This window comes from Sarcophilus harrisii, chromosome 3 (genome assembly GCF_902635505.1).
Source record: "Sarcophilus harrisii chromosome 3, mSarHar1.11, whole genome shotgun sequence".
Lineage (NCBI taxonomy): Eukaryota > Metazoa > Chordata > Mammalia > Dasyuromorphia > Dasyuridae > Sarcophilus > Sarcophilus harrisii.
The window spans coordinates 196,881,544-196,945,441 of NC_045428.1; the positions used below are offsets into that span (position 1 = coordinate 196,881,544).

The window sequence follows — 63,898 nt, forward strand, 5'->3', positions numbered from 1 at the left end:
CTTTGACAGGTTTACCCCTGAAAAACCAAAGGAAATAAAAAACACTAGAAAGGACCATAGAAGCCATCTAATTTAAATTATATCCCCAAATAAATCTTATAACAATTTTGTTATTGTTCCATCATTTCTCAATTATGTCCAACTCTTTGTAATCCCATTTGGGGTTTGAAGTAGTTTGCCATTTTTTTCTCTTGTTCATTTTACAGATATGGAAACTGAGGCAAGAAGGGTTAAGTGACTTGCCCAGAGTCACACCATTATTTGTATAAGACTGGATGTGAACTCAAGTCTTCCTGCCTTTAGGACTAGTGTTCCAAACACTGCACCATATAGCTGCCCAAATTTATAACATACCTGGGAAAAAGGGGAAGAAACCGAGAAACTCACAGCTCTTTTAAATAGAATTTTGTGGATATATATTCTTCATCATTTAAAAAAAGGAAAATAATAATAATAGAAGAAGTTAGGAAACTGGTCACTTGCTGAGCTAAGAAGTTTGCTTTGGGGGACTAAATTTAGAGAAAGAAAAAACCATTTTAGAATAGCTTTTGTGGGTACAGATAAACTATATTGAGAGGGATTGCACCACAGATAAGAAGGGGCCTCTGATAATATTTCAAATGCAGTGATCCCAATAGCAACATCCCTTCGTTATCTATGGAAATTGCAGCATTGCAACACAGCTGTCTGCAGCTGGTTTCATTCCCAGTCTTGAACACAGTCACTCTGTCGGGAGCACTGAACTCAGTGGTCTCCAATTACTATACTAGAGTGAACACCCTGACCCTTCCCTTCTCTTTCCCCTCCTTCCCCATGAGATAGAGATAGGTCATCTCAGAGCTAAATCATGTTCTGTTTCATGTCACATAAAGGGATAGCAAAGATAAGAATAGGGTAAGCATATAATTTCTGTGAGAAACCCAGTAAGTTTTAGAGTGATGCCCCTTTTCTTGGAGGTAGTCTATTAAAAAAGCAACCAAGGAGAATTATGGCCCCTACATTCTTAGTCTGCCCTGATCCTCGACCTTCAACCTTTGAAATTAGTTTGCTTCGGACCCAGCCACATACAAACCCACACACAAAACTAACCTCAAGATAATAGCCACCTGTTCCCTAGAACCTGCCTTGGGTATCTGTGTTCTCGGGCAAGATTTTCAATATTCTCTTTCCTACTTACCTTCCTCTTTGAGGAATCTTGTTTTCAATGTTCTTTTCTGATAATTTACTTCCATTCCTGGGTCTTTAGCTAATTATTCTTTTTTCTAGCAACCTTGGGGGCCCTGAAGAAGTAGAGTCTTTTCTGGCCTGATTTCCAAGTCCAGCCCCTTTTGGCAACGGGACCCTCAACACAGGCGGTGTCCCACAGGACAGTAATTCTTCTTGCCAGATACTTCTGACTAACCTTTCTCCTGGTTACAGACACTGAACCTCTTTTTCTGAGCAGAACAGAACTGAGCAGAGCTGCTCACCTCACCTCGGTGGGCAATTAATAAAAATCAACACACATTGATCAAGCTCCAACCAGATACTGTGTTAAGTGTGGGGGAGAAATAGAAACTGTACCTGCCTTCAGAGAGCTTGTATTCTAATGGGTGAAGCAACATATACATATGTAAGTATATACATAATATATACAATGAATGCAAAATAGTTTTGGGAGAAAGTTGGCATATCTGGTGGATATGGGAGTGGGATGTGGCGTTAAGTTGATTAAGAAAAGCTTTGTAGAGAAGGAAGTCTTTAATTTGAATTTCGAAGGAAAGGCATTAGAAGAGACAAGGTTGAAGAGAATGAATTTCATACCTGGGAAATGGCCAATGCAAAAATATAGAATGTTGTTTGTGAAATGGCAAGTAGACTAATAATAGGGTTCACAGAAAGAAGTGATGTGTAAGAAGGAGCCACAATGTAAATAAATATTAATGCCAAATCAAAGTGTTTGTATTTTATCCTAGAAGGAATAAGGTGCCACTGGAGTTTATTGGGGCAGTTAAGCAGCACAGTGGATAAACTGCCTGGGCCTGGGTCAAGAAGACTCATCTTCCCAAGTTCAAATCTGCCCTCAAACACTTGCTAGTTGTGTGGTCTTGGATAAGTCACTTAATTCTGCCTCAGTTTCCTTATCTGTAAACTGAGTTGAAGAGAGAAACGGGAAATGGCAAACTATTCCGGATCTCTGCCAAGGAAACCCCCAGTGAGACCACAAAGTGTCAGACTGATTTAAAAATGACTGAACAAGAAGAGTTTATTGAGGAGGGAAGTGACATGGTTACACTTGCCATTTAGGGAGATCACTTTGACTTCGGAGCAGAAGATGGATCGGAATGGGAAAAGGCTTGAGCTGGGAAACCAAAAGGGGAGGCAATGACAATTATTCCTATAGGAGGTGTTAAGTTCCTGAATTTAGGAGGTAGCTCTGTGGTAGTGAGGGAAGGAAGGATGCCAGAGAAGTTGTGAAGAGAGAAACAAGATGAGGCAATTGATTGGCATCTGTGGGGTGAGTGAGAAAAAGTCAAAGATGACACAGAGTTTACAAAATGAGAGAGCTGGAAGGCTTGGGATATCCTTGAAAATAAGAAGAATTTCAGAAGAGAGGCAGATAAGGGAAGAATTATTTGAACATCTTGAGCTCCCAGGGACTATAATTTTGTAAATGTTTCCATTTTGTTGTTATTGTTCAGTTGTTTCAGTTAAGCCTAATTCTTCATGATCCAATTTGGGGTTTTCTTGGCAGAGATACTGAAGTGGTTTGCCATTTCCTGATCTTTGGCTCATTTGATAGATAAGGAAACTGAGGCAAACAAGATTAAGTGACTAGCTCAGTCACATAGCTATAGAATGTGTTTGAGGCCAGAATGGAACTCAGGAAGAGGTCATACAATATATCTGCACATTTTGAATAGCACAGTTTTCTAGGAGATCCATCTTGTTGGCTAAATTTTTGGGGGAAAAAATTTCATTTTTGATGAATTGAGTATTAGTTGCCAAGAATATTCACATATTGAAATCAGTTGTCTGAGTCAGTATCCTGACTGCTGGATAAATGACAAGTATCTGTATATTTTTTATCCACATTAAAATATAGAAATGTTTATAGTTAAATATTGAAGTAACCCATGTTCATAGAATTTTATGGCTACTAAGTTTTCAAAAGCACTTCTCTTAGATGCTCAAAGAGCTTTTTCCTTGGTCATTTGGAGCAGGAAGTTCAGAATAGTTGTTTTTTTTCTTTTCTTTTTAACAAATGTGAATACTAAGGCTCCAAAGACTAACAGATTCAAGATTAATGTTATAGGCATTGAAGAAAACAATTCTTCTAAGATCTACTCCAGGACTGTTTCTACTCTATTAAGCTTCTAGCTATCATGACTTTTTGAAATAATTTACATTCATTCATCTATCCAGCAATGAGAATAGATAGCAATTATTTTCGGTTCTGGTCAGGAACTTTGAAAATCTTTCCCTCCCAGGCAGATAGTTTTGTGGTGGTAAATTAGGCCATCTTTTGTCTTAATTCTTACCAATCCCTAGTCCTTGAAAGTGCAATGACTTTCACTGAACTGAACGGGGGAAAGACTTCAAGGTCATCTGCCATATTTTGAGTCATCCCCAGTCATTTTGACTTTTGGCTTGCCACTGGAGTTGGATGACTAGAGGAAAGGATGAGGCTGATGACTTTGCATGGCTCGGCTTGATTTTTAAATCCAGTTCACATGAAAATCAAGATATCACTGTGAGAAATGGATGGACATTTGTTTTCTACAGTTATGAAAATTAAATTGAAGAAATGAAACTTAAATTAAAAAATTGAAACTCCCTAGGGCATCAAAGAATGATCTGGGGTGGTTTTAGATTTGAACTGGAACCCTTTGAATTTTGCATCCATAAGAATGTAAACTCCTTGGGGGCAGGGACTGACTTTTGTAATCTGAGATGGTGGTTGGAAAAGAATCCTTTGTTTTTTGCCCCTAGCTCTCCAGGGTGTTTTCTCCCTTAAGAATGTAAGCTCCTCAGGGGACTGGAACTGGCTGGGTAAGGGTGGTGGTGTGGAGATTTACATTTGTAACATCCAATTAATTGGCAAGCAGGGGAGGGACTTGCGATTCTGGTTAGGAAATAAAATACTGTCTTGTTTCAAAAGTGTGTCTACTAACCTAGGCATCTATTCTTGCAAGAATGTAAAATAAGTTTTTCCTGCTTTCATCAGTGAGTCAGGGGAGTTTTTGGTAAGATTTTACTTCTTACATTATCCTTTTGAAGTTCTTGGTCATTTTTTGAGAACAGAATGGACAAGAATGACATTGGTCCTAGAACTATCTACCACCTATGTATCTACCTACCACTATCTATATCTATCTCTGTCCTTCCTCAGTTTTTTCGATGTAATTTTTACATCATAGTCATTTCTTAATATTTCCCAATTCTCAGTTTTTGAGTTCTCTCTTGTAACGTGGGAAACAAGTAAAGTCAGTTAATACAGTGACTGTGACATCTGCATTCTTAGTCTACCTATATGTTGAGGAGAAAAATACATTTTGTGATTTGGCATTACAATTAATTGGCATTTTGCTGTTCTTTAGCATAAGCGAGACTCTTCATTTTAGAGAAGGCAACTTCTAAACATCTGCAGGATTTTATGGTAATCTGAATATTATGATATTATATTTTAGAACCCAAAGGGAATTTATCACCCAAGGGTATCTATAATCCTTTTTGTAGTGTATCTTCATTTTCCTGTTCCTTTAGCTTCAATTTTCCTCCTTGAATGATTCCACTTGATTTCCATTTCTGGGTCTATGACTCCTATCATTTCTCGTGATTGGTTTTTGTTTCCAAAGCAATCAGTTAAAACACATTTCTTCCCTGTATCAGAAGAATTTTTTCCCCCATGAGTTCCACTCACATTCATATTTTCTGTCCAGCATAAGTCTGGATAGATAATGAATAATAAGGACCATTTCCTCAGTACTGGAAGTTTTTCCTTGATGCATCCTTATGAGCTAATTTTTTTTCCTGGAAATTTACTGTAAAAACTTTAACTACTTTAATTTCCCCCTTTTGCCTCCTATAGGAACTTTTTTATTTTTTCATCTTCCTGTAAGCTCAAGATTCTTTATCTTGCTTCATCTCTTCCTTGAAATTTGATATATTAATCTTGTTTTATGCTTCAGTGAACTGAATTGGAAATATACTTCATTTTTTTTGTTCCTCTCACATTAGTTGGAAGTTGAGGAAGTTGAGGAGTTTTATTTTTGTTTTTCTTAAAGTAATGTATGCTACCCATTAGTAGTTTTGAAGACTCCCACTACTGTGATCAATTTTCCTTCCTGTTTTTTTTTTTTCCTTTCTTTGTGTAGTCTTGGCTTCCACAAGGGAATTTTTATGCAGACAGGTATGATTTTGTTTTGTTTACATTTTCACTTATATTTGCGCTTTTTTTTTCTTCTTTTGGGGAAAGGATATCACATTTTGCTTTGTATCCAGTCATAATAACTGAGCTAATCTTGCCATCTTCATGGAAGATAGGAGTCACCTTACCTCCTTTTTTTTTTCTATTGTTACTAAGTTATGTAGTTATTTTTCATTAAAAAAACAAACAAAAAAAAAAACTGTTGTTGAATTGCACTAGGCTCTTTGTGATCCCATTTGGGATGTTCTTGGCAAAGATGTTGGAGTAGTTCACTATTTCCTTCTCCAGTTCTTTTTATCTACATATAAAAATTGAGGCAAACAGGTTTAAGTGAGTTGTGAGGGCAGATTAGAACTCGGGAAAATAACGACTCCATTCCTAGTGCTGAGGCACCTAGGGAGTTTCCATGTTAATACTCAGTCAATGCAAAGATCTTTTGCTTGAGGATAGAATGATCTAGTTAGTCTTTGTGGGTTTAAGATTATGAGCAGATAGTAAATCTCAGTCAACACTCATTTAGTAAGCACCACTATACCAGCACTTTGTTGTGTAGAGGGGAATATAAAAGTGAGGCAATCAACCTGTCAACATATAATATCTCAGTAGAATATAAGCTCTTTGAGGGTAGATACTATATTTTGACAAGTTAATACAGGATATAGACAAATAAATTCACAATGTCTGAACACCTGGAGGGATTCAATTAAGACCTTTTGAAGGATTCCAAGAGGCAGAGGTGAGGACAGAGTATTCTGGCATGATAGATAACTTGTGTATGACAGCAAGAGAGATGGAATGTCCTACTTCGGCTTCATTTCAGACTATGTATATGTTTATATATGTGTGTGTGTGTGTATATATAGATACCTTTACATATATATACATGTTTGTGTGAATGTGTATGTGTGTATATATATATATATATATGTATATATATGTAAAATCTTATAATCCTAAAAAATGTAATCACTTTAGTAACCATTTTGACTTGAGAAGATTCAATTTCCTTTAAAATTAAGTACTATTGGATTAGACCTCCTTAAGGTCACTTTCTGTTTCAATTCTATTATGGATTTTGTATTTATGAAAAGGATAGCCTGCCATTGAGAAATTGTTAGAACTTTGAGAATAAGTAGAACTCTTCAGATTCTTTGGTTTATGACAACATTTTTAGTCCTTCTCATTCTAAGTGGGTTTTTAATAGGTGGGAGAAAGAAGAAGATATATGAGGAGTCAGCCTTAAATTATGTCTGAAATGTTAATACCTAGAATTAGAGACCAATCTTAGTAAGTTTTGAATAGACTCTAGATTGGAGTGATAAGATTGTAGAGTGAGAATTCAAAAATGGTCAAATGACCCAGCTAGAGGAAATAGATATATATAGAAACAAAGAAAATGGAATTCTTCCCAATCAATTGTGACCTTAAGTGCCAAATAGTTCTTTAATGTATCTTTATTTTTTTTTTTATATATTTGTTTTTGCTGTTCAGTCAAGTCTAACTTTTTATGACCCAATTTTCTCACACATCTAGTAAGAATCTGAGGCCAGATTTTAGCAAACGTTTTCCTAACTCCAGGCTCAGCACTCTACTCGTTACACTACATAGGATTGTGCATCAAACGATACAGCTTCTTCCATGTACATTTTATTTTTTAAAGTACTTGTTAAGTTTAATAAGGTAGTAAAAAAAAAAAAATGTCCTTTTTGTGTGCCCCTTCTGAACTTTTAACATTTTTAAATGTTTTATTTAAAATGTTTTTCTTTCATTTTCATATTTATTGCTACCTCCCAACTCCTAATCCTACCCTCAAAGCCCTTCCCTGTAACAATTAAATAGCTAGACTTAGTTTCCTGAGGACATAGAACCCCATCTTACCTAAACTTTATAGTATTCATCATTAGTAAAGAAATTATTAGTAATGATAAATGCAGAAAACTTTTTTTAAGGAGGGAAATGCTGCACCAGTATAAGATGAGGAATATTTTATGGCTATTTTGATGTAAGTAAAAAAGAAATTGGATTGATTCTGAGTGAGTTAAAATATAGAGGCATTATAATAGCCCACATAACATAAGTTAAAGTATCTCTTTGGGCTCACATCTGACCACGGACATTCCTCAGATCCGTAGGCAGATTATCAGATCTATACATTTCAGAGAACAGTTGCTGATCTGCATTGTTGTTAAGTCAGAAACCATTAATTAAGCATTTACAAATGTCAGATACTGTGCTAAGCACTGGGATACAGATGCAATTCAAGAAAGACAGTTACTTTTTAAAAAGAGTTCCTAACTTCATAAAATTATAAAACCAGACCAATAAAGTATATCAGCCTGCACTGATTTTTACCTTTTTTACACTTTTACCTTTAAAATATTTAATGAATATATGTTTAATGAATAAATGAAAGAACTTGTGAGATGAACATATTGATACTCTTCAGAAGGAAATTAGTCTAATGGGAGGAGACTATAAATATATGTGTATATGTGTATATATTTGTGTATACACATACACACACATATATATAGTATAGGTATGTCATAGCATATATATATATATATATACAAGCAGATATGTATATCATGTGGGCAGCAATATGAATAGAGCTCCAGAGTAAAGAAGACCTGAGCACAAATCTGGTCTCTTACTAGCACCTGTGTGATCTTGGGCTAGTCGCTTAATCTGTTTGCTTCAGGTTCCCCATTCATAAAATGAGCTGGAGAAGTAAATGGTAAATCACTCTACTATCTTTGCCAAGAAAATCCCAAATGGGATCTTGAGGAGTCAGATATGATTGAACAACAATGTACACGACACATACAGATCAGATACAAGTTAACTCTAAATGGGAAGCATTAGAAGATGGTGAATCAGGAAAAGCTGCTTGTTCTGTAGTGATATAATAATGGGGAAATATCCTATGGCATAGAATAGTTTTTCCCCAAAACTAATTAAATAAGGCATTTTTATATGTTTATTTAAAAATTACCATTTCCACCATTCACAATATTTTCTCCCTTTTAAACCTTTTAGATTTAAATCTAAATTAAATTTAGATCTCCCTTTTAAAAATTAAAAAATTTAATTTTTTACATATAATTATTATATATAATATATACACAATATGTATAATATGTAATATAAAATATATAATAAAATTTTTTAAAAATTTAAAATTAAAATTCTGATTCAGAAGCTATTTTGGTTGGGGAGCAGTGAGTGCAACCAGGACATAACCATTTTAAAACCTGGTGGGTAGACCCAATGGTTTTTTCACTGGCTCTTTATATGTTTGCAAGCGAACATTACAATGATGCAGCTACCTTTTAGATCATAATTCTGGCTTTCTTTGAACACCTTGTCACACTATAGAACTCTGAGTATATCTTTGACAGCTTTCTAGGGAAATATTAACTAAAAGTAAAAGCTTTTGATAAGATTATAAAATGCTACTAGTGTTATGGTTCTTTCAAGTTAATTATTAACATTTGTTTACCTGATTTCTTTCCTTTTTTTTTTGGAATCATTCTTAAAGCTGTTTACATGTATGTCTTTTCCTGGATGAAAACTATAAGAGTTCAACAGATTATTTACTGCCTTTTTTTTTTTTTTTTTTTTAAAGTTCTCAGCGCCCAACCCAAGTTCAAAGGCTGATGGGAGAGAAAAACCCATGAAGAGGTTTGCTTGAAGGAAATTTGCTCAGTGGATGGGATCTTGGCTCACAGGGAAAGATGTTAGACCCTCTCTGGCTCTTTTTCAGCCTTCGCTGTTGACTGCTGCTCAACTCTCCACTGAAGATATGGCTAAAGGATTTCTGGAAAATTTTACTAAAGCTGCGGAAGATGTGTCTTATCAAAGTTCACTTGCTTCTTGGAATTATAACACTAATATTACTGATGAGAATGTCCAAAAAATGGTGAGTTTTCATGACTATGTATGAGTATTTGATGCTTTTTAGGAATGGAATTGAGCTAGATCACAACTACCAAAATGGGGGGGGAGAGGGAGGGGAGAATGAGATTAACAGTTAAACTAGATTTTGAATGGAGTTGGGGAGGCTCTTTCACCTTTATCTTTCCTTATTCAAGATTCTGAGAATGATTAAATGTAATTCCCTTAATCTTGTTATATTGGATAGAGTTCCAGATCTAGAATCAGAGATTCTGGCTGTGCTATTAAATATTTATGTGATTTCAGGAAAATCACATCTTCTTTTGGGCCTTAGTTTTCTCATCTACAAAATAAGAAGTTTAGACTCATTAATCTATAAGATCTCTTTAGCTCTAAATCAGCAAGCCTGTGAGCAGTCTCTGGCCAGTTTCCAGTAAATTCTTTCCTGCTTCATGCAAAATTGGCATCTATAATTCTCATCTCACGATTTCATTGTATTTCTAAGTAAATATGATCCATTATTAAATTCATAATGATCCAAACTTCAAAGCTAACAGAAGTATATATTCAACTTTGTGTAAATGGTAAATTTGGAAAAGCCTAAATTATTCTTAGTAAAAGAGTTAGCTAGTAATTAAACCTCGACCATGTGTTGGATAAGTAGAGATTTGGGAATTCTTACTCTAGTTGTCACAGAGCTCTAAGGGACTTCCAAAGGTCACCCAATCTGTCCAGAGGCCTCCAAGCAAAACTATATTTAAACTATCTTACATAGATCTTAAGATGTCCTGGGAAAGGCATGATATTCTGCCTGGCAAATATAAGTAAGCAAGCATTTCATTGTAAATTAAGCAAAGGCATATTTAATTTTCTATCAGAATTTGCTCATTTCCCCTACAGAACATGAAAGCGTATGTATCTCAATCCCCAAATTCCCTCCTAGACCCCAAATATGAGAGGCAGAAAGAAACAGTTCAGGATCTACAAAACAGGTTGAGTGAAAGATCTCAAAGGAAGACTCCTATGCTAGCTGTCTTCCAGATTTAGCAAGGGTGGTAATGATGGAAGCTAAAAAGTAATATACTATCTGAGAATAGGAGGTTGTGGCAATAACTAGATATAATTTTTTTTAAATCAAAGTCTTAGATGTTTAGGAAAATTGTGTCTCACATTAAAAAATGTGACACAGCGAATAATGTTTGTTATACAATAAGTATTGACTGATTATACTATACTAGGAAGTTTTATTTGACTACCTGTCATTCTAAGATTTCCTTCTAATTCAAAGATTCTTAATCCCAGAAGAATCAGTAACTTTAGATCTTCAGTAGCATCTAATTTTGTCAAATCTTCCATGCAGAAGGATCTTTTTTTGTACATTTCTGATGCGTTTATCGCATGATAATCTGTGCGCCTTTAACTTTAGTGAGACCAAGAATCACAACTTAATGAAACTTTATATCTTTATACACAATAAGTACTTAAATAGCTATTGAATAAATGGATGAACAAATGAATTGAATTTTTAATGCAAAGCATATTGGCTTCTAGTGATGAAATGATAGTCTAATTTTTTTTTATTAATTTTTATTGTTTTATGACTGGTTCAATTAATTATGGTAGTGGTAAATTGTACAGTGGCTAGCTGTAACAGATAGGAAGAAACCTGAAGATTATTTGCACTCTACATCTTAATGTCAGGATTTAATACTTGTTACAAAATAAAATATAGAAATGTTTGCTGAAATAATCTTTGGGTCATTAACTACTATGCTCTTATCACTTTATCTACACTTGTCTATTACAGCAGAAGCAACAAGTGGTGACATATAAAACACTTTGAAGAATTTGTACCTAGCTAAGCAGAATAAAAATATTGACTTCATTATAGGAAAAATGCTAACTCATAAATTCATTCAATACAGTTAAGTGCTACTGTGAGCAGAGTGCTATGTATTAATGGAGATACAAAGTTCAGAGATCATGAAGTACCTGCCTATGATACATTTACAAAATGCTTTCATTTGGTGAATGGTAGTGCAAATAATCTTCCTGTTTTGCAAATGCAAATAAAGTATTTAAATGACTTGTTCAAGGTCACTATGTATGTGTTCAAGGTCACTATGTATGTCCTATAAAACCCTATCTTCTTTCCATTGCCTTATCTAGCAAGAAAGAATGAATGCTACTATGAGATACTTAGATCCACATACTGTGGTTTTCTAAATAGGGTGGGTGAAAAGAAAAATAATTATTTCTTGACACTGCTTATGGCCACAAATTTGTGCTTCCTGGTAGAGTCATACAATAAGGTGCAAACAAGTCATGAAAAACAAAAAGTTGAAGAATTCCTCTTTCCTTTATATGACATGTTTGAAGAAGAAAATCTACAATGAAGAAATGAGAAATTTTCAGTCTCTGGGCCTAAGGTGAAAAAAGAGAAGAATTTGGTGTTCCAAATTCTCATGAAGATGAAAACAGATAAAGATCTTACAGTAGATAAAATTGCATCTTGCAGAAGTGACCCATGATGTACCCTGTGTCTGAGATTGGAGACTTCTTATCAATGACATTCTTTGACATACTCTTTGAAACACAAAGAGTTTCCCTGGGTATATTAGAATTTGGCTTGTATCTAGGTCTTCCTAAGAAAGAGATCTTTTGTATTATTCAGGTTAACATAGCATCAAGTATACGATAACCTGTATTTACCCTGGAGACTAAAAATCTAGTAAGGCTCAGTAATTCTCTTTAAAAAAAAAAAAAATAAGACTAGATTTTGGCTAAGATCACCGAGTAATTTTGCAGATTAACCAGAGACCCTCTGGAAAGGTTATTAAGGAACTTATCCAAGATAACTTGTCCTGACTGCAGGAAGACTCTGGATTTGAATCATGTTTTCTGATCTTAATACACTATTCTTTCCACCTTATTATAGTACTAAACAAGTGAGTAAAGGCTATTGTTTAATGATCAAGTCTCCTTTCTTAGCCTGAGGAAATCATTGCTCAGAAGCTGTGTTACTTTTAACACTGAGTAGAAGGTCTAATGACCAAGCAAAAGCTTTCATTTGGGTGATGTGCTCTGAGGACAGAAGGTACAATGATCCCTATCTGGTGTAAAGCCATCTTAATGATCTCAAAGGACAGCTGTTAGAAAATTATTCATACATATTAAAATTTTTTTTAAAGTATTCAAAAGTGTCTTGTTAAATCTTAAAAATGCACGCAGTGGAGCTCATTTGGAAAGACCAATATAAATGGTATTATGTTGGCAATGTTAGAGGAAGATAATAAAATTCTCTTTACAAAAATCACAGGCTCCAAGGTGTTAGTTTACTATCCAAGAAAAAGATCATTGAAAAAGGCAGTAGATCAATGAGTTTTTATTTATTAATGAATAATATTTTTAAAGTATCCACTATGTACCAAGTACTGGGGTATACAAATAGAAAAGTGAGCCAATCTTAATATGTTGCCACTTAAGCAACATATACGGGGTCTTCTCTCTCTCTCTCTCTCTGTTTCTCTTCTGTTTTTTTCTTCTTTTTAACCAAAATGGTCATATGGTCATCAATTAATTTTTTTCTCATCTACCTTTCTGCATTTACATGTCCTCAGTGATGTCTCTTATGACACTTGTTGCATTTGGGTCTCTCTATTGCCCCATTGCTTGTTACCATATCTCTTGAATCACCTGGTGATTCAAGGTCCACAATCAGGTAGCAATCACTGGTAGAATATTTGTCATGAAAAATAGATTTTGCACCATGGAGCAGCTTGGGATTATAAAAAAAAAAAAAAAGACTTCACACTTTCCAGATGCAGTCCAGCTTGCTCTTGTTCTTTCATTTGGTTCTAGATGTAACTGTCTGCCTGGAATGCCTGTTCCATATTATCATTGTGTTATGTTAACCCAGTGGATTGACTATTTAATGACATGCCATTGTCCGAATAGTAGGAGCTTTTCATTCATTTAGTTTTCTCTATATGGATGGCTAGACCAATGCCTTTTGAATAATTTGAATAATTATTTGTATCTTTGTACCCCCTCCTAGGGGAGGTTCTGTAATAAGTAGGAACTTGATTCAATCAGGGTAATATCATTCAAAAACAAGGGCATCTGGAAGAAGTTAACATTTTTCCATTTGGACCTTTCAGAGTACAATTTGGATACTAGCACTTGGGTAATATGTCTTTTTGATAATAACATGCAGTCATTAAATAGTTATCTCTGTGATTGCATTTTTTTTATTTTAATTTTTATTATAGTTTTTTTATTGACAAAACATATGCATGGGTAATTTTTCAACATTAATCCTGCAAACACTTCTGTTACAACTTTTCCCTTCCTTCCCTCCATCCCGTCCCTTAGATGGCAGGCAGTCTCATACATGTTAAACATGTTAAAGTATATCTTAAATAAAATATATGTGTACATATTTATATAGTTCTCTTGTTGCACAAGAAAAATCAGATTTAGAAAGGTAAAAATAACCTGGGAAGAAAAACAAAAATGGAAGCAAAAAACAACAGAAAGAGTGTAAATGCTATGTTGTGGTCCAGTGATTGCATTTTTAAAGAGGTCTTGTATGTTATTCATATATAAATAAGAGACTCTTTGCTAAAGGATAAGATTTAAAGCTATGTTTTGCTCTACCAAATCAAATGGTGTTTTTTTTGGGTAATCAATGGATTATTTAAAAAATTGAGCTCTTCTATTAATTGTTGTTCAATCATGTTCAGCGCTTCAAGTTCCCACAGATTGTACTGTCCACCTAGTTGCCAACACTACATCAGTTCATTTCTTTCAGAAAATGGTGATGATAAAGCTCAATATGTTTATCTTTTCCTATTTTCTACTTTTTTTAAATATTTACATCTTAGTTGCATTGAATAAGTGGAGACTTGAAATTATTTATAATAACTTCTTATCTCTATCTTCTCATCCAATGTCAATTTTAACCTTTACTCTAATTAATCGATCTTATTTTATGTACAAACAGTGCTCATACAACTCCTACCACCAATCATTTCCTTTCTGCTGAGATACTACCAACTTCTCTGGAAGCAAATATTCCTGAGAGATAGACATGTCTGCTGAGTAGTTTATAAGCTTTTAGCCTCAATTTTTCAAACTAGAGCCACATTTTTTTTTTCTTATTAAAGCTTTTTATTTTCAAAACATGCATGGATAATTTTTCAACGCTGACCCTTGCAAAACCTTGTGTTCCAAATTTTCCCCTCCTTTCCCCCATTTCCTCTCCTAGATGGCAAGTAATCCAATATATGTTAAACATGTTAAAATATAGAGCCATATTTTCCAACATAAGTTTCTCCCTTTATGCCCCTTTTTTAGCGGGGAAGCTTCTGAAATAGGAGGTATATATTAGGTGGGAGAATCTACCTTTTCTATCTCCTGCAGCAGAGAATGGAGCACAAAGTGGCAATTATTTTTAAGATTTATTTATGCTCATCATGAATGCTGCAAGCTGGGATGACCCAATTATATTTCTTGTTGTCTTTGGGTATAAGATGAAACCAATTTGCTAACTTCTTTCTATAACTCTCTAGGAGGAATCTGTTGCTGTTGCTTTCCTTCCATTTATCTGTGATTTCAATTTGCCTTCTGGCTTCTATTACTACAACATTGATATGTTTTAGTTGTTCCAATAGTATGTCAAGTCACTTGGGCAAAGATCTCACAGCTAGAATCTACACTTAAGTTAATGTTTATGGATGGTCTAAGGATTGTGAGATCCTTAGTATTCTCTGACCTCTACCATTAGAAACTTGGGAAGACTGCCCCTACCATGTAGATAACTGTTATTACTTTGGGGGAGACTTTAAAAGAAACCTTTTTAGTCTCTGGGCCCCACATCATTATTCAATCAGAATTCCTGAGCTACCTACCCTGTGTACTTACTTCGTTGTTTTTGTGTTTACTAACTTTGCTATCATGCTTAGACTTTCAGTTGTAACTGATTCTTGGGTTTGGGATTTTCTTGGCAAAGATACTGGATCATACAGCTAGTAAGTATCCGGATTTGAACTCATGAAAAATGAATCTACCTGACTTCAGATCCAGTGTTCTATTCATTATGATGTTACCTAGCGGCTCTTTGCTATTATTACCCCAAACCTAAGCTCTGGAGTCCATAATCTCTAATTCATAATACCATTCAGCTCTTTACAATTTCCACTTGTTGGCCTGTGCTCACCTCTTCTTACATCTATTGTGATAGGAAGGATATTGCCTTTACCAGTTAAACCACAAGTTGGCTCAGGGATGTTGAGAAGGAAAGGAGAAAATTAATTGTTCCCATTCTAGAATCTTAAAGAAGTAATGAAAAAACAAAAGATTTGGGACAATTCCTCTGAACAAAGAGATTTTAAAAAAAGAAATAATCAGCTTTCCAGAGTAGGACAAATGGGCAAAATAACTGCCGTGGATAGGCTTATATTGCAATGATTGATTACAGTAAAAAATACAATATATTTCTGGGCTATTTTCAAACCAACTTAAACTGCAACAATTGGAAGGGGGAAAATGATATCTATCATTCACTTCCTCTGGCAGTTGTCAAGGACACAACTTTCCCTTTCCCCCAACCCCTCTCATTTATCTTTAGTTTAATTGAATTTAACAAACATTTTTAATTGCTTTTTTTGTGACACTTTGCTAGGCTTTGGGGAAATGTGTTCCAGTTATAAAGATTTAAAAAGCTAACAATATGATACCAAGTTTCCTTATCTGTAAATTGAGGCTCTTGAATAAGAAAGTCTGTAATATGATTTTATGACTTTAAGAGCTGCCCTCAGTGAGTTTACATTCTAATGTGCACATGGTCACATAAGTTTAATACTTGGTGGCCTAGAAAAAGCAACTGAATTTGAGTACCACTTTTTTCATGAGCTATATAACTTAGGTGGGCCCCTTAAAAGGAAAAACACTTTAAAATGGAAGAGTTGGGTTTGTAGTTCAATCCCTCTCTTTGTGACCCTATTTGGGATTTTCTTGGGAAAGATAGTGGAATGGTTTGTCATTTCCTTCTAACTCATTTTACAAGTAAGGAAATTGAGGCAAACAGGGTTAAGTGACTGGACCAGGGTCACACAGCTAGTAAATGAGATCAGATTTGAACTCAGGAAGAAGAATCCAACTGACTACAGTTCTGACACTTTATCCACAGCCATCTAGCTGCCCAGGAATTTTTTTCTCTAATACGCGTCTGAGTTTCAGTCATTCTAGGACAAGAACATTAAATACATGATAAAAATAACAGATCTCCAGAATCGCCCTCATTCAGAACTGCCAAAATTTCTTTTGATTTTGGCTACTGCTTCTTCCCACCCCCCCTTTTTTTTTTAATTAATCTGTTAAAAGAAAGGAATCATGTCTGTCTTTAATATTCTGCAATGGTTAGGGTGTGTGTAGACAAGCCTTGTGGACTTGGAGAGTTCATTTAAAAATTTTTAAAAATCTGCCTTCTCCTGAATTGTTCTGGCTGGATATAATTGTCTTCTTAGAGAATGATGTGAGGCTTCACTTTGTTTTGGATGAATAGTAATAGGTTGTGAATGTTTAATATATTTAAAAGAACGTTGTACAGAACAGCACAAAAGAACAGAAAATCATCAGGTCAAAAAAATAGAGGAAGTATAAAGAGTGTTGTGATTCTGACGTATTTCTTAAGTGCAGAGGTCTGAGGCTAAACGTACTAGATGGAAGCAGAGCCATTTATAAATACTTATTCTGAAAATAAAGACAAGTCAATTGTAGTTCCCAAGGGAGTAGTTTTATAAGTGCAAGAGATTTTAAAATTTTAATGGAATATTTCTTGTGAGCTAATGCTGCAATTTTTTGATTTAGATTGGAATTTGGAAGACTGTCACCAAATTCTTCCAGATTACAATCCAAATCAAAATATTTCAGCATTATAGAATGGAAGAAATGAAATGTAAAAAAAAAATGAAATGCAAAAACAATAGGATTTTGATGAGGAGACTAATTAGACTACATATACATACCCAGGATCACATAAAAACTTCTTGGGAGGAAAGGGATTATGAGTAGAAAAAGTTTTAAGAAACCCCATTCTAAAGCAGTGGTACTCAAACATTTTTGGTTATATATCCTATGACCATAGCCACTTGTAATTAAAAGAGTGTAGAGCTCTTACTCACCAGTCATTATTCTCCTGGAGATTCCAAAAAAGGAAAAGGAACCTATAAAGGTTTTTCCCAAAGCCAATTCTGTATCTGAGTGAGATCTTTCATTAGAGAAGAGAATCTACTATGTTAGAGCTCTTAGAATTTCTTTCTTAAAAGGATTTAGGAAGCCCAAAGAAGATCTATGAGTACTATAATACAATTGATTCTCTTCTGTGAAAAAGATCTCATTCAAACATTGATATTAGGAGTTTGTTACTTTACCACGATTTTCCCCATTGAATACTATCCACAAACTCCAATTTAAAAAATAGGTTTTTTTAAAAAAAAATTGGTATCTTTCATTTTAATATCACTTAGATTTTTCCCTTGAATTCCTTCTCTGCCTTTCCTAGTCATCCCTTATAGCAGAGAAAATAATTTTTTTAAGGAAAAGAGAAAAGGGGGAGGGGGGAGAGGATCAGCAAAATCAAATGATAAGTACATTAAAAAGTCTAACATTATGTTCAGCATTCCACATCATGGACTCCCCACCTCTGCAAAGGTACAGGAAAAGACGTCTCATATCTCTTTTTTCATCAGGCTTGTTATTTATACTTTTCCATATTTTGTCAATCATTCCCAATTCAGTGAATGTGAATGAAACCTCAGGATTGTTTTGATTTGTATTTTTAAATTTGTTTGGAAAGACTCAGGAATGGGAATGGAACATTAGGACAAGTCCACTGACACATTCTTGCTAGAAGCAATGACAAATTTTATTTGATTCTAATTCTCAGAGTGAGAGATAGAAGGGAATAGGAGGAATAGAGCCAAAGATGAGGACTTGTTGTCCAAGGGACTCCAACTGACTTAGCATTTTCTTAGTAGTCTCTAATGGTCTGATTTGGAGGGTGAAACAGCAGCAAGATGGATAGGTGACCAAGGGTAAAGATGAGGACATTTGATCCCAAAAAGTTCAGAGCTAAACGCTAGCTTTGAGGTCTGACCCAGAACAAAAAAGAGACTTTAGCCATTTTGGGAAAAATGAGATTCTCTTCGAGGAACATTCTTTCAATTGCTTGTATCACTATATCCCTGGGTCACATTGGCTAAAGTAGTTCAGTGATTCTGACCTTTTTTTTTTTTTTTTTAATAGAATGAAGCAGCAGCCAATTGGTCTGCATTTTATACTGTCCAGTCCAACTTATCCAGAGCATATCCTCTAAATGAAATTTCAGCATATCCTATCAGACTTCAGCTTAAGTCTCTCCAGGAGAAAGGAGCTGCAGTGTTATCAGCTGAGAAGAATGCGCGGGTAAGTTGGCAAAAGCTAATGTGTTGGTCATTAGAACTAAAATGTTATTTCGTCATTTTTTGGTATTGTCTGATTCTTTATTACCCTTTTTCTTGGCAAAGGTACTGGAGTAGGTTGCCATTTCCTTCTCCAACTCATTTTGCAAATCAGGAAACTGATGCAAAGAGCTGAATGAGTTGTCCAGGGTCACACAGCTAAATGTGTAAGGCTGGATTTGAAGTCTTCCTGACTTGGCCCACTTTCAATTCGCGCCCACTTTCAGACCCACTACACTCATGCATTTCATGATTTTGAAATATGCATTGCAAGTAGTGAAGATGTTGAATATGACCTTATAAAATAGGGTGTCCTGGTAAAGCACCAGCCCTGAAATCAGGAGGATTTGAGTTCAGATCTAGCCTCAGACACTTAACACTTCCTGGCTATGTGACTCTGGGCAAGTCATTTAACCCCAATTGCCTCAAAAAAAAAAAAAAAAATAGGGTGTCCCATTCCTCTGAAACCCCTGGGCAGTCCACAAATATCATCTAGACAACTGATTGATTCCAGCTTTGCTGCATACAGGACTGCAAAAAAGCTCCTAGAAACTTAACAGTAGTGAAAAACAAAAATTAAAAAAAAATCAATATGCTTATCAATTCAAATTTACCTGATATTCATTGATGATCTTTCCTCCAAAAATTTTGGTTTCTCCCAAGGTCTAAAGTATATTAACTGCCTTTAGCTTCTGTGTGTGTAAGCGATTTTCTATTGCTACCACATTGTTCAACGTTATCAAAGGTTTTCTCCCAAACCTTTAATGATAATTACAATAATTGTCTTACTTTAATGTGTCATCATGGCATAGACCCAAATATATATTAAATACCTACCCTAGCATTTATGTACCAAGTTACTGGGGATACAAAAAAATTAAACAACTCCTTCTTGAGAGTTGAGTCAAATTCTTCCTGGATGGATCTATGTTTGTCTCTGAGAAACCAGCTCAGAAGACTTCAGCAAAACTCATCAACAGAAATCAGTCACCAAGTAATGAAATGTTTTTGTTATAGCAACTCATGGACATGAAGGGATTATGTCCTTCTTTGGAGAAAATGCTGACACCAAAAAATTATGGATTTAAAAAAAAAATGAGTAACGGAAGTCAAAATATGTTGTGGGAATAAATAACAACTTGGCATTTGGAGTCAAAGCACCTACATTTTGGATCCTATTATTCATTTATACTCTGTATCTTTATGCAGAAGTGCTATAAATTCGTTGGGCTTTGTTTCCTCATTTGTAAAATGAATGAGTTGGACTAGATGCCATCTAATATCCCTTCTGGTGCTAAATATGTAAACCTGAGACTATGGGGAAATTGTGTCCAGGCCAACTCCTAGGGCAGAATAGATTAGTGAGACTAGAGACTAATCTGGGACAGGTAGATGGCAACATAGTGCACAGAGTGCTGAGCATGGGAGTCAAGAAGACTCCTCTTTCTGAATTAAAATCTCCTTAGACACTAGCTGTAAGACCCTGGGCAAAGCACTTAACCCTGTTTGTCTCTTTCTTTATTTGTAAAATGAGCTAGAGAAGGAAATGGCAAAACCATTCTAGTATCTTTGCCAGGAAAACTTGGAATGGGGTCATGAAGAGCTGGATATAACTACATAATTTCATCCACCTCTGAATCTGTTACCATATTATATTAATAAACTATATTTACACAAGGCTCCACAGTTTACAAGAACATGCTCTTTATAGTAATTCTGCCACAAGTAGCATCATCCCCATTTGACAGATGTGGAAGCTGAGACTCAGAGATGTTAAAGAATTTGCTGGTGGTAGCATGGCTAGTAAATGGAGTCTTGGACCCAGATCATTTAAATCCACACCTGTGCTCTTAATCAGACAGAGCTGACTGCAGTCTGTATTTCTACCATTGAGCAGTAGCATTTTCCAACTTCCTTGTGGGTGTTAGAGATAATACCTTGGGAGAAAAGCGTCTCTAAAAAACCATTAAGTCTAGACCTTGGACTACCTGTAGCAGTAGCACTGGAGAAGCAGGAAAGATATATTTTTTTTTATTAGATATTTTACTGGATATTTTGTAAATAAATTAAAGTTTTATTGTTCGTACTAAATCTTTTCAGGAAGAATTAGTGGTGATGATGCAGGCAATCTGGAGGAAAAACAGGAAAAATAAGCCATTTCTAGTCTTTCTTTCTATCGCAAGTTATCACCTCCAGGAAGTATTTTCTCTTTGTTACACAGAAGATACTGTCTCAAATTAGTTTGTTTGATAAGAATATAGATCTCTATAGTCTCTAAAATAAAGCATCTTTTGATTAGATTTAAATACAGCTAATATATATTATATGTACTATATATAATATGTATTATATATGTATAATATATATAATATATATTATTCTCCATACATATGTACATACACTATACTGCATAATAACATTCATTATAAATGCCTCGGTTTTTATACAAATCTGTATATTTGATGACAGAAACATTCTACCTATTACCTGGACCATTATGGTCATTCCCTTTGTCATGGGCTCAACTAATAATGAGTTGAGTATATTGAGATAACTAAAGTGTTGTAGACATTACTATGTTTTCTCATTTGACCCTTACAACAACTCTGTAAATTAAGTTTTATTTTTATCTTCATTTTACCAGCAGGGAAACTGAGATTCCAAATGTCTTCAATCTCACACAACTAAAAAATAATAGAAGCAAAATTTGAATCCTCCAGACATAATGCTCTATGTACCATACTAGGATGCCTCATTATCAAAATAAAAATATTTGGAATTTATGTATGACTCTTTGAAGATGTGCAAAGCACTTTGCATATGTTATATTATCTGATCCTTATAAACCTCGCTGTGAGGTGTAGCTACTATTATTTTACTTTATTTTACAGATGAGGAAACTTAAGTCACAGATTAAGCTGTAAGTGTCTGAGGTTGGATTTAACTTCAACTCTTCTCAACTTCAGGCCCAGAGCTCTCTACACTGTTCTACCTAGTTGTGTATAAATAATGAGTGTGAATGTGTGTGTGTGTGTGTGTGTGTGAAGTCATTCCATTGTTGGATGGAAGGCCAGAATGTTAACCTTAATTATCTTGGATTGATTTTCAGTTATGGTTTTCCTAACAATGTAATATTTTGATTATAGCTGAACACAATCTTGAATACCATGAGCACTCTCTACAGCACTGGAACTGTCTGTAACCCAAAGAATCCTCAGCAATGTTTGTTGCTTGAACCAGGTACTCTTTGTGTTTCTATTCATTTCCAAGTTTTCCAAGTGATAATGTGTCTTGGGTTTTGAAATGCATTCATATCTTAGGGATAAATACCTATTTAATCCATCTCCATTTCCCTTCTCTATTCTTAGTGTATGTCACTCAGCTTCATGCCTCCTCACTCGAGTCATCCCTCCATCTCCCCATCATACTTTCTCACAGGTTTTTGTTGTCCCCTATGCCTGCCTCATCTCCATATTTTAGAATCTCAAGTTCCCCACAAAACTTAATTCTTCAAACTCATAACTATAACTGCCACCCAGTTACCTTGTATTCATTTTGCATATGCTTATATGTAAATGTGTTATTTCCCCTAATAAAAAGCAACCTTCTTGAGGACCAACACTGTTTAATTTTTGTCTTTTTATCTCCAATGCCCAGTATAATGGCTGGTTCATAGTGGTACTTTTTAAGTGTTAATTGATTCCATAATATAACTTGTGACTCTTTGCAGTGTTGAATCACCTATTTAGAAGAAAAGGGACTTGTTTCTTTAAAAGTTCTATTAAGTTAGCATTGAACATCAGTATAACTAAACTTGTTTAGTGATTTTTTTAAAAAAATAATTATAACATTTTGGCTTACCTGTAAGAATGGACAAAAATTTGTCCATTAATTTTTATTTACTTTTTCAAGAACTGAAATTTCTGTTTTTCCTTCATTAATGACTTCTAGGAATATTATTTAATGCCTTAAAAGATGTTATTAACATTTAAACTAAGTTCAGAAATACCATACATATCCATTTTCATCTGTTTTGTGGTAATAGGTTTGGACAAAATTATGGAAGAAAGCCGTGATTATTATGAAAGGCTGTGGGTTTGGGAAGGCTGGAGATCTAAAGTTGGCAAAGAAATGAGGCCATTATATGAAGAATATGTGGATTTAAAAAATGAACTTGCCAAAGGAAATGGTAAGCTTATGCTTTACTGTATTTTTCACAAATTAATATCGGGGACATTTCCAATGTCTTAACCAAAGATTAAAACACTCACTTGTATTTAAGGTTTTCTGCTGGCTGATGATATCTGGGGAAGGTGATCTTAAAAAAGACTAAGACCATCACAATTGCAAATTTGCATTCTTCAATCTTTTGAGTGTCTCAGCCTTTCAGGAGTTGTGAAGTGAGATTAATTTGTTTTTTTGTACCTGACCCTTATTTAATTAAGCATTTAGTAGCTTTGAACATGTAGAAGTTCTCGGAAGACATTGGAAGTAGATTTGGATCTCAGAAAAGTATAGATTCTTTGAATTGGAAAATCCCCGAGTTCAGAGATATCAAACTTATGGCCAGTGATTGACAGAACCCTGAATAACCCTGAATCAGTTTAAAATGTAATTGGGAAATGTTTAACAAAAATAAAAATAAAATGTGACATAGATAATGTTAATTTGTGGTTTTCAAAATCAATCAAGTCTTCAGATATCCATTTCTATCAGATTTTGACACTGCCAGTCTTGTCCAAAATCCCTTTATTTTACAAGTGAGAAAATAGTCCTGAAAAAGTTAAGTAAAAGAGGGCACCCAGCCCATCTTTATTTCTCATCAGGCTGCACTCTTGGATCCTTTTATCATGCTCCTCTAATTGGATATATTTCCTACTCCACCTTTCAGCTTTCTTTTATGTGTTCCCATTAGAATGCAAATGCTTCCAGGGCAGGTGCCATCTTTCTTTTTGTTTGTATTTGTATTCTCAGCACTTATCACTATGCCTTGAACTGTATAAGTGCTTAATAAATGCTCATTAAGTGCTTGCTGATCATTCGGGCTCATTAAGTGATTCCCGAGGTGGAATCATCAGCTATCTATTCACAGAGCAAAAATCCTTTCCTTCTTTGACTTATCTCTTCTCTTTTCAACCTTCTGTGCTTTAGCATTTTTTGCTCCTAAGTTCAGAAGCCTCCCTTTGCTTTGTCTTTTGGTTTTATATATATATATATATATATTTTTTTTTTTTTTTTTTGGTTTGGCATTTTGTTACCTATGCTAATTATTCACTGATCTGTATATTCAGTCTTAATTTCTACCATCCCTTTCAGTTGTACTTTTCCCATGGCTACTGGAAATCTCCATCTATATATATCACTGATATGCCTAACTTAAAATGAACTCATCTTTCCTAGATGCTAGCTTTCTCTGAAACATCACTATTTCTATTAATATTATCATTTAAAGGCAGTTGGATGAATCAATGGATAGAGTGCTAGTCATAAAATCAAGAAGGCTTGAGTTAAAATTCTACCTCAGACACTTATTAGTTCTATGATCTTGGGCAATTCATATAAGCTCTCCTAATGGAAACTCCATCCACTGATGCAAATTAGCAATTCTCTATAATTTATAGTCAGAGATTTGCTTGGATCACTGAGAGATTATGATTTGTTCATGTCATATAACTAGATTGTGTCAGAAGCAATATTTAACCGAAGTCCTCTTTATCACAAGGTTAATCTTCTAAATACTATACTTCAGCTTTTCAATTTGCATTCAGTATTTCATTTGTTGAATTAATGTTTTGTTTTGCTTTCAAAGACTATGAAGACTATGGGGATTATTGGAGAGGAGATTATGAAGTTGAAGAATCAGTGGAATTTGACTATAGTCGTTCTCAGCTGAAGCAAGATGTGGAAAAGACCTTTTCCCAGGTAGCAAACAGTTCAAAGATATCATTTAATTCACACCTGACTTGTAAAATGGGACCATATGCAGAGGCTGATGGATGATTAATTAGAGCAATATCATAATGTCCAATGGAATTCCTTTTCCTTTCCACATTTCCCAGTTTTTTCCTAAGTATCCTTAAGCTCATAGAATCTTATAACTGGACATCTGACGTTATCTAGCATAATTCTTTCAGAGTTTTATCAACTTCTGCAGATGAGAAAAAAGTATAGAAGTACCCACCAGTAATACTCTCTGCTATCTTTTTCTGCTCTCAAACAGCAATTGAAAAAAAGAATAGCAAAGTTATTGGAATAGTCTTTTGGCCTTTTCTTCCAATGGTATTTCCTTCCCACCCTCAACCCCTCTTTTTATTTTTCATTTATTTTTATTTTTGGCCTGAAGAAGGCTTCAGGGAAATTCCTATGAACAATTTTCAATATTTTCCTTTCCTTAACATTCTAACTCCTAGACTTCTCTCCAAACTTTCCCTTTCAGGCAGCTCACATTGTCTTGTCCAACCCCTCTTTTTAGAAATGAGAAAATGGAATCCCAGAAGTGTTCATTGCTTGCTTAAGCTTTGCGACTAGCTCATTCTGGATTATCAAAAATAAAATTAGACAACATCTTAAAAATGATATATTTTTTCAGAAGAGTTCTGGGTCTAAATCCATAAATCTAAGTTTGGGGTGAAATGACTTGCTATCTAAAAAATAAAGTAAAAGGAATAGAGGAAATACCTTTGGTTTCTCCACATTTCTCTGAGTGGGAGAAAAATTTTCCTTATACACTAATAGTATATGACAAAGCTCAAGTTTCTGGAGTTAGAGATATGGGAGGAGAGGATGAAGTGCTGTATATTTGTTATCTTGCATATATTTTTTTTTCCAGATAAAAGAGTTATATGACCAACTACATGCCTATGTGCGGAAAAGGATGATGACCATCTATGGTCCTCTAATTAGTGAAACTGGGGGTCTTCCTGCACATTTGCTAGGTAATAAAAGGCAGTCTAACATCTTTTTACTATTTATTTAAATTAATCATTTGATGTTTGTTGCTTTTGGGCACAGGGACAAACAGAGCCTTAATGAGGGAGTTGATATTTAGAGGGACTGATTGCATTTCCTAAGCCTCCAGCATCTAGGTATACATAATCGAACCAGCATCTAGTTACTGACATGATTAATTATAAGAGGAAGCCATTCTTCCAGAGCAGCATCCTTGTTTCCCAGAGTCTCATGTAACCCCCTTTCTCCTAAATTAAACTTTCCCCATTATAATTTGAGGGCTTTTATTCTACAGGTTTGTCCCCAAGTTGAATTTTGTGAAGGCATATCACAAAGTTGCTAATTATACATCTCAGGACTGAAATAAAAAGCTTTGATCAATTCCATGACCAAAAAGGATTTAGTACTAGAAGGAAACCACAATTCAAAATGCATCCCCCCACAAAATGCCCCTTTTTCAGAGGAAGCCAATAGAAATAGTTTTGTTCTGTATCTGGAACCCTTGGATCAAAGCCTCTCGTCAATCAGCTAATCCTTAAGTATTTTTTATGGCAAGCCAGACATTAAGTAAAGAACTAGAGATGCCAAAATGAAATAGAATTTTATTTTCAAAGACCTTACATTCAATGGAAGTAGACGACCTAGAGATTTTTTGCACTTTTGACACCCATCCCCTCACCTAGTAAAGTTAAAAAAAAAACAAAAAAAACAAACTCTCTTGCATCCCCTAAACACTTAGTTCACGATGTTGCAAAAAAGAAAGTTTGATTGAATGAATAAGCTACAAAAGCTAGAAGCCCTGACTTAGCAACCCTGTTCCAACTCTGTAAGGCTCAGGTCTGAGAATTCCTATGGTTAAGGAATGATCAGAAGTTCCCGCCATCAATTTACATTTCAAGGCTTCAGGTATTGTTCTCTGCTGCCCTCTTCTGTCATTTTTCAGTCCTGTCCTCCTCGATCTCATTTGTGGTCAGAAATACTGGAGTGGTTTGCCATTTCCTTCTCCGCATCATTTTATAGATGAGGAACTGAGGCAAACAGGGTTAAATGACTTATCCAGGGACTCACAGCTAGAAAGTCAGGGACATTCATCTTGAATTCAAATCTGCAAATCTTCAAACATTTACTAGCTCCTTGATGAACTCTCCAGGTAGCTAAAGTGAGATACCCAGCAAGGTATCTTGTTTCTTTTAATACTTCAAGGCTTGTTTCTTTCAATACAGTTGCAAGGTGAAAGGAACGTCCAGTTCCTTCCCCCTCCTCCTAAAACCCCATCAACATAGGAGTTTTCTGTTCTTATAAGCAAAGAATAGATCAAAATCTTCCAAAGTTCTAGTTGTCTGGTTGGAGATACAGCCAGATTGAGAACTATACAATAATTAAACTTATTCTCCCTATTTCCCTGCTCGGTATAAATACAATATACTCATCACAGTCTCCTGTTAATATTAGTTTCATGACAATCCTCATCACTAACCTTGAGTTCAGGTAGAGTTACCAGAATCCTACTGCTTCTAACATGAAGGATGGGTGCTCTCCTCCACTCAAGGGAATGTTTTGTTTTGTTTTTTTGTCCAGAAACTATCTATTGTGCCTCATTTTAAGCTCTTGAATGGGAATTATTCCAAATGCCTAAGACTGTCAGTAGTATCTAATTGTTAGCCCTATTTTGAGTAGTGGTTCCCCAGTGGTTCCTAAGGAATAAATACCCATAGACTGATATATCAGTTCAAAGAGTAGATGAGACTATGTTCCAGAATTCACTGTACTATATATTATTGACCTTCAACCTGTCATTCACTTCAGGCATGGAAGAAGTTGGGGGGATGGAGTGTGCAGAGGTGGGAGACTTAGGAGCAGCAGGAATATTTCCTTTTCAGTAATCCTGTGCTCTGTTGGAAGGGGAATTGGCCCTTCCCTCTTGATGTTTACAACCTAAGGTAGAGAAGAGTTCTTCAGTATGGAATAGTAGAAATAACTTGGGTTGTAGTTAGGAGACATGAGTTTAAATTCTAGTTTTCAGACACATAATATTTTAAGTGTGGACAAGCCACTTCACCTTAAAAGCATTTCTTCATAATCTAAAATGGTGATGATAATAGTTAATAGTATTATCTAAATATGGTACAGTGCATCGACTTTAAACTCAGAAAGAGATTAATGGGGACTTAGAAAACTATAGATTAATATTATCTGTGTTAAACAGAATTTTTATTGATTTTGTTAAACAATTTCCAAATACATTTTAATCTGGGTTTGCACTACTGTCACTCAGTAAGTTTTGCAGGATGTAAATAGTTGTCTTGAAAATCAGGAAAACTTGGGTTCAAATAGTGAACCAGTGAATAAATCCATTTATTCAAGCAAATAGTTAACAGAAATTAGTTACACAAATTAGAATACAATACGAATATACTTAGTTAATGAACATCCCCTGTGGGAATGAGAGACAGACAGATAGACAGAGATCCCAATTTTTTCCAGGGAGAAATTCCCCTGAAGTCTCTAGGGATGCATGCTAAAAATCAGAAACAAGTTGACGTGTTGTTTCCCCTACTCACCAGTAAAAGGATCTCTTTTTTTTTCCTACTAAAGAGAATCTATCTGAAACCATATATATATATCTTGAAGCAGTAATGAAAAATGCCTCTATCTCCAAAGCTCTCTTGCTATCTCTATCCCTAATGAAGGCAAAAGAGTTTCTTATCAGCATTCTAGTGCAAAATCCTCCAAGCTATGTTGAGAAACTTGAGTTCTTTTATTTGGTATTATTAATAATTATGAGCCAGTAGTTTTTCAGTACATCAGTCTGCAATTTTGTAGGCCTAAGCACTTTCTCCATTGATACTGATTACATCCCCTTAGTGACAAAGAAGGTGGTCATTCAAATTTTCTTTGGCTTAAAAAAATCAATACCCTGAAGTCAACCTCTTCATGAGCCTTTCAAGATTTAGCTGAACTAGTCTTGGACAACTGCCATACAGTACAACACTGGGCTATGTATTAAAGAACTACACATAGAAAGTAACAAAAAGAAAGAAATATTCCTCCTCAAAAAGACTTCATTTAATGAGTTTTGTTTGGCCAAGGGATGGTGGAAGAGTAGAAGCTCTCAGTAAAATCTTTCTCCCCATAACATAAATTGCATTGGGTTGAAATGGGCCTAATAGTTAATTGGAAACCTGAACAGATTCATTCCCATATTTCCATGTAATTTTGGTGGTTTTAAATTTATTTTAACTGTTTTGATGGTTTTATGGATGGCAGAAAAAAATATAAAGAAAGAAAAAAGAGTAATAAAGGTGAATGGATGGGTGAAGAATAGAATTTTATTTATTTATTTATTTTTGCTGAGGCAATTGGGGTTAAGTGACTTTCCCAGAGTTACATAACTAGGAAGTGTTAAGTGTCTGAGACCAGATTTGAACTCAGGTGTCCTGACTTCAGGACTGGTGCTCTATCCACTATGTCACCTAGCTGCCCCAAAAGCAAAATTTTTAAAAGCCATAACAAGGCCTAGAATGTCATGAACCCTTTTACTTCAAACATTACTTAGAAACTGTGATTATTTTCTCTTGCCTTTCTTATGTGCTTTGTTGGGTTTTTCTTTATTACAGGTGACATGTGGGGCAGATTCTGGACAAATCTATATCCATTGACAGTGCCCTATTCAGAAAAACCAAACATTGATGTGACTCAAGCCATGAAGGATCAGGTGTTTGAACACAATTTTTGCAAATTTTAGTTTTAGCTTCATCTTTTTTTTTTTTTTAATGCTCTCCTGCCTGTCTTATTCTAGTCATTGATATGCAAAGCAGTATAAAAATGTGTGGAGATTTCTAAACCAATGTTTCTAAAACCAAGTTTTCCCTGATGTAGCATTTTTTCCTTTGGAAAATTAGAGCGATACTATTGATATTTTGGCTCTCAGTATCACTGATCTTGAGGATGAAATAGTATTGACTTAGCTTTCAGAATCATTGGCCTTGAGGTCCTTGAAAAATAGGTACAGTATTGATCCTTGTTTCACATCATTCAATTTCAAGTTTCCTCATATTTTCCAAAGAAGATAGTTTCAACTGAAATAATTGTGTAACAGTCATTAGTAGGGTAGAATATGAGACTACCACTTGGACAATTTTAGATAGTTATTAATGTTTAATTTATATGAACTTAAAGCCAGAAAACTTGTCTTTGGAGTGAATAACTCCATCTGCACAATCATTTATTGTATGTTGATTATATAGCAAACAGTACTAGTGAAGGTGATGTGGGACCATCTAAGGAGAAAATCAAATTAGCAGTCCTTTGAGATGTTATCAATTTTTAATCTTAGTCATTATTTGAGAATTGAGAATAATTGAGAATTTGAGATCTATTTGACTAGATCTATAATTTCATTCATTTTGGAAAATCCCAGATAAAAAATGTTCTCCCTATTAATTGAGATCAGCATTTCTACATCTTGTATGTAGTCTGTAGTCTTAGTGCTCTTGACACTGAGAGGTTTATTGACTTGACAAAGATCAAAGAGCCAATGTATATCAGAGGTGGGGCTTGATCTTTGTGTTTCCAAGGTCAGCTCTTTATCTACTATGCCATAGTCACTTTACTATTATCTACTTAGCATAATCCTCACCCAGAGAGAGGACAATGGGAAAAAACAAAGCAAAATATGAGAATGTAACTTTTCTCTGTGACTTAAGGTTACTCTTAGATATTTCTTCAGATCAATGATCATTCTACAGTAGACAAAGCCCATTACTGTGCCATAGACAGAGTTCCCATAGACAGAGTTATCAAAGTTGATAGAGCCCAGTTGTGGTTTTTCCCCCCTACCCCATCCTACTCCCTCCCCAAAGTCTATATTTTCCCACATGCCACTGGGTTGTATCCAGCTTCATAAGATTGGGTAAAACCTCAGGTACCACCATATCTCCCTTTAAATCATAGATAGCTTTAGCAACTTTTTCTAAATGCTCTATATACTAACTTTATGTTCTTAAACCTTTTAGAATTGGAATGCAAAAAGGATATTTGAGGAAGCTGAGAAATTCTTTGTATCTGTTGGCCTCTTTAACATGACCAAGGGTTTCTGGGAAAATTCAATGCTCACGGAGCCTAATGATGGCAGAAAAGTGGTTTGTCATCCTACAGCTTGGGATTTGGGAAAAGGGGATTTCAGGTATTGGTATTCACTGCTCATATTTTTTTCAAAGTGTTTAGTTGGGAGAATAAGTGTAGTTTTATCAGCCCACTGGTTGAGAGAATGGTGGAAAGACGTACCATTTTTTGGAGGCCAAGAAAGTAACTATGTATGGGCTCAGAGTCATAAGTTGTATCTTATGGCATAATATTGCCATAATATGGCATAAAAATATTAATTTTACTTCATTCATGTATGGTTATTGAGCCCATCCCCAATTGATGGGTATCTGATTGGTTTCTATTTCTTTGCTACCACAAAAACTGCTGCTATAAATATATTGATATATAGGAACTTTGTATTTTTGAAGTTGTTAGACATATATGGCTAAACAGTGAAATCGCTGGATTAGATGGTATAGACATTGTGTTACTAATTTAAAATTTTTTTTATTCTTCATTAAATTATAGGATTAAGATGTGCACAAAAGTGACAATGGATGACTTTCTAACTGCTCATCATGAAATGGGTCACATCCAGTATGACATGGCTTATGCTTCGCAACCTTTTCTGCTGAGAAATGGAGCCAATGAAGGGTTCCATGAGGCAGTTGGAGAAATCATGTCCCTCTCAGCAGCCACACCTACACATTTACAAGCCCTTGGTCTCCTACCACCGACTTTTCAGGAGGATTTTGGTAAATTTCACATTTTTTTTTTTTTTTTTTTGCTTCTTCCCCAGTGATGGGGAGAATCCTGTATCCAAAACAACTATATAAAACATCTATAACCACTGATCTGCTAGAGTTCAAAAGAAAGAGGTTTTAAAATGGATGTAATGATATTTTTCTTGTAAAGACTTTCATTGCTTTTAAAATGTCTTCCTTTTCTTTTCCTGATATTGTAACTCTTGTCCCCAAGTAACAAAAGAAATAATGGAATAATTCCATCAAATTAGGCTACAAGAGACCTCAGACACTGACATTGCCCTATTCAGAAAAAGCAAACATTGATGTGACTCAAGCCATGAAGGATCAGGTAGTTTGAACACAATTTTTGCAAATTTTAGTTTTAGCTTCATCTTTTTTTTTTTTTTTTTTTTTATGCTCTCCTGCCTGTCTTATTCTAGTCATTGATATGCAAAGCAGTATAAAAATGTGTGGAGATTTCTAAACCAATGTTGTCATTGGTCAATTGTCAGACATCTGGTTAAAGAATTCATGTAGCTGGAAGGTAACCTTAGAGGTTACCTCATCCAACCTCTCATAGATAAGGAAACTGAGACCTTGAGAGATAATGTGATTTGCCTATGATCATACAGTTAGTGGTAGAACCCAGAATAGGTTATTTTTAAGTTTATGTAATCAGGTTTTGAGAACACTGCACTGACTGCAGGCAGGAGGAGGTTTCTTGAATCTAGCTGTATAGACTTCTAGGAACTGTAGCTTTTATGGATAGCATAAGTCTCCTAGCTTGGAAAGGAAAGACAACGTTCAAAGAAGAAGAAAGGTTTGTGCAAGAAGTTTAATTTCAGTTTCATTGAAGAAAAATTGGTACATGGGATGCCTTGCAATGTTTGGGAGACTGCCCCCCTCTTTCTCTCCCTCTCTCTGTCTGTGTCTGTCTCTCTCTTCTCAATTACACTATCTAGCTGCCCCAGCTTTAACTATTACAAGAACAAACTTTAGTTTTGTTAGTGAGTGCTGTGCTGAGGAAGCCAATATTTTGATTAGGAAGCCACTTTTGATTATGATGGAGGGAATGGATTAGTTTCCTTTGATGCCTTCTACTATCATATAATATATCCCTTACCTGGATCAACCATCCCACTTAGCCTCTGTTTGCCTTAGTCTCCTCAACTTGAAAATGGGGTTAATAATAGCACCTACTTCCCTAGGGTTGTTGTGAAGATTAAATAAGGTAATATTTGAAAAGTGCTTAAAGCTAGGTGGTGCAGTGGATGGAGCACCAGACCTGAAGTCAGGAGGACTTGAGTTCACATCTGGCCTCAGACACGTAACCCTGTGTGATCTGGGGCAAGTCACTTAACCCCAATTGCCTCAGCAAAAAAAAAAAAAAAAAAAAAAAAAAAAAAAAGAGAAGTGCTTAATATTCAGAAAGTTCACAAGGAGCACCTGAGGATGCAATTATAATTTGATTAGTATAATTCTTTAATGGAGACTGCAAAAGACAAACAAAATACAACAAGCAAAACAAAGAAATACACCTCCAAATATTCCAAGCACATATATGTATGTCCCTTTGGTGGTAGGCCGATAGTGATAATTTCAGATACTCCTATGAAATGTGTCAATGGAAAAAGAGTAATGAGTAATCATACTCTTAAACAAGTTTTACTCTCATTTCATTGATGTTATTCCAGGATCTGACCATTTATTATCAACCTTAGATACAATGATTTGTTTTAATCCTACTTGACATTTAAATAGTTCTTCTCTCACATATGTTCTCATTTGATCCTTATAGCAGCTCTTGTGAGATTTTGTTTTGTTTTGTTATTTTTTTTAGATAATATGCAAAATGAAGCTTAACAAGAAGCAGTATGATTTAATAAGCAGAATGATGTAGTAGTAGTAATATCTAATATTTTTATAGCAACTTTGCAAGTGTTTTTCATACATTGTAAAATAATGAGAATATTATTAGATTTGTAGTCAGAGAACACTTGGCTTTCTGATTTACTGTCTGCATGATTTTAGGTTTTACATTGAACCTCTATGGCTACGGTTTTCTCAACAGTAAATTAAAGGTTTGAACATGATGGATTTCAATCTTCTCCCAGGTATAAATACTATAACTGTGTGTAGTTAAGAGAGAGAGGAAGATTTGAGATTCAAGCAAAGAAAGACCTTCTTTCTCTTTGTGACATTGCCCCTTTTCTACTATATTTAAGATCTTTGATTCTTACAGATATTGTGAATAATAATACGTTTCACTAAAATAGGGAGAGAGTATTATCTAGTAATTAAATCATTCATCTGGGGGCCAGAAAACTCCACTTTCATCCCTTGGGAGGTGAGAGGTGCTATACTACATGATAGTTAGGCAAGCCATGTGACAATGAGAGAATAGGGATAATATATACAGGGGTGTTTTAAGATGAAAGCATTTGGGAACTGTTACCAGAAAGAGACTTAATAGAAATGAAAGTCAGCCAGAGAACATTGTACACAGTAACAACAATATTATGTAACAATCAATTGTGATGGACTTGGCTCTTTTCAACAATACAGTGATTAAAGGAAATTCCAATAAACTTGTGATTGGAGAGAGCCATCTCTATCCAGAAAGAAGACTATGAGAACTGCATATGGCTCAAAGCATAGAATTTTCACCTTTTTGTTGTTGTTTATTTTCTTGGGTTTTTTTTCCCCTTTCTTGTGTTTTTTTTCTCTTTTGATCTGATTTTTCTTGTATAGCATGATAAATATGGAAATATCTTTAGAACAATTGCACATATTTAACTTATATTAGAGTGCTTGCTATCTTGGATGGGAGAGGGTGGAAAGAGGAAGAAAAATTTACAACACGAGGTTTTGCAAAAATGAATGTTCAAAACTATCTTTGCATGTATTTAGAAAAATAAAATACTATTTAAAATTTTTTTTATTAAAAAAAAAAAGAAATTAAAGTCAGTCCTTGATTGTTCAGGGAGTGATTGTCTAAGTAGGCTAAGAAAAGAGGTTATTCAAAAGATCTCTAAGAGTGCTATTAGACCTACAATGCTATGACTGACTTTTTTTTTTTATTATAGCTTTTTATTGATAAAACATAATACATGGGTAATTTTTCAACATTGACCCTTGCAATCACTTCTTTTCCAACTTTTCCCTTCCATCCCCTCTCCAGATAGCAGGCAATCTCATACATGTTAAACATGTTAAAGTATATCTTAAATACAATATATGTGTACATATTTATACAGTTCTCTTGCTGCACAAGAAAAATCAGATTTAGAAAGGTAAAAATAACCTGGGAAGAAAAACAAAAATGCAAGCAGTTCTCATTCATTTCCCAGTGTTCTTTTGCTGGGTATAGCTGGTTCTGTTCATCACTGATCAATTGGAACTGAATTGAATCCTTTCATTATTGAAGAGAGCCACGTCCATCAGAAATGATCCTCATATAGTATTGTTGTTGCCGTGTATAATGATCTCCTGGTTCTTCTCATTTTACTTAGCATCAGTTGATGTAAGTCTCTCCAGGCCTCTCTGAAATCCTCCTGCTGGTCATTTCTTACAGAACAATAATATTCCATAACATTCATATACCACAATTTACCCAGCCATTCTCCAGTTGATGGGCATCCTCTCAGTTTCCAGGTTCTGTCCATTACAAAAATGGCTGCCACAAACATTCTTGCACATACAGGTCCCTTTCCCTTCTTTAATATCTCTTTGGGATATAAGCCCTAACACTGCTGGATCAAAGGGTATGCACAATTTGATAACTTTTTGAGCATAGTTCCAAATTGCTCTCCAGAATGGCTGGATCTATTCATAAGTTCACTATCAGTATCCCAGTTTTCCCACTTCCCCTCCAACAATCGTTATTGCCTTTTCCTGTATGACTGACTTTTTAAAAAATACTATTTTATTACTAGTTGGCTCAGTGAATAAAGAGCTGAGCTTGGATTAAGGACAAACTGAGTTTAAAGCTAGCTTTAGATAATTACTAGTTTTGTGACCCTGAGCAAGTCACTTAATAGCATTTACCTTCCAGAGTTGTGAAGATCAAATGATATAAAATTAGGAAAGGACTTAGGACAATGCCTATTACATAGTAGGTGCTTAATAACATTTCCTTCTTTCTTTTCTTACTGGTACTTCCATTGGAGAATTTAAAAAAAGATCAGGGGAAGTAGGTGACACTTCAGGATAATGTTCACTTTGTTGTTGCTTACTCGTTCCATTTTGTCAGATTCTTTGTGACCCCATTGATCATAGCATGCCAAGTTCTTCTATCTTTCACTATTTTCTGAAATCCATACAAGCTCATTACATCTATTATACTATCTATTCATGTCGTCCTTTGTTGTCCCCTTTTCTTTTATCTTCACTTTTTCTTTTTGTTATCTTATTAGTGGCTAAAATGTCTAAGCTTCTGCTTCAGTATTTAACTTTCTGGGGAATAACCTGAATTATTTTCTAAGTATTGATGATTGATTTGACCTTGCTGGCTAAGAGACTCTCAACAGTCTTCTTCAGCACCACAATTTAAAATTGTTATTAGTTCTGGTGAAAAATGGAGTGGGAAAGAAGGTAGAAACTAATTATATTACTTATGTAATCAAATTGGGTCTAACTTCTATATCAGAGATAATAAAGAATTGGTTGTATTACTTTACATATGATTTTTTATCATCTAATAAAAAAAAGTTTGTGTTGAAGAGTAATTAGTATTTGTGGTAGAAGATATTTTTAATTCAAAGCATAAGTTGATACCCTCACCTTACTATTATTGATTTTTTTTGTTATTTTAACTTTCAGAAACAGAAATAAACTTCCTGTTCAAGCAAGCCCTCACTATCGTTGGAACAATGCCTTTTACTTACATGCTAGAGAAATGGAGATGGATGGTTTTCAAGGGTGAAATTCCCAAAGAGAAATGGATGAAAAAGTGGTGGGAGATGAAGTAAGTTAATAAGTATTTGCTGAGCCTTTGCTGTGGGATGAAGCATTATGTTAGTGGCTTATATAGCGAAATATAAGAAAAAGATACCCGTCTTCAAAGACAGGCACAATCTTGCTAGAGAGTTAGAAATTTTTGGTACTTTGTTGAATCCATGGGCACCAACTCCATAGATACAGATCAGCTGACATAGTTGACAATCTTCTCATTCAGTATCATTAATTCCTGTCCATGTTTTCTCATAAATCCAACACAGAAGTTCTATTTAAGTACTGTGAGAAGCCTTTCTGGGGTTATTTTTATATCTCTTTGGCATCAATATGCCACTTTTACTGACCATCTTTTATCCCATTCTTGAAGTAAGATGTTGAAAAAAAGTAATAATAATATATTATGTAATATATAATGCATATATTATAATATGTAATAGCATGTAAGTGCCCAGGAGTGACATAGGAATTTAGGAGAGAGAGAAAAAGATAAAGGAAGAGAGAGAAGGGGAGAGAGGGAGAGAGACAGCAAGATAAAGAGAGAGACATACAGACAGAGAGAGTGCCAGAGAAGAACACCAGTTCAAAAGTGAAAAATTAATTTATATGAGTCCAGATCAACTCAATGGATTCTTTTTCCTGACAGAATTAAGGATGTGAATTGGTGTCAGAGAGCTCAGCAAGGGCAATCTTATTTATGAGATTCTCATCTACAATTTGTCTCTTAAATGTATTTTCATTTTAAAGGAAGCAATTTGATTGAATCTATTATTTCCTAAATTGCCAGTGCTGAGAAGAAGGCTAGATTTGAAGGCAAAGGTTAAGAATTCAAATCTCATTTTTGCCACTTAGGCACTTTGAGACAAGTTGCTTCCCTTCTGAGGTTTCATTTTCCTCATCTTTTTTTTTTTTAAAGATTGAATTAAATTACCTCAAAGGAACTTTTAGCTTTAAATCTATGATGCTGTTTTTAAGACGATAATTCATCTCCAAGAGCATATAATCTCATTGGGGGAGAATAGATTAAACAACTGAACAATGCTTGTGCTGTTGACAACTAGAGAATATTTTGCTAGTTCCTATTCAAAATTATCAAACATTATAGCTAATGATATTTGTGATAGTTTAAAAAAAATACCATGTCGGTCTCAATTTTCTAGCTGTCCTTATTATCTTATTTTTATGTTTTCTAGAAGAAGAAAAAAAGTTTTCAGTCTAATAAGAATGAAAAGTACATTTGATTTTAATATAGGATAAAATATTTTTATTTTTACTGCTATTTCTTTTCCTCTGATGAGACACCAAATTAAAGTTATATGGATCCAGCATTGATAGAAGAATCTGAAACTAGCAAAGAAATAACAAATGTTATAAAAGCTTACAAATGTTGAATTAATTTTAATGTTAAGTTTTAATGAAGGAAAGTCTATTGATGTCCTATTGAATGTGTGAAGCAGCCTTATTTATCTAAATAAGAATGATATAACTAATGTGTAATGAAGACATCGATTGTGATTTGTTCTGTTTGGCCTGAGGTGAGAGATTAGTCAGGTATCATGGAAAAAAGCTAACAATTCTGAGAAAGACTTATTTCTAAATCTTGTTAATTTGATTCAATGTGATTCTATAGTGACAATTTCCTTGAGTAATCACCTCTAAAATTATTTAATTTTGGTCTTAACACGATGTTGTGCAACAAATGATTAGTCTCTAATGAGAAAAATAGTTTCAAAAATTGCTGATGACAATTGTATAAATTCTATGGTCAAATATTCACATTGGGGCCCTTTTTTGGTAATGACAAACTTAGTCCAGTTGAATATTTTTTGTTCAGATACTATAACACTTGATGCTCAGTAAATCAATAAATGTCATCCTTAGCATTCTCATTGGCTTTTTACCAATTATACCTTTTTAAGTCATCATTCTCTTTGACTTTGACACTATCCATCACTCTTCCTTTCTTGCTATTCTTTTTTCTAGGTTTTCAGGACACCCCTTTCCCCTGGTTTTCCTTCTTCCTATCTGACCACTCTTTCTGCATCTCTTTTGCTGGATTCTGATCCAGATTAGACCCTCTAATACAGGGGTCCTCAAACTTTAAATAGGGGCCAGTTCACTGTCCCTCAATCTGTTGGAGGGCTGGACTATCGTAAAAACAAAAATTTTGTTTTGTGGGCCTTTAAATAAAGAAACTTCATAGTCCTGGGAGGGGGATAAACGTCCTCAGCTGCTGCATCTAGCTCTCGGGTCATAGTTTGAGGACCCCTGCATAGGTCTAATAGGTGTCCCTATATTCTCCCTATATTCTATTTCACTTGGCCATCTCATCAGCTGCCATGGATTTAGTTACTATCTATATCTTAAATCTTCCTATCTTATCTTAATCTTTCCTTTGACCTCCAGTTTCACATCTCCAACTGCCTCTCAGACATGTCAAACTGGATGTCCAATAGCTATCTTAAATTCACCATGGCTAAAACAGAGCTCATTTTCCCTCCTAAATTCTTCCTTCTTCCTTACTTCCCTATTACTGTAAAGGGCAACAACATTCTTCCAATCCCTCAGATCCATAACCCAGAAGTTATGGTTGACTTCTCATTCTCTTACCACTACCATCACTCTCATTTAAGCTCTTGCCAGGATGTGTCAATTTTACCTCTGCAAACGCAATTTGATTATTTTTTTTTAGTGTTATGTAAACTAATTTTACTTTTATGAAAGACAGTCTTGTGTGAAATGCAGTAATGGGTAAAATTTCACAAGAAATAGGGATCCAAGTGAAGTCTTGAAATTACTATTAGTAGAATGATCCCTGCTGTAAAGCAAAACTATCTTTTTTCTTTTTCTTCTTCTTTTTTTTTTTTAGCTTTCCAAAAGATTATTGAAGCAATTTATCTCACTGATGCTAAAAGAAATTCTGAGACCTTCTCCATGACCTAAATTCGTTCTTCAAACTTCATTCTCAACTTATTTGTAATAAGACAGAGATAAAAATTGTTTTTTTTTTTTTTTAAATTTAATAGCCTTTTATTTACAGGATATATGCATGGGTAACTTTACAACATTAACAATTGCCAAACCCCTTGTTCCAATTTTTCACCTCTTACCCCCCACCCCCTCCCCTAGATGGCAGGATGACCAGTAGATGTTAAATACATTAAAATATAAATTAGATACACAATAAGTATACATGACCAAAACGTTATTTTGCTGTACAAAAAGAATCAGACTCTGAAATATTGTACAATTAGCTTGTGAAGGAAATCAAAAATGCAGGTGTGCATAAATATAGGGATTGGGAATTCAATATAATGGTTTTTAGTCATCTCCCAGAGTTCTTTTTCTGGGCATAGCTGGTTCAGTTCATTACTGCTCCATTGGAAATGATTTGGTTGATCTCGTTGCTGAGGATGGCCTGGTCCATCAGAACTGGTCATCAAGAGATAAAAATTGTTAAGTCATTTCAGTCATGTTTTCTTGGCAAACATACTAGATGCTATTTCTTTCTCTAGATCATTTTACAGGGGAGGAAACTGAGGCAAACAGGATTAAGTTAACTGTCCAGAGTCACACAGCTAGTCCATATCCGAGATTTTGGACTCAAAAAGAGTCTGTTTGGACTAAAAAGACTCAGTTTTCCTGATTCCTACCCTAGCGCTTTAACTACTGTGTTGCCTAAATACTCCACAGAGAGCTGAAAAGCTTACAACAATCTTTTAAAAAAATTATTTTATTTTATTATTATTATTTGCTGAGGCGATTGGGGTAAAGTGACTTGCCCAGGATCACATAGCTAGGAAGTGTTAAGTGTCTGAGGCCAGATTTGAACTCAGGTCCTCTTAATTTCAAATCTTTTTGTTTTGAGAAATAACCCAGAATAATCTGTTTTTTAAAAAGGCTGCTGATGAACTTGATCCTACTACTAGTTGGTGTGGGAGATTTGGCTTATTCTACTTCCTACCAGTGTTGATTTATCCCTCCTTAGACATCTTGGAAGTTCATCATATAAATGCCAGACTTCTGGGATACTGAATTAGGATAATCCACTTAAACTCAGAACTCTGGAACTTGAGAGATTTATCAGAATCATTTTGCCTAGATAACTGAGGTAATAGACATATATCAACAACCATTACTTTTTTGCAGTCTTGGACAAGGTAGATGGCACAGTAGATAAAAGTGTTGGACCTGAAGTCAGGAAGAGCAGGGTCAAATATGGCCTCAGACACTTCCTAGCTATGTGACTCTGATCAAGTCACTTAACCCTGTTTGCCTCAGTTTCCTTATGTAAAATGAGAGCTGAAGAAGAAAATGACAAACCACTCCAATATCTCTGCCAAAAAAACTCCAAATGGAGTCATGAAGGATTGGATGTGACTGAACAATAATAAAACTACTACTTTTAGGTTTTTTTTCTCCTTATTTTCAAGGACAGTGAAAAAATGGGGAATGATAATTCAAATCCTGACTCTTTGTAATTGAGGCAAAAATTCAGTTTCCTGGAAATATTTGATTGATAAGATAACTTATTTTATGAGAACTGTGGATAGATAGAATTCAGGAAAAGTTGGGAAAAGAACTACCCTTTTCTTGAGACTATCCTCAGTATGAATCTCTTTAAGACAGCTTAAAAATCAATAAATCTTCCAGTATCCCCTTTATTTGACACTGTTTACTCTTTCTTTTGCTCCTTATTTTATTTTACACGCAAAAATTTGAGAATATCTTTTCTGTTGGATATTGATATATCTTCTTTTATACAAATTGTTTAGAGCATGACCCAGTCAATTAACACACTGACTTGAATGATTGATACAGGGAGGTATATAGGCCTTGTTCTTATCCACTTCTGATTAATTCAATCAAAAAAAGTTGTTAACTAGTCACCAGAACTAAATGGGGGTGGTTTCAACCCTACATTTACACTGATGGCAAATTTGAATTTCAAACATATTCTGCTATGATACTAAAGAAGAGATGGAAAGAATTTCTTCATTTCATTCACTCCTAAAATCTGTGACTGACACTGACCTGAATAGTTGGAGAGAATTATATTTACTCGTTCCTGAGCTAGATGTGGTAAGGGTACAGCTAGGTAGCCTAGTGTAAAGTGCTGGACTTAGAGTCAGGATCTGGCTTTTTAGACACTTAATAGCTCTGTGACTCTGAGCAAGTTATTTAGCCCTGCTTGCTTATAAAATGATGTGGAGAAGGAAAGGGCAAACCAGTCCAGGTTGCCAAGAAAACCCAAGTAGGTTCACAAAGATGTGAACACAATTGAAATAACTAAACTACAATAAACTTAGTGACTCTTGACTCTAACCCACATTTTTAACAAAAATTTAGTAAAATTGTGATTGCAATGGGAAAAGAACTGAGCTTGGATGTTAGCAGGAATGATATGAAAATCAGGAACAATACATTTGGAAGCTTAGGCTGATTGTTTCAGGGTTATGGCAGATGTGCTCCTAAAGATTATACTACAAATGCCACCAGACATTGGCTTGATTTGAGCTTCACAAGTCCATATGCAATATTGCAAATAGCAAGCTGTTTATGTGAAAAATCTATTCAAAATTATTATATGTAAAAAAGCAAACTAAGTAGGCTAATATCCCACCAATGCCTTTAATTACTCATGATTTGGTCTATTGAAAACAAATTTGGCTTTATCAGTTAATTGTAGTGATGTGGCCAGAACACCTAGTAAGTGTCTCATTTTCTAGGATAGGAAGTTAAGAAACTCCTATCTCTTTTGGTCAGTTTGGTATATTAGCTCCTTATATGGGTAAAGACAAATGTCATGAAAATTAATTGAATCTTTGTAAATGTCTGGTACAAAGTATTAAGTACTACAGCAAAAACTTGTTCTAAGTTTAATTTTTTAACACTTGATTTTTAAAGTAAATTTAATTGTTCAATTGTTTAAAGCTAAGTTTTAGTTAGATGAATAAAAAGAACACCCTTTCCTTGGTTCATAGTCTAATGAAATATGTCATAATCTGAGAGAAATGCTTGAGACATTGAGAATTGACTTATCTGGGTCTTGAACTTGGGTTCTCCTGACTTGAGGGCAACCCATGATGTCTTGCTAACTCTCTTTGATTCTTTATAGTCTGCAAACGATGACCCCAGAAACCAGATCCGTCCTGCTACCTGTTTTTGTGTGACCTAAGAGAAAAGAATAGTTTTTATATTTTTAAATAAAGGTTTTATTGGATTTTAAAATGTAAAAACCATTCTTAGTTTGAAGGTAGTATAAAAGGGATTTAACCCATGATCTATATAACTTGTCAAACTCTTTGTCTTATGCCAACATCAACATCATTATCATCTTTGTCATTATTATCAATAGCATTGTGGCTTATTGGGCAATATTCATTGTCTTAGATAGCTATTTACTTTGCTTCTGATGAAGAAAATGTTCTCACTCTAAAATTCCCTTCTTTTTTTCTCCCAAGGCGTGAGATAGTTGGTGTAGTGGAGCCCCTACCCCATGATGAAACCTACTGTGACCCTGCTGCTCTCTTTCATGTTGCTAATGATTATTCTTTCATCAGGTAATGTCTTTATTCTCATAGCTTTAGGTGTTGCTTCTGTAGACAATTGACTATAATGCGTCAGATAACCTTTGACAGTCTGATTAAACTGATAGATCTCTTCTCAGAATTTTTTTTTAATGCAAACAATAGAACATACAGAATTATAAAGAAAAAACCCCAATTATATTGAAATAAAAATGTATTTTTTTCCCATCCAAGTTCCTGGATTCCAGGTTAACAACTCCTGATCTTGTTTAACCTCCTCATTTTATTTTAAAAAAATTTAAAACATTTTTTTTGAGTTACATATAAAACAATTCTTTCATTTGTTTTTTAAAACTTTTGATATTCAAGAAGGAATCTCTCCTTTCTTCCCTGTTCACCCCCTTCAATTAAGAAGGCATATGTGAAGTTATGCAAAACATTTCCATAAAAGTCATCTTGCAAAAGAAAATGTTATCCATGTACAAACAAACATATATAGGACATTGGAGAACAGAGGGAAGATCCTAGAATTAAGGGAGATAGAAGTTAAGATTTTAGCTGAGCCTTGAAGAAAGCCAGGAGGCAGAGATCAGAAGGGAGAGCATCCTAGACAGTCACTGGAAATGTCTAGAGTCAGGAAATGGAGTATCTTAAATGTGAAGAAGAACAAAGAAATTACTGTCATTGGATTTCAGAGTATGGTATGAGGAAGAAGAATGTAAGGTATAATTTAAACTTCCATGTCCTATTGTGGTGGTCCTCAAGTAATTAATTTTGAGATTGTTGTTTGTTTCTTGTATAGATATTATACAAGGACTATTTATCAGTTCCAGTTCCATGAAGCTCTTTGTAGAATTGCTCAGCCATCAGCTCTTCTTCATAAGTGTGACATCACCAACTCAACTGAAGCTGGGAACAAGTTGCTGTAAGAAATTGTTCCCTTTTTTCCATTTATTCATTCTCTGGTATGACTCATTTTTAGGTGTAGCTTTTCATTTGATTACCTTTCTGAAAAAGGAAGGGAAAAAGAACCCATCTTAGGGTTTTTGCCCTAAGATGAGTTCTTTTTCCAATTATTTATGTTATAGATGTTCAGTTTTTAAAGAGGTAGGAGTGAATGACATTGGATGGTTGGATCTCACTGGGAGAAGATACTCTCTGGTATCACAACTCCAGGGCTTTGGAGGATATAGATCCTCATATAGAGGGATATAGAAGGAACACAGACATGGGGTAGATATGGATAGGAGAAAACCCCCAAATCAAAAGGACCTTGTTTATTTAACAGCCTAAGAAGGAAATTTAATTTAGGATTGTTCATTTGGCTGCAGAAGTAGAATCTCCCAAATGGCTTTAAATATCTTCCCAATTTTCTTTTTGTGTACAGTACTATGCTAAGCATGGGAAAAGCAGAACCTTGGACAAAAGCATTAGAAAGTGTTGTAGGAAAGAAGATGATGGATGCAGGACCATTGCTCACATACTTTAATCCCTTATTAACATGGCTGAAAGAACAAAACAGAGATACTTCTGTGGGTTGGAATCCTGCCTGGAGTCCTTGTAAGTACTAGATAATCATTTCGGAGCTTAAGTTCTTCTGTTTTCTACTGTCTCCTATCAGTAATTCCATATACATAATATAATACCTTCCACAGATGAAGTGCTAAATAAATATTTGGAGAATGAATGGATAAATATTAGATTATCTCTGATGGTGTTCATCTCCTATTCTGTGCTGTGCACATAGTGCTCATATAATGTTTACTGATTGATTCTTTACCTGTGAAATGATGGGACTTATTAGTGATTGTTAGGTTCTTTTCCACTTCCAAAGTTCTATAATTCTTCACTTGATATAATCATGGATATTGCATTAAATATATTTTAAGACCCAGAGTTTGAAAGTGAGGAAAGGAAGAGGAGGGAAGCCATAATTGTTCTCCTAATCTTAACTGTTGCTCCCACTCACTTATCATTTTGTATACTAAGGAAAAAGGGATAGAGAAGAAAAGGGAAAATGGAAAGAAAAAGAAGAGAACAGAAAGTGGAAAACAACATGTAAAAATCATTCTAGAAAGTGGACTTGTCTTAGAAGTAGGAAAGAAAGAATTGAAGTTGCTAAAAAACAAACAAACAAACAAAAAAAAAACCCTGATAACTTTTTCCTTGCCCTCACTGCCTACTTTCCTAATTCTCCATTTCATATCCCAGCATTGGGGAAAAATGAAAGTACAACCAGATATGATAGTTTTCCTACTGCTCAACCTTGCCATTTCTTTTAAATCAGATTATGACCACAGCATCAAAGTGAGGATAAGTCTGAAATCAGCATTTGGAGATGATGCAGTAAGTAACCTGGATAGCTTTTCCCATTATTTTTCTTGTTAAGTTTTCAGAAAAATGGCCTGATAAGAAACCACCAGTATATCTAGAAAAGTAGAAATCATATTCTTTTCCTAATAACTTCACCCTGTGGATTTTTTTCCTTTGGAAAGGGACATGGTACAGTCAATAGAGGACTGGGCCTGGAATCAAAAAGATTCATCTTACTGAGTTTAAATCTGACCTCAGATAATTACTATCTATGTGATCCCTGGCATATCACTTAACTCTGTTTGCCTCAATTTTCTCAACTGTAAAATGAGCTCTAGAAGGAAATGGCAAACCATTCCAGTTTTGGTTTTTTTTGGCCAAGAAATCCTCAAGTGGGGTCATGAAGAATCTCACATGACTGAACTGGAAAGAAAAAAGCTGGAGAGGATTCTGGACTTAGAGTCAGAGAGTTAAAGTCTCAGCTCTGCCATGATCTGTATATCTGTGTAATGTTGGACATGACACTTAAATTTTTTGAATTTCAATTTTTCTATCTACTAAATAGGGTGAGAGAAATAATAGCATTCTTGACTATCTCCCAAAAGTGGTTAATATCAAATGTTATATATGGAAAGAGCTCTCTCTAAAACATTAGGTGATATAACTTAATACTTGTGAGTTGGTTTTTTTGGTTAGTATTTGTTACAATCTCTTGAAATTGTTATGGTAATCAATAAGATTTCTGTGTTAAAGTACAAAATTTATGTAAATAAGAGCCAAAGATACTATTGTTCATTTCAGAGTAAGATGTTGTTTACCCACTGTTAAGGTGGTTGGTAAACTGCTTCAATTACCTTACTAAAAGAGGGAATAGGTTTTCTTTTAGTCAGTTACTTTTACAATGATATACATATTTGAGAGTTCTTCCAGGTAGAGAAATAAGTATGTCAAATTAGTTTCATTTTTGAATCTTTCTAGTGTTAGAATTAGTGTTTGTTCTAGCTATGTTACCCTGGGCAAGTCACTTAACCCCAATTGCCTCAGGGGGAAAAAAGAATTAGTGTTTGTTACGGCATATTTTATAGGACCAAATTTTTGTTCACCTGTGTATGACTTCATGACCTTATTGGAGTTTTTATTTTGACAAAGATATTGGAGTGGTTTGCCATTTTGTTTTGATCTCATTTTACAAATGAGGAAACTGAAGCAAACATGGTTAAGTGATTTGCCCAAATTCACACAGCTATCAACCTTAGATTTTAATTTAATTTGATTAGGTAAGATTTTAATTTACAAAGATAAGTCCTCCTGACTCCTGGTTAAGCATTCTATTCATTTCCTCAACTAGCTGCCTAGAGTTCAATTGGAAATAAAAATACAAATACAGGTACATGGCAAAAATTAGGTTCTAGCTTTAAGAATCCAATAAAGAATAGTTTAAATATAGACCTGTTTAGGGGTTGATCAGAAGAGGAATTCAAGACTAGCATTAGCCTTTGCAGGCTGGCTCAAATGCATGAAATTTGGAGTCAGAGATCTGAGTAGGAGAAATAGATAGCAAGGTACTTTGTTACTTGTTTATTTACTTGTGTGACTTTCAGAAAGTCATTTTACCTCTAGAAATCGATTTTCTCATTTGTAAAATAAAGGGGATTGGGATCAGGTAAAGGGACTCTAATAAATTTTATTCTCTTCTGGCAACATTCTAGAGGTATTAGTAAAAACAAATCAGCCTGCATGATTTCCTTTATGTATCCATGTCAAAATACCAGTGCAATTAAATGAGTCTTTAAAACCACATGTTTGGGCTAGTGTAGACAAATGATTGACTAAATGTCTCCCTTTTCATCCTTTGGTGTGAGTATTGTGTATTCACTAAGTAGGACTATCACCAGTTATGTTGACTTTTGTCTCGCCTTTGTTCTCTGATGACTCTGGAGGAAAGAATGAGACTGATAACTTTGCAAAGTTCTGCCTTACTTTAATCCAATTCACACACAAGACATGGTGTCATTGGTCTGCTTTGAGAACAAAGGATAAACAACAATAATGTGTAAACCAGTGGTATCAAATTCAAATAGAAATAGGAGCCAAAAAAACATATATAAGGATTCCAGTGGGCTGCATATTGACTTTAAAGTACTGCACATATTTCATATTTATTTTTATTAATGTATTTTTTTTGTTACATATTTACCAGTTACATTTTATTCTGCTTTGGGCTACACTAACGAGTATTGTGGAATTTCTGATTGGTATGTTTGATACTTCTAATATATCAACCTTAGATAAATGAGATCAACAGAATTGGACAGATACTGCTTCTCATCAAATTATGAAAAGACTTCATAGTCATGTAGATTTGTTTGTTATGCTAATAATTCAAGAATTATTATAGGGCAACTAGGTGGCATAGTGATTTTTAAAAAATGTTAACCTTATAACAGGAGACAGCTGGTACAAAGGAAGTTAGAGGAGCTGAGTTTTAATCCTGATCTGATTTATTTTGGACAGTTCTTGGGCTTGGCTTCCTCCTGGCTTCTTTTTTTCTATAAAGAAAAGGAAGGAAAATGCATTACAAAGATCCAACATACTATTCAGGTTACAGTGATTAACAAAGCCAAGTGATTGAAAAAAATGGCAATTTAATATAGAGTACCCCAAAAGTCTTAGTGCAGTTTAAGGCTATTAATATTTAAAATTGTATCAAGAATTTTGAAATATTGCATATTAAAAATCATTATAGAATACATCCCAGAGTCAAAACTAGACTGAGAAAAGTTATTTATTGAAATACATACGTTATTTTCCCATACTTATAGGCCAAAGTAATTAGTGAACTTGAGAAAGCTCAGACACAGAACAGGTAGTTGCTGATTAAAGGGTAAATGTTCAGTCATTCAACAAGCATCTATAAGTTGATGACTATGTACCAGGCATTGTTCTGGATTCTAGGAATACAACTACAAAAGAGAAATAATTCCTGCTCTCCAGGTACTTATATTCTATCTTTTTCTCCCTACACAGTATATATGGAATGAAAATGAATTGTATTTGTTCCAGTCATCAATTGCTTTTTCCATGAGACAGTATTTTTTACAAAAAACAAATCAGACTATCCTGTTTAGGTGAGTGACTTTTGGATTCTTGGCTTAATTCCATAGCATTTTCTTAGTTTTGTTGGGAGTCAGACTTTGGTTAAGGGAAGGTCTACTCTTGTTCAGTGAATTCTGAGGGTCCTATTCAACATATTTGTTATAGAATTGGGGCGAATCAGATATTGCTTGGGATAAGGAAGCTGTCAGGGATAGAAAGATGTTTATTGATGATGGTGATATTTTCTGTCTTTTGTCAAGTCCTATGAAGAGGCATACTCAGCCCTCCTTTTCTGTCTCACTGTTTCTCAATACCAACTTCATTTAGACTATTTAGACTTCTCCTTCATGGTATAGGATCATCCTTCTTTTAAGAAGGGTCTCTTCTTCTCAGGAGCTCTTGTAAATGCAGCATATCCATATTATCATTCTTCTTGCATTGTTGCATGTTAACTGAGCAATAAGAATCCTACCTGCCCACTGACTAGTTTGAGTGGGGTGCTGATTTTTATTCTCTTCCTAGTTCTACTTATGCCTTTTTAGACATGGACACCTTGCTCACCTTCTTAGAATAAAACTTTCCTCATGGCCAAATGAAACAGCCTCTGTTTTCTTTTGTAGATCTTATCAGCAGTACTGGAAGCCTAAAATTGTAATGAAAACATTTTCTACTGATAGTTTTTGCTTTTTTTTTTTTTTGGTCTTCACTGTCATGTCATTCTTGTATTCCTCTTTTTTAGATCAGGACCAGAGAGAGATTAGTATGCTAGAGAACTAAGTGGGCAGAGGTAATTAGTAGAGTCTGCACAGTAATATTTGATTCCTGTCAAATTGACTAAAATGAAGAAGCAAGAGAAATGTTGAAGGGGATGTGGAAAAATTGGCAAACTGCTCCAATAACTTTGTCAGGAAAACCTCAAATTACATCATAAAGAGTTGGATAATCTTTTAGATCTAATTTTTCTTTTTTCTTTTATTTCCCCTTAGGCAATTGGGGTTAAGTGACTTGCCCAGGCTCATACAGTTAGGAAGTACTAACTGTCTTAAGACCAGATTTGAACCCAGGTCCTCCTGACTTCAGGGCTGGTGCTCTATCCTTTGCCTCACCTAGCTGCTCCGATCTGATTTTTCTTGTGCAGCATGATATTTGTGGAAATATGTATAGAGGAATTGCACATTTTTAACATACTGGATTGGAACAGCTAGGTGGTACAGTGGACAGAGCACCAGCCCTGAAATAAAGAGGACCTGGGTTCAACTCTCACCCCAGACACTTAACACTTTCTAGCTGTGTGATCCTGGGTAAGACACTTAACCCCAATTGCCTCAGCAAAAAAACAAAAACATTGGATCACTTGCCAATTGACTTAGGGCAGGAGAGAGGGAAGGAAAGGGAAAAAAATTGAAACGCAGTTTTGTAAGGGCAAATGTCAAAAATAATCCATGAATATATTTTGAAAATAAAAGGCTTTAATTAAAAAAAAAAAAAAAGGTTGGACATGACTGAACAACATTTTATAGATAAGAAAATGAAGACCCAGAAAGCCTAAGTCACTTTTCTGAGGTCACAAGGTAGGAAGCATTATTGATGAGAGAAGCATCAAGATCCCTGGCTCTGAGACCACTATAGTTTGCATCATAATTTACTGCTTTCTGTGTTGGTTGGGGCAATTTTTTCCCTCATTTTCCCTGACCTAGACTTAAGGTAAACCAATGCATGTTAAACATGTGCAATTTTTCTATATATATTTCCACATTTATCATGCTGCACAAGAAAAATCAGATCAAAAAGGGAAAAAAAAGAGAAAGAAAACAAAAAGCAAGCAAAGTATAACAAAAAAGATGAAAATACTATGTTGCGATCTGCATTCAGTCCCTATAATTCTCTCTTGGATGCAGATGGCTCTCTCCATCACAAGTCTATTGGAATTGGTCTGAATCATCTCATTGTTGAAAAGAGCCATGTCCATCAGAGGACAACATTATTTTAAAGATAAACAACTTTTAAAGTCATAATGACTGATTTTTGCAATGAACAACCAAGATTCATGGGACCTGATGATGATCCAAGCTTTCTACACATTACTGTTCTCTTCTGGTCACTGAACCCATTCTTATTCTCTCTAGAACAGAAAGATGCATATGATCAATTAGTGTCCTTTGACTTTACGTTGTTTCTATGTCATATATATCATAAAACATAATGTATATTATGTTTCTCCCTAGGGTTGACAATGTGAGAGTGTTTGATTTGAAACCCAGAATTTCCTTCTATTTCTTCGTCACTACCCCTCAGAATGAGACCTTTGTTCCCCGAGAAGAAGTTGAACAAGCAATCAGGTAATGCTTTGTTTTCTACCTAAAGTGACATGAATTGAAAGTCCTGAGAATCTGTGTGTGTATATCTTGAGGGAGAAGATCTCCCTTATTAATGAAGCATACCATATCTCCCTTCTTTCTTCTCCTGATGTCTTTCACAAAAAGGACACAAGAAGAAGAATCATATCTAAAGATTTCTTACTCCTCAATTGGTACAATTACCATTTTAAAGTTTTGAGAAGAATTATGGTGAAAAAATCTATTATATGCCATTATCACAGGAGCTCAGCTCCCTCTCCCTTGGGAATAAGTAGACTCTGACGTTAGTATGGGTTCTGCCTGAGAAATTCAACCTGGATTTATCTCAGATGGGGTGTGCAATTCTTGGAGGGTACAGATATTTATGCCTTCAGATCCATTAGCTAAAAGGAATTCCCAGGTAACCTTGAAGTGATTTCCAGGCAGAAGTCACAAAGGCTCACATGGGCTTTTGAAGGAGGATTATTAAGTTGTCATTGTGAGCTTTTTAACCTCAGAAATTGAGAGATGCTAGAGATTGGCTTGATTTATTTTTTTAATTGTCTAGACTTTAAAAAAAAAAAAGAAAATATCCATTTTATCCTTTGCTACTCCCTTTTCCTTTTGTTTTTAATTTTTCCCAATATCAGGGTTTTCTCATGAGTTCTGTTTTGTTATTATGTAGCATTTGTATAATTTATTTCTCTTTTGGTTCTTTCCTTAATTAGTTGTGCTCTTAATTACAGACTCTACAGGGGCCGCATCAATGATGCCTTCCGCTTGAATGACAACAGTTTGGAGTTTGTGGGTATCCCTCCCACAATAGCACCTCCTTATGAGCCACCAGTCACCATTTGGATGATTATATTTGGAGTGGTCATGGGACTTGTGGTGCTTGGAATTGTGTACTTAATCTATACTGGTATCAGAGACCGCAAGAGGTAAGTAGCTTTTTCTAGAGGTCTATATACTAGAACTTCAGTATCCCTATATTTTAATGGCTCTGCAATCTCATTGATGCAGGCACTCTCCCAAGATGTAGATTACAACCCATCTTGATTGCATCTTCCTGTAAATTCCTCTCAGCAAGGCTTTACCCAAGCTGCTGGGAATCTTCCTCTCAACCTTGACATAGATGGGTATCATTAGGGTTTGTAAGCTAAATGGAGAACTAAAAATATGTTGTATAGCAGGGGTCCTCAAACTATGGCCTGTGCACCAGATGCAGCAGCTGAGGATGATTATTCCCCTCACCCAGGGCTATGAAGTTTCTTTATTTAGAGGCCCACAAAACAAAGTTTTTGTTTTTACTATAGTCTGGCCCTCCAACAGTGAACTGGCCCCCTATTTAAAAAGTTTGAGGACCCCTGTTGTATAGTTTGACATTCGTTTTGAACTCAAATAGAAATAGACCATTGGAAGCAACATATTGACTTAGAAAACCATAAATATCTTTGTTGTTATATATTTATATAGATTTATTTATATAAATTTATGTATGTATATAATTTTGTTAAACACGTCTTAATTACATATTAATGTAGTTTCAGCTAATGAGGAGTCTTGTTACATTGAATATGGAACATCTGGTGTAAAGGAAAGAACAATGAACTAGGGGCAACAAGACTTGGGCTATTGAAAATGCAAATAATAACAATTTTATTGGTTGTATGACCAGTTGTAGAAATCACATATTTCTTCTGAGCCTGTTCTCCCATTTGTAAAGTAAAAAAACAGGATCATGGATTGAGAAATGGAATAGACTGTAGAGGCCATTTAATCCAAGGCTTTTTTTTTTTATAGATGAGATTTCCAAATTCTAGAGAATTAAAGTGTCTTTCCCAAAGTCACACTACTATTAAATGATAAGGGCAGGATTTGAAGCTTCCTTGATTTCAGAGGCGATATCCTTTACACTGGTCATGCTGTGTCCTTAATGCATATTATCTACCTCTTAAGGCCAATGTAAAGATGATTAAGGCAATATCTTTGAAAGACCTCATCAAAGAATTCTGAGTGATGAAGTAGGGGGAAAGCATTTGATTTGGATTCAAAAGTTATTGTTTCAGTCATTTCAGACATCTTTGTGATTCCATTTAGGATTTTCTTGGCCAAGATACCAAAGTAGCTTGCCATTTTCTTCCCCAAATCATTTTACAGATGAGGAAACTGAAGCAAGTAGGATTAAGTGATCCTTGTCCAGGATCACACAGCTAGGAAGTGGCAAGTCTTTTTGACTCCAGGGCCAGTCCTTTACCTATCTCAAGGTTCCTTAAAATACAGTGGGGTTTTAATTCATATATTTATATGTATGTATGTATATATACACACACATACACATACACACACAAATGAGATTAAAAAGAGAAAAATATATATTATATATTAAATGCAAATATCAAAATGTTTTTGAAATGTTATTGTCCCCCAAGTTAAGAAACTCTGATCTAAGTTATGTAGTAGAATGTAAATCCTTATGGAAAGAAACTGACATTAAAAACTTCTTACATCCCCAGTATATGGTACTTAAATGAGTAGATGAAAACTTGTGATCTACTTTAAATTAAATTAATGAAATTAAAATTTCATTGATATTTCTTTTGTTAGTACATTATCAGAGAGATTGCATGATATATTGGATAGACAACAAGCATAGCTGCTTAGGGAAACCTAGTTTCTAAATTTGCTTTTGACATAAGTTGACTCTGTGTTTTTGGTCAGTTATTTAAGTCTTTCAATGTTTCAGCCAACTTTCAGAGACGATTATAAGTTGCAGAAAAAGTGCCAGTATGTATTGGCAGAAGGAATTTCTATTATTAAAAGTTCTTAAATTTTTTGGTCTCAAGACTTTTTTTACATTCTTAAAATTTTTTGAGTATTTTAAAGTTTATGGGTATATCTGTTAATATATACCACACTGGAAATTAAACCTGATTTTAAACATCTAAATATTATTAATTCATTAAAATAATATATTTTATGGGAAAAATTAAACAGTGAGAAAAATGGCATTGTATTGCAAATCCTTTTAATAATTTGCTTTAATTAAAGATAGTTGGATTTTCATGTCTGCTTCAGTTTGTTGCAATATATTATTTTGATTGCAGTATATGAACAAAGGCTTACTTCACAGGTTCTGTAATAAATAAATAATAATCAGTGTTGATATTACTATTATGTATTAAGTACTATCATGTAGTAGTGTTAAGACAAAACAATTATGAGAGAATATTATGAGAGAAAAGAGTCTTAAGGACCCCCAGAGGTCCATAAGATGTTTCATTTTGAGAACCACTGCTTTTTTTTAATGAAATCATGGGCCTAGTGCCAATTTCTTCTGGTCTGTAGAGTTCTTAAATAATAATAATATTTTATTTTTATATAACAGGAGAAAAATAGAAGACACTAAACAATCAGAGAACCCCTATAATGAAGAACATTCCATTGGAGGACAAAATAATCCAGCTTTCCAAAGCACTGAAAATGCTCAAACTTCGTTGTAGAAAAAAAAATTTATTTTCTAATTATTTCATTTTCTGTAAATATTAACATCATGTAATGATGAGGCTCCTATAAATGCTCTTGAATACCCAAAATACAGTTCTTATCAGGAACTGCTTCCACTCCAACAAAAAGTTGTAGGACCAAATCTCTATTGTTTCTATTATTTACTGCTTTCTCAGAGCTACACATTTCCCCAAGAGAAAAGAAGTCAAAAATACTAGTTACTTCTTTGGGGCACTAAAGCTATCCAAGGAGAAAAAGAAAATTGGAGTATATCAAGTTACTGAATTATTTGAGGCGGGAAAAGAGATTTTGTGGCAACAAATGTTGACATTTGGGTGTGAGTTATTGATCTATTGTTTGTCATAATTGTATCCTTAGCAGGCTGATTGTCCACTAACAACAGAACAAAGTTATGAGTTATATCTTTAGCCCATTCTAAGAATTATAGTAGCTGGCCTACATGGACATCCAAGTCTTGGGGTACAGCTCTAAAGGATACGGGAGGAGAGTTGAAGGAATCAGAATTGAGATTAATAGGGTGTAAGGCAGTATGTTATTATCAACCAATCAATCAATAAGCATTTGTTGTCATGTGCCAGGCCCTGTGTTAAGGGCTAAGAATTGCAAGAAAAAGCAAAAGTTAGTCCTTGATCTCAAGGAGCTCATTCTAGAAAGGTAGACAACATGCAAAATGATTATGTACATATATGATACATACATTTGTATATAGATGATAATCTCAGAGGATAGATACTCAGGAGTTGCAGGGGAAAGAGAGAGAGAGATTAGGAAAAATCTCTTGCAGAAGGTAGGATTTGACCTTAGTTTTAAAGAAAGCCAGAAAATCTTGGAGGCAGAGGGGAGGAAATGGTGAATCTAAAGACAGAATCAATTCTGATTCTATTTATATTTTATGTGACTTTACTTTACTTGGTCTCAATTTCTCATCACTGAAATGAGAGGAATTTTCAAAATTATTTCTAATGTTCCTTGATGCTTGAACTCCTCCTACAATCTCCCCCACTGGCTACTTTCCTTGTCATAAAACATTTCCAGTTTCCCGGGATTGATAATTGGTATTTTCATAAGGATTTTCAGAGGCTTCCAAAACCCTCCCTGTGAGTCCACAAGTGCGGGATTGATTCTGTAGTACTCCTTATTTTTGACAGTGAAAGACACTTATAGGTCATAAGCTTCTTACGGGGGAAAAAATGGGTTTTCTAGTCCCCTCTACTCTATATCCCTAATCAAAGTACCCAGCCCAAGAATGAGCAAACTTGTTGAGTTGACCTGATACACTCCCTTAACCCTCACAGGATTCCCATTCCCGAAGACCAAGCCATGAACCAAATAAAGTTTTTCCCAGGGTGTTAAGACTTTCCATACAAAAATGAGATGTACAATTATATTGTTGAATAATAATAATAAAGAGAAAGGTGACTTTTGTTGTCAATAGTGTGTTTCTATGTATGATTCTACAAGTGATGGTGAAAGCAGCCTCACAAAGACAGGCAACGAGTGAAAAAGAATGTATAGTTTTCTTGTCTCTGAGGTCTACTTACTTTACTTTGCATCAGTTCATAGTATTTCTATCCTTTCTATAATATACTGTATTTGTGATTGCTTACAATGAGCCATCATATTCATGTACCATTTTCTTAGCTATTTCCCAAATGTATCTTCCTTATTCTAACACTTCCCTATCATAAAAAGGGTTGATATAAACATTTTGGTGCATATGGGACTTTGTTTTTATCAACAATCTCCAAGAAAACTTTTAAAAAATTTCTTTTGAATTGCTTTTTATTTTCAAAACATGCAAAGATAGTTTTCAACATTCACCCTTGCAAAACCTTGTGTTCCAATTTTTTTTCTCCCTTCCTCCTACCCCCTCCCCTAGATAGCAAGTAGTCCAGTGTAGGTTAAACATGTTCAATTCTTCTATATATATTAACACAATTATCAAACTGCACAAGAAAAATCAGATATAAAAGGGAAAAAATGAGAAAGAACATAAAAAGCAAGCAAACAACAAAAAAAGATGAAAATACTATATTGTGATCTACATTCAGCCCCCACAACCGCACAGATGGCTCTGTACATCACAAGTCTATTGTAATTGGCACAAATCACCACACTATTGAAAGAGCCACGGCCATCAGAATTAATCATCTCATAATCTTGCTGTTGCTGTGTACAATCCAAAGAAATGTCTTAAAGAGAAGAATTAGTGTGAACCCACATTCAGTGGGATCTTGTATTCCAGGTCAGTGTTTGGGGGTTTAAAGCAAAACAGCAACAACAGCAATAGTAGAGGCAAATTTGGATGCTGAATTTTCAACTTGAGGATTATTCCCATTTGCAGGGGAGATATGGCAGAACAGAAAAGAATACCAGACTTTAATTAGAAAACCTGAGTTAGAGTCCAAGCAGTGATACTTTCTAGACTTGTGATCCTAACTTAAGTCGATTGCTTATGTCTCAATTTTTTCACATGTAGATTGGGAAGAATAACTTTTGCATTACTTATCCTAGAAAATGTTGGGGAGAAAACATCTTAATGATAAAGCACAATAGAAATGAGTTACTGTTGCATCATTGTGGTTTTTATATATTTTTTTAAAAGTCAAAATATTCAAAGTGAGTTAATGTAGATAAATTGATGAAATTTCCCTCTTCCCTGTGGAAGGAAGGCTCCAACTGGCTTCCACAGCAATTAGATATTTGCTTAGGGGGCACCGTGGACTTTTCTAAGAGAAGAGGGAAGTACCAGTCATTGGTACATTTGAAAATCCTATTGGGTGCTTTGACAGATTAGGAATTGCTTTTTTGCTGTTACTCTTGCTTTTTAATTTATGATAATGAAGAGCTGCTGCCAGGCCCAGGGGTCAGGGAAACTCATCTTTCTCTAAAGGGACACTGTGGCTCTAGACTTAAGCACACAGATAAAATTCAATCTGACTCACACAGAGAAGGATCAGATCCTTTCCTTTGAACTTTCTGGATCTATATTCCCTCACCTTGAGACAGGTAGGTGGTCCCCTGCTGAGCCTGAAGACTGGAAGATCCGAGTTCAACTGTGGCCTAAGACACTTAACTAGCTTTGTGATCCTGGATTAGTCACTTAATCTCTGTCTGCCTCGGTTACCTCAACTGTAAAATATAGATCATAATATCACTTGCTTCCTGGAACTGTTGTGAGGATTAAGTAAGATCATCTTTGCAAAACATTTAGCACAGTGCATGAGAAAGCTAGCTGACACAGTGGGTAGCGTACTGGGCCTAGAGTCAGAAAGACTCAACTTCTGAGTTTAAATTGCTTTGCTTGTATCTAAAATCTACAGAAAGGGGACTAGAAAACTACTAATTATAAAGTACAGATAAGTTATAAGATAATATTTTCTCCCCAAAATGCTAAAAACACAGAAGTCTCACAAATATTTACTAACAAAACTTAAACAAGAAACAGTAACTTAACAACCTCTCATTTTTTTAAAAGTATATTTTATTTGAAGAAACAGTAAAAAAAAAAAAAAGAAAAAGAAAAGCAAAACAAAACAAAATGAAACAAAGAGAACATTATCATGTGTCCAGTAGAACATCAACATCATCATATATAACAACAAATAACCAATTTAAGAAAGTATATTAGTATAAGAAATTATATTCATGTCTGTCTTTACTTGGGTAAATTATTCTGTTCTCTGCTGTGCACCTTATTTACTTTATTCTTTTTCATCCCTTTCATCCCCCTCACCCCCAAGTAGGTTATAGTTAAAAAAGGACATATATATATATATATGTGTGTGTGTGTGTGTCTAAGTGTATTTATGGATATACACACACATCTTTTGCTCTCCTTCCATCACACCCAAGCAAGTTAGTTAAAAGATATATTTACGAATACAAATATGGATATGTATATACAAATATATATATACAAATATATATGTATACAAAAATACATGTGTATACAAATGAATACATCCCCCCCCCCCAGATAAACACATATCTTTTTTTTCCACTGAGGCAATTGGGGTTAAATGACTTGCCCAAGATCACACAGCTAGGAAGTCTTAAGTATCTTAGATCAGATTTGAACTCAGGTCCTTCTGATTCAGGCTGGTACTCTATCTACTGTGCTACCTACTTGCCCCACACATATCTTTTCTATCCTTGCTGACTCTTTCATTAAATTCTGCTCCATAACTTGACTTACTTAACCTCCTCCCACCTAGGGATCCCTTCCTATCCTTCCCTCCCCCTTGACTTCCCCATCCATCTATCCCTCCCCCGTTGTCTCTAGATTTTGGAGGGTGCTATACCCTTCATGGTCTATCTATCTACCTATCCTTCCTCTGCACTTCATTTGTATAATTTGATTACTATTTTTTTGCCTTTTCTCTGCCAATCTTTTTTTTGAGCTTACACTATTATTGATATAAATTTTAAACATAAAATGTATATTTCCTATGTTAAAAAAAAAGTTTATCTGTGTTTAAACAGTTTGTCCATGTTAAGTTCCTTAAAATTGCTCTTTGATATTGGCTCTTATATGTTAAATTTTCTGTTAAGTTCAGGTTTGGTTGATAGAAAGTCCTGAAAATTGATGAGTTCACTTTTTCTCATCAAAAATTATAGATAATTTTGCTGGATGTGATATTTTTGACTACAGACCTAATTTTTTTTTTTTTTGCTTGTCTGTAGATATGATTCTAAGAACTGCAGTCTTTTATTGTAGCTTCTGATAAGTCTTGTACAATTCTAATCGTAGCTCCAGCTCTTGTTTCTTGTAATTTTTTTTCTTTGATCTGAGGTTTTTGAAAATTGTCAATAATATTTCTGTGTATTTTCCAAAAAGGATCTCTTTGAGGTGGTGATTGGTGGGTTTTTTTTTTTTCTACTTCTACTTTCCCCTCATATTTTATCACTTCAGGACAATTTTCTTGGATTATTTCCTGCATTATTATGTCAAGGTTCTCTTTTTGGTCGCAACTTTCTGGCAATCCAATTATTCTTATATTTTCTCTTCTTGATATATTCTTCAGATCTATTGTTTTTCTTATGAGATGTTTCATATTCTATTCTATTTTCTCGTTCCTTATTATCTGTTTTGTTATTTCTTGGTCTCTCATATCTTCACTGGCTTCCCCTTGCCCAATTCTAATTTTTAAAGAATTATTTTCATCTTTGAGACTCTGTATCTCCTTTTCTAATTGGTTAAGTTTTTCATAATTTTGTTTTTCTTGGATGGTTTTAATTTTTTTCTTTAGTTTTCCCTCAATGTCTCTCGTTTGATTTTTGAATTCTTTTTTGAGTTCTATAAATTCTCTCTGGGCAGGGAGCTATTTCACGTTATTCTTTGGGTTAGAAGCTTTTTTCACTAAAGTTTCTTGCTCTGAAGATGAATCCCAGTTTTCCCTGTTTCCATAACATGCTTCAACGGTAGGGTTCTTTCTTCTTTGACAATTCATTTTTTTTTTTTTCTTAATAAGAGGTATTAGTGTAAGCACCTTTAATTGTGGGTGGGGAGAATGGTGCCTCAAGCTTCCCTTCAGTTCTCCACCCTGACTTGGAACTCCAAACCAAGAGCTCCCTACTCCTGCAAGTGCCCATAGCCAGCAGTGCCCCTGCTCTGCTGCTTCTGCACTCACTGGGTGCTGGTTCCTTCTCATCCAGGGCCTCATTTCCTGGTAATCCCAATCAACCAAGATTTATTTTGTCTTCCTGGACTCAAACCCCAACAAACAATTCAAGAAGTAAAAGTGTCTCTGATTCCTGCTGAGGCTCCAGCCACACCAGCTAGCCTGAGGGATACCCACTAGTTGTTTCTGCAGAGCTAACCCAGAGGTGTTTGAACTTCATACAGGTTAATTCTTAGCCCGGAGTCTTTCTTCAGTCGAGTTGTATCTGGAACACTTCTGTTTATAGCCCCAATTCTTCTTGGTCTTTCTTTAGTCTATGTTTGCCCTGAGGCACAAATATGTTCTATTTGTGGGAGAAATAGGGAGAGCTTGAAATTTGCCAACCTACTCTGCCATCTTCCCAGGATCCTCCCCCTTATAACCTCTATTATCATCAAAACATGAAACATTTTATATTGTTGAGGAACTGGGCCTATGTTGTCACTGAAAGAATTCATATTCAGGTGTTCTCCAAAATAAAAAAATAGAGGCATTTTGTTTAGGGGTAACACACCCAGTGGGCTTTCCTCCTAAGGGAAGGAGAAGCAGTTTAGCAGAGTAAGGTGAGGGTTTATGTAGAGAAGGGAAAGTAAGAAAGAACAAGACTATTGGACAAAACAGGAAAATTAAATGACCTCAGATAAGATGGTCATGGGAAAAATTACTGTGATTAAATATGTCTCAGATAGCCATTTGTCCTCTGTTTTCAAAAAGGATCATGACATGCAAATGACTTGGATTTAAGTGAGGGAAGGTTGTGAAAAATCACCTGCCTCACTTTCCCCCCAAGAGCCCATCTGGGTCCAGTGACCAGATAGAGATCAGGATTACTCTTGGACCTTGGAGACCTAGCTAAGGTCTTTTTGTTTTAATAGTATTTTATTTTTCCGATTACATGCAAAGATAGTTTTCAACATTTACCTTTGTATAATCTTGTGTTCCAAATTTTTCTGCCTCTCTTCCCTCTTCCTCAAGACGGTAAGCAATTTGATATAGGTATAATATGTGCAATTCTTCTAAACATATTTCCATATTCATATGATCATCATTCTTTCTTTTTTAAAATTTGTTTTTTTAATTTTTTTATTAAACTTTTTATTTTCAAAACATATGCATGGATAATTTTTCAACACTGATCCTTGCAAAACCTTGTGTTCCAAATTTTCCCCTCTTTCCCTCTACCTCCTCCCCCAAATGGCAAGTAATTCAATATATATTAAACATGTTAAAATATGTTAAATCCAATATGTGTATATGTATGTATATAATTATCTTGTTGCACAAGAAAAAATCAGATCAAAAAAGAAAAAAATGAGAAAGAAAACAAAATGCAAGCAAACAACTACAAAAAGAGTAAAAATGCTATATTGTGGTCCACACTCATTTCTCAAAATCCTCTCTCTGGTGTAGATGTCTCTCTTCATCAAAAAAATCATTGGAACTCATCTCATTGTTGGAAAGAATCATGTTCATCAGAATTGATCATTATATAATCTTTTTTTATTTTATTTTATTTTATTTATTTTTTTTTATTTAATAGCCTTTTATTTACAGGATATATACATGGGTAACTTTACAGCATTAACAATTGCCAAACCTCTTGTTCCAATTTTTCACCTCTTACCCCCCCACCCCCTCCCCTAGATGGCAGGATGACCAGTAGATGTTAAATATATTAAAATATAAATTAGATACACAATAAGTATACATGACCAAAACGTTATTTTGCTGTACAAAAAGAATCAGACTCTGAAATATTGTACAATTAGCTTGTGAAGGAAATCAAAAATGCAGGTGTGCATAAATATAGGGATTGGGAATTCAATGTAATGGTTTTTAGTCATCTCCCAGAGTTCTTTTTCTGGGTATAGCTAGTTCAGTTCATTACTGCTCCATTAGAAATGATTTGGTTGATCTCGTTGCTGAGGATGGCCAGGTCCATCAGAACTGGTCATCATATAGTATTGTTGTTGAAGTATATAATGATCTCCTGGTCCTGCTCATTTCACTCAGCATCAGTTCGTGTAAGTCTCTCCAGGCCTTTCTGAAATCATCCTGTTGGTCATTTCTTACAGAACAGTAATATTCCATAATTTTCATATACCACAATTTATTCAGCCATTCTCCAACTGATGGACATCCATTCAGTTTCCAGTTTCTAGCCACTACAAAAAGGGCTGCCACAAACATTCGTGCACATACAGGTCCCTTTCCCTTCTTTATAATCTCTTTGGGATATAATCCCAGTAGTAACACTGCTGGATCAAAGGGTATGCACAGTTTGATAACTTTTTGAGCATAGTTCCAAACTACTCTCCAAAATGGTTGGATTCGTTCACAACTCCACCAACAATGAATCAATGTCCCAGTTTTCCCACATCCCCTCCAACAATCATCATTATTTTTTCCTGTCATCTTAGCCAATCTGACAGGTGTGTAGTGGTATCTTAGAGTTGTCTTAATTTGCATTTCTCTGATTAATAATGACTTGGAGCATCTTTTCATATGACTAGAAATAGTTTCAATTTCTTCATCTGAGAATTGTCTGTTCATATCCTTTGACCATTTTTTAATTAGAGAATGGCTTGATTTTTTATAAATTAGAGTTAATTCTCTATATATTTTGGAAATGAGGCCTTTATCAGAACCTTTGACTGTAAAAATATTTTCCCAGTTTATTGCTTCCCTTCTATCATTATATAATCTTGTTCTTGCCCTGTATCTGGTTCTGCTCATTTCACTTAGCATCAGTTCATGTAAGTCTCTCCAGGGCTCTCTAAAATCATCCTGCTAATAATTTCTTATAGAATAACAATATTCCATAACATGGGCATCCACTCAGTTTCCAGTTTCTTGCTACTATAAAAAGGGCTGCCACAAATATTTTTGCATATGTGGGTCCCTTTCCTTCCTTTAAGATTTCTTTGGGATATAAGTCCAGTAGAAACACTGCTGGATCAAAGGGTGTGCACAGTTTGATAACTTTTTGAGCATAGTTCCAAATTGCTCTCCAGAATGGCTGGATCCATTTACAATTCCAACAACAATGTATTAATGTCCCAGTTTTCCCACATTCCCTCCAACATTCCTCATTATCTTTTCCTGTCATCTTAGCCAATCTGCGGGGTGTGTATCTTAGAGTTGTCTTAATTTGCATTTCTTTTATCAAAAGTGATTTAAAACATCTTTTCACAAGACTAGAAATGGTTTTAATTTTCTTCATCTGAAAATTGTCTATTCATATCCCTTGACCATTTATCAATTGGAGAATGGCTTGAATTCTTATAAATTTGAGTCAATTATATATTTTAGAAATGAGGCCTTTATCAGAATCCTTAAATGTAAAAATGTTTTCCCAATTTATTGCTCCCTTCTAATCTTGTCTGCATTAATTTTCTTTATATAAAAACTTTTTAACTTAACATAATAAAAATTATCAATTTGGTGTTCAATAATAAGTTCCAGTTATTCTTTGGTCACAAATTATCTGAGAGATAAACTATCCTATGTTCTTCTAATTTGTTTATAATATCACTCTTTATGTCTAAATCATGAACCCATGTCAACCTTATCTTGGTATATAGTGTTAGATGTGTGTGACGACCGCGCTAGCACCCAGGATACCTCAGAATCATCCAGAGTCAGGATAAGCAAAAGTCCTCAGTCTTTATTCTTTTTTTTTTTTTTTTTTTAAAGGATTGAACAACAGTTTATTTAGAAAAGCTACTAAAAGAATTCTTGGAAAGAACATCAAGGTATAAATATTGCAACATCAATAGTTTCTAGAGAAATAAAAGAAATAGGCTACATGTGGGTGAGGAAAATGTTGACTATATAAAACTTTTCTATACATGAGGACACTAATCTTTTTGTTTTTTTCACCCAAA

General features: G+C 34.7%; 1 protein-coding gene across 1 annotated transcript; it reads left to right on the top strand.

Moving 5' to 3' along the window:
• The first annotated feature begins 1,397 nt into the window (after positions 1–1,397).
• ACE2 (angiotensin I converting enzyme 2) lies at positions 1,398–55,780 on the top strand. Its single transcript, XM_031958965.1, is given in 20 exon segments — positions 1,398–1,612; positions 9,039–9,178; positions 9,181–9,332; positions 18,617–18,775; positions 21,957–22,050; positions 22,856–22,999; positions 24,620–24,732; positions 25,640–25,745; positions 29,376–29,473; positions 30,774–30,943; positions 31,375–31,601; positions 36,414–36,558; positions 43,010–43,108; positions 43,878–44,000; positions 44,463–44,635; positions 45,363–45,421; positions 48,416–48,516; positions 50,710–50,823; positions 51,567–51,761; positions 54,209–55,780. Coding segments are annotated over 19 exon segments (2,418 nt in total). The 5' UTR covers positions 1,398–1,612; positions 9,039–9,147; the 3' UTR covers positions 54,324–55,780.
• The last annotated feature ends 8,118 nt before the right edge of the window (positions 55,781–63,898 follow it).